This window comes from Schistocerca serialis, chromosome 9 (assembly GCF_023864345.2).
Source record: "Schistocerca serialis cubense isolate TAMUIC-IGC-003099 chromosome 9, iqSchSeri2.2, whole genome shotgun sequence".
NCBI classification, from domain to species: Eukaryota; Metazoa; Arthropoda; class Insecta; order Orthoptera; family Acrididae; genus Schistocerca; species Schistocerca serialis.
The window spans coordinates 430,603,051-430,675,139 of NC_064646.1; the positions used below are offsets into that span (position 1 = coordinate 430,603,051).

General features: G+C 43.1%; 1 protein-coding gene across 1 annotated transcript; it reads right to left on the reverse strand.

The window, feature by feature from the left end:
* Positions 1-16,829: 16,829 nt before the first annotated feature.
* LOC126419682 (fatty acid-binding protein, muscle-like) lies at positions 16,830-39,850 on the reverse strand. The gene is made up of 3 exons (XM_050086868.1): positions 39,775-39,850; positions 30,510-30,793; positions 16,830-16,965 (listed from the first exon to the last, which is right to left on the reverse strand). Exons 1-3 carry the CDS (start codon positions 39,848-39,850, stop codon positions 16,915-16,917), a joined length of 411 nt encoding a protein of 136 aa, XP_049942825.1. The 3' UTR covers positions 16,830-16,914.
* Between the last annotated feature and the right edge of the window lie 32,239 nt (positions 39,851-72,089).

Sequence of the window (72,089 nt, forward strand, 5' to 3'; positions counted from 1 at the left end):
CTGCAGATCCTCCTGCATTTCAGTACAATTTTCCATTGTTACAACCTCTCGATATACCACAGCATCATCTGCAAAAAGCCTCAGTGAACTTCCGATGTCATCCATAACGTCATTTATGTATATTGTGAATAGCAACGGTCCTACGACACTCCCGTGCGGCACACCTGAAATCACTCTTACTTCGGATGACTTCTCTCCATCGAGAATGACATGCTGCATTCCGTTATCTAGGAACTCTTCAATCTAATCACACAATTGGTCTGATAGTCCATATGCTCTTACTTTGTTCATTAAACGACTGTGGGGAACTGTATCGAACGACTAACGGAAATCAAGAAACACGGCATCTACCTGTGAACCCGTGTCTATGGCCCTCTGAGTCTCGTGGACGAATAGCGCGAGCTGGGTTTCACACGACCGTCTTTTTCGAAACCCATGCTGATTCCTGCAGAGTAGATTTCTAGTCTCCAAAAAATTATTATACTCGAACATTATATGTGTTCCAAAATTCTACAACTGATCGACGTTAGAGATATAGGTCTATAGTTCTGCACATCTGTTCGACGTCCTTTCTTGAAAACGGGTATGACCTGTGCCCTTTTCCAATCCTTTGAAACGCTACGCTCTTCTAGAGAAGGGGGGCTAGTTCCTTCGCGTACTCTGTGTAAAATCGAACTGGTATCCCATCAGGTCCAGCGGCCTTTCCTCTTTCGAGCGGTTTTAATTGTTTCTCTATCCCTCTGTCGTCTATTTCGATATCTACCATTTTGTCATCTGTGTGACAATCTAGAGAAGGAACTACAGTGCAGTCTTCCTCCGTGTAACAGCTTTGGAAAAAGACATTTAGTATTTCGGCCTTTAGTCTGTCATCCTCTGTTTCAGTACCATTTTGGCCACAGCGTTTCTGGACATTTTGTTTTGATCCACCTACCGCTTTGACATGAGACCAAAATTTCTTAGGATTTTCTGCCAAGTCAGTACATGGAACTTTACTTTCGACTTCTCGAAAATATTATACTGGCTGCTAATACATATCCTTCGTCATTGCATCCATCACTCAGAACGCCAACACATGCTACACAAAAGTAATCGTATTTATTTTTAAGCCAATATTTTCATTGAAGTCGAGCAAAATATTTGTTCAAATGGTTTTGTGAAACCCAAGTTTTATTTAGATTTGCTGTAAGCCTATTATTCTCAGCACGCAATACGTGCTTGGTACACATAAACCTCGTTCTTACTACTGCAATATCCCTGTGCTGTGTTACGAACTTCGCTCAATATTACAGTTTCTGAATTAAAAACTAAGTGAGCGGATAAGACAGTGCATTGAAGTGACTGGCCACAATAAACAATTTTATCACGTACATTGCCCTGCATTTCTGTAGCCACCAGATGCTATCCACTATCATTCTAAACTAATACGGTTCTATGTTCCAGCTTTTTTAAAAGTCGTCAAATATCATAGATTTCTATGCTCTTCTCGGAGAATCAGAATAGGTGCTGGTACTGGTCTGGTGTTAGTGCACTGTTTGTATATACTGTCGATACAGAAGCAACACAAAGTTTTGTCATTTTATGAACTGCATTACCCTTACTACGAAACAGCCAGTAAACCCTTATATGAAAAAAAGGAGTTAAATTTCGAATGTACAGGTAAACCGAATGCAGTATGATTATGTCCGAATGTAAACAAATCGATACAGGCTTTCAGGAAAAACTGTTGTTAATTAATGCAAAATAAACAATCTTATTTTAGTTGACAGTTACTGTCGAGTAAACTAATCGCACCACTTGTAATAAATTTATCAGACTTGCGCCAATTTTAATGTGGCTGCTGTTCTATCTGAATGGAGTGGTAGCTGGCGTTATCTATCACGATAATTGACCCTTCTTCCAGCGCAGACAACAATTTAATAAACCTATTTTTAAAAACTTCTGCATTCGTTTCTGAAGCGTAATCGACATTCGCAGTATGTCCTCGATAACTGAAGTGAATACACGAACATTTAAATCAAGTCAGCTTTTTACATAGACGGCACTTACCTAAACTGAAGGATCTTCTGACTCTGTGTCTTCAGAATGACTGTCGCTTGTTTCAGCTAGGTGTATCATTACAGATTCCACTATGGTGTCTCTTAAATCATGGTTCAAGAAATCAGTTTCTTGCTATGCTTCTGCGTGTTTTACGCACCTCTGCCAGTCCCTCTGAGTAACACTGTCAAAAGCTTCGTGTGTTAGCTTCTCGACATCAGCAAGTTTGGAAGTAGTATTTCTTTTCGCTACTTCTCTCTTTACTTGGGCCCCTATCAATTCATTGGGACTTTACTGGCAGTGATACGGTGGTAAACTTTCCACTTGGTGTCCCATTTCGTTTGTCAGTTGATCTAATTGGCAAGTCTTTTTGGAACCTACGATGTCTTCCTTAGACAGGAGTTCAGCCCTCCTTTCATCGACTGAAAATGAAACATGCTTTCTCTTTAACCACCCCATAATATCTGGCTTGCGCCAATTTGAATGTGGCTGCTGTTCTATCTGAATGGAGTGGTAGCTGGCGTTATCTATCACGATAATTGACCCTTCTTCCAGCGCAGACAACAATTTAATAAACCTATTTTTAAAAACTTCTGCATTCGTTTCTGAAGCGTAATCGGATTGGCAAGAAGTTTTCCCACCACGAAAAACAAGTTTGGCTTCTGGTACAAAGCCTGTGCTTAACGAACCAGCGAGGGCGATGATTAATCGGACACTTCTACAAGTATGCACTTTCAAACCGCCGTTTCCTTTGGAGTCGTGCCACATATACTTATTGGTGTGGTTCTGTGAAACCCGAGTTTCATTTAAGTACATTACTGGCCTGGTGTCTTCAGCATGCAAGAAGTGTATTGTACGCAAAAACTTCGCCCTTGCTGCTGCAATGTCTAAGCGTCCCATTAAGAATTTCCGTCCGTCATTACGCTTCTTGAAGCGGAAACCAAGGGAGCGGAGAATACGAAGAACGGAGGTCTCTGAGCCCGAGTAATTAATTTTATCACGGAGGTCAGCCTGTATTTTTTTAGCCATTGTACACTCTGTAGTGATATCCAAGTACAGTTCTACACACGAGGTCTTTGTTAAAATTGTCAAAGTCGGTTGATTTCCGTTCACGTTCATATCCCGGCCTTCGAGAATCGAAACACTCATTCATAATTGGAGATTCTGCCAATGACACAAATTTGCTAATACGGCATACAGTTGACCTGGAGACATTACACGCTTTAGCAGTAAGTTTATGAATTTGTGCAAAATTCTAAGTTATTCCTCGCCTCTTCACTGTCGGGCAGATCAGTAAAAACTTGAGTACATTCGATATGATAATTTTCGGTTTTTTACGAATGTCTTTCCGCCCTTCACGCACACTGACCAGAGGAGTACTACAAGCAGGCCGTTGCTCCTGCATTGTTGTTCACCACCAAACACACGTCAAACCACGTTTCTAAAGACAGTAAGAGAGTGAGATCAGACATGAACATATAGCATGGTAACAGTGAGCCTTCAGCTGCTCTAACCTACCGCACTGCTAACTGTACCTATGTGACAACAAAGCCAAGATGCGAGTGAATCACAGCCCGCAGCGCCTGCTGGCCGCAGATAACGCCAACGACCTTGAGCACTCCACTTTCCTGCTGGTCACTATAGCTGCCATTAGGGATTCGCCGCTGCCGTTACCTTGTGCAAAGCTGCTATATGACATGGTTACTGCTGTGTAAGTCTTGTCTTCACTGGTTCACGTGGGCCTAAATCATTTCAGATTTTGTGTATTTTTCATCCTTTTGGCTTGGATGTCTTTGGTGCCGAGACCTTTCAGTCTCAAGTTTTCACTAGTCGCCCAGACCATTTGCCGGCCCTTGTATTTGTTTAAATTAGTCAGTTGTCTCAAAGGACCATGTTAAATATTGCTGTGTAGTTTAAAACCATTCTGTTAGCTTGCAACATTTAATTTTGTTGAAACATTTTTACTGAGTTTGTGCTAGTCATTGTTAGATTTGACTTTCAAAAACCTTGCTTTAAGTTTGTCAGGTCTCTCAAAGGACCGGATTTAATTTTGGTTTGCAATATAAAACCATTCTGTTAGTTTGTGGCATTTATATATGTTTAGACATTATATCTGCTGCTAACTTTGTGCTAGCCATTGTTTCATTTGATCTTCAAAAACATTGCTTTCAATTTCTCAGACCTCTTAAAGGACTGTGTTATATCTTTGATCTGTAAGTTAAAACCATTGTATTTTCCTGGAACATTTATGGTATCCCATTTGTTCAAATATTTTGCTTAGTTGTTTAATCACTGTTTTCCTTTGAATTTGAAGCATTCCACTCACTGTTTTAAGAACTGATGATTTCTAATACATTGTTTATATTTTACTTTTGCTGTTTTTGTAAAACTAAATTGTGTAATAAATCTAAATCACTTGGGAAATAATAAGTGATGTCATAATCTAGGGCCTAGCCCTTCCATGAATTCCTATTAACCTGACTAGCTGGCGCTCAATTGATGGGGGAGCTAAGTCCTGTTCATACAGAAGCAGAATAAAACACAATATATGATTTCGAAGCTCCCAAAAGAATCACACACAATAGAAGTGTCGCAAAAACGTGGAAAATATTGTTTTGCACAGGATACACACAGTACATAAACATTAAGTTCACAAATTCGGGCTTGAAATCCTGAATGCACTCTAACTATTATAGAAGCATTCTCGTATACTTGTCATAGGCATATGTTATCTCCAGACCAAAACACTTCAAAAATGTATTTTTAAACTTCGTGCCACAGAACTTAAAAAGTTTTGTCACGCTGCAGAGCCAATAACCAGTGCGTACCGCACTACCACAGTTACGCAACTGCTTGTGGTGACATACTAAACGTTGCATATTTGAAAGTTATGAAGAGTGTTGTAGAAGCGTTAGAAAACGGAACATCAAGTACAAAAAGTCTAATATTTATGATATTTGGTTCGCCCTTTATATTGATGGGGCAAAGAGGGTTGTGGGGATAGAATGCTGATACTGTTCGTGACATTCGTGCAGTCCCTAGCAGTTTCGTTATGACGCGAATTATTCGGCATATTCAGTGATCAATGTCCAGAAGTTTCAGAAAAGGGAAGGTAAGAAAAACGGGGTTTAACTTTCTGTGAACAACGAGGTGGTCCCAGCATTTGCCTCAAACAACTTAGAAAAATCACGATAAATCTAAATGAGTATGGCCAGAGGATAATTTGCAGCTCCGTACTCTAATTCAAAGAAACTCTAATTCAATGGAACAAAAATAAATGTGTGACCATAAATTCATCTGCTTGAATGTTATCAGCAGCTTCATCGAGCATATATGCCGAATATCTTGACTACTGACGAGATACGGCGCCTTTATGTTAGCTGCGTTTATAAAATTGAAATGAGGACTAATAAAAAACATCTCAGCCAATGGCCTGTGTGACTCCACAACGATAATGTTATGCATCTCGTGGCACAAAGTTTTTGTCTAACATGGACTGCTTCCAGAATTTAGTCCATCGCAGGTGGCCTTTGCTGGCACAAACTGAGAAGCTTTGTGCAGGCATCATAAGGAAAACGGCCAAGAAGACTGCATCAGATATTGAAACTGCATATTTCTGTTTTCACAGAAGGAGCTCCCGATCTTGTACCCTCAAATGTTCATTTGTTTCGCTTTTTATCCAACAACGACCTGTAAAATGAGATTCAGACGTTGTTTCGCAACGCCTTTAACTCCAGGCATTTAATCGAGAAACTATCAGGGCTTTGTCAGACTGTTTCAGATAATGTGGGAGAATATACTGTCCATGATTAATTCCTCTTATTTTTTCAAGCTGTGTTCAATAACCTAACGAAAAAACGCTGGAAAGCACTAATACAAATTATGTAAGACTTATCACGATATCTTTACGACGGAAGTCTATTTTTATGAAATAAAGTAACCGAAGTAGGATGCCCATAGCGTCACGGAGTAGAAATGTAATATGCATTGTTGTCCTTGAACGGTCTTTGTCTATGTTCAGTCACAATCATAGTTAAGTAACATTCCAGGACTACAGCGAAACTACGCAAATATAGCGGTGGGAGTAGAAACTTAATTAAACCCACTTAATAAATTAATATCTGCCATAATTTAGTCAAACTTTTGTGTTCACAAAAAGCTAATAATTATCTTTGCATAAGGAGAAAAATGTAGAGATTAACAGCTGAGCAATTATGTAAGTTTTTCACCTTTGGACCTACAGCTCTGCCGCAGAAGAAGTAAACACTTCTTTCTCTTCTCTAGAACCACCACCTAACGCAACCTTCACTCTGCAGCGTGGCAACACTCCCTCTACACCAGTGAACAGCTGCGGCATTCAGCACTCCTCCTTTGTTGCAGTGACGGGTAAGATGGATAATTCGTAGCATAAAAAGCGACATTAGTGGTAATTTCTGCTTTTAACGAGCTTCCTGGAAAGTAAATTTACTAACTTAATTGACAAACATTCAGAATATTAAATCAAAATAACACGAAAATATCGTGTGAATACGGACAGAAAATTCCCAGCTACTCAAGGAAGCCGGCCAGAGTGGCCGAGCGGTTCTAGGCGCTACAGTCTGGAGCCGCGCGACCGCTACGGTCGCAGGTTCGAATCCTGCCTCGGGCATGGATGTGTGTGATGTCCTTAGGTTAGTTAGGATTAAGTAGTTCTAAGTTCTAGGGGACTGATGACCTCAGCAGTTAAGTCCCATAGTGCTCAGAGCCATTTTTTTACTCAAGGAAGTAAACTGACGATCACACAGATGCCAAACATATTCTAGGATCCCGAATGAGATTTTCACTCTGCAACGGAGTGTGCGCTGATATGAAACTTCCTGGCAGATTAAAACCGTGTGCCGGACCGAGACTCGAACTCGGGACCTTTGCCTTTCACGGGCAAGTGCTCTAACAATTTTTTTTTAATCCCATTTTTTTGGCTTTCGTTCGTTTTATATGCTTGGGGCGGACGTCGTAAGACATCCGTTTAAGTTCGGTGTTGATCGATTAACTCAGTTATTTTATTACAGAGGGCTGCTAACCCTCTGACCGAACACGCTGAGCTACCGTGCCGGCACCAACTGAGCTACCCAAGCACGACTCACGCCCTGTCCTCACAGCGTCACTTCTGCCAGTACTTCGTGTCCTAACTTTCAAACTTCGCAGAATTGAAGCTGTGAGGACGGGTCGTGAGTCGAGCTTGGGTAGCTCAGATGGTAGAGCACTTGCCTGCGAAAGGCAAAGGTCCCGAGTTCGAGTCTCGGTCCGGCACACAGTTTTAATTTGCCCGGAAGTTTGATAGCAGCGCATACTCCGCTGCAGAGTGAAAATCTCATTCTGGAAACATCCCCCAGGCTGTGGCTAAGCCATGTCTCCGCAATAACCTTTTTTCAGGAGTGCTAGTTCTGCAAGGTTCGCAGGAGACCTTCTGTAAAGTTTGGCAGGTAGGAGACGAGGTACTGGCAGAAGTGAAGGTGTGAGGACGGGGCGTGAGTCGTGCTTGGGTAGCTCAGTTGGTAGAGGATTTGCCCCCGAAAGGCAAAGGTCCCGACTTCGAGTCGCGGTCCGGCACACATTTTTAATCTGCCGGGAAGTTTCATATTCTAGGATGTTTTCATGTCTCAAGCCATCAACAGGAATAATGTTTCCACAACTGTATATTCTTGACAGTCTCATATACCTCGTTTCGCAACAATTTCAGTAAAAGTGACATCATTTTGACGTCAGACGCTACATCGAAGACCGCGTGATCGGCTATCGACTTTTTTAAGCGTTCTATACGGGTCTCTCACAAGATTTCATGTGTGTATACCGGAGGTTCACAAAAACGTTATTGGTATAATAAAACGTCACTTACAGATTTATCGACGGTTAATGCCTTCATATTAAAGTGCTCGCGTAGGAGCGAGTTATGGCCAATAATTTACAATCTGTTTGCGTCCGAGACACACTGGACCTACACCTGGAGTTATGGTATAGAGTATGATTTCGTATGGCAGCAGCGGCACTCTCGTGGGTATCCCACGGAACCTGACGGCAAATTTGTACGTCAGTAAAAGTAGACTGCCCCCCAGTGGTACACCCCGGGCAATGTCGAAAGGTAGCTAAAAGTCTACTACTATCGTGGCGCTGCACTATGAGTGTGAACTCATCTTTGCGGGTTAAAAGCGCAAAAGGAAGCAAACAATAAAATGAATGGGTCTTCTCAAAACCCAACGACAAGAGACCTCGGCCCATCAGTCCGAGTACTGCAAATTAACATAGATGGTATAAGTAAGACTAAATGTGATATCCTCTCAAGACTAGCACGGGATAACAATATACATGTCATACTGGTCCAAGAAACACATGTAAACCACGAGGCAGATCTCATGAAAAGAGGTCTCATAAGTGGATACACCGTTGCTGGAGCTATTCACCATGAAAACTATGGATCTGCTACATTCGTGCGTAGTGACATTGATAACTGGGCTCCAATAAAAATAAGTTCTTCGGATAACATATTTTTAATAGTAACACTAGTAAGTAACCTCACAATAGTCAATGTATATAAGCCTCCTAACATCCAATGGCCAAAAGAAGCACTCCCTGAAACAAAATACCCTACCCTCTTAATGGGCGATTTCAATAGCCACCACAGTTTATGGGGCTATAGTGAAAACGAAGATAATGGTCAAGCCCTACTTGAGTGGGCAAATATTGAAGACCTGCAACTAATATATGATGCTAAAGAGAGACACACCTTCTGGTCAGCTAGATGGCAACGCGGTTTCAACCCAGATCTGTGCTTTGTTAGTAGAGACCACAAGGGTAAAGGTTACCCATCAAGCAGGAAAGTATTAACTAACTTCCCACACAGCCAGCATAGACCTGTCATTGTCCACACTGGAATACAAGTCCCTCTTATAAAATCAGCTCCAAAACCAAGATGGAATTTTGAAAAGGCTGATTTGGAGTCATACGCAAAACGTGCCGATGCCACTGTACGGTGGATAAAGCCAATCATTAACAACTATGAACGATTTATTGCATCAGCTAATAAAACTATACCACGCGGTTTCAGGAAAGAATATACACCTGCCTGGAATGAAACAACTGAACGCCTCTATAACGAGTTCAAAGAATCGGGAAACAGGGAAGTAGCAGAAGAACTTATCGAGTCACTTGACAGCGCCCGAAGAGAAAAGTGGAAAAAAACCGTGGAAGGTATAGACTTTAGAAAGTCCAGTCGAAAAGCGTGGGCCCTACTCAGGAAACTAGGATCTGGTGAATACAATCCCCGTGAAAGAGCAAAAGCCACTCCCAATGCAATTGCAGGCCGTATAGCCAATATGTCCAGGGCACCTCTTGACCAAGAAACCGCCTGAAACATTAAGAAACTAATTAAAACACGGTGGAGACAAGCTACTGAAAGATCACATCCTGCAGTACCTTTCACAGTGGAAGAACTGAAAACGGCTATTTCGAACATCAAAACTAGGAAGGCAGCTGGGCCAGATGAGTTATACCCAGAATTTATTAAGTATAGTGGTAAAAATGTTATCAACTGGCTCGTGAACTTCTATAATAACATCCTTGAAGAAGGCCGAGTGCCTAAGATATTCAAAAGATCTAAAGTATTGCCAATATTAAAACCTGGGAAAACACCAGACAAGCCTGAACATTTTAGACCAATCTCTCTCCCGAGCACCTGCTTCAAACTCCTGGAGAGACTCTTGTATAATCGTATTGGGACGACTTTGAATGAAAGAATCCCCATCGAGCAGGCTGGTTTTCGACTACAACGTAACTGTTGCGACCAAGTGCTGGCATTAACAACACATATCGAGAACGGTTATGAACGGAAACTTAAAACAGCTGTTGCATTTGTAGATTTAACCGCTGCATACGATACTGTGTGGAGGCATGGTCTTGTTAGCAAGATACTTGAGCTTATCCCTTGCCAGACCTTGTACAAATTACTAAGTGATATGCTCAGCAATGGAACCCTGGAAGTTCATCTAGAAGGAAAGAAGAGTCGAACAATTGTTTCCAACAACAGCTTCGCACAAGGTTCTGTATAGGCACCATTACTTATCAATGTGTACATAAGCGACATACCAACAACAAATGCGCGGAAGTTCTGTTACGCAGATGACATGGCCCTGGCTGTGCAACATGAAAGCTTTGAACTGTGAAAACTCCCTTAACCAAGACCTCGGAGTAATGGGTAAATATTTCAGATCTTGGAGATTAATTCCTAACCCAATAAAGTCAGAAGTTACAGTGTTTCATTTAAACAACCAACAGGCAACCCGATCCCTTGACGTTACCTTTGCTGGTAGAAAGTTAAAGCATAACCCAAACCCAAAATATCTTGGTAATAAATTGGATAGATCGCTTACATTCAAACCACACCCAATAGATACTGCTGCTAAGATACATATAAGAAATAATATTATTCAAAAGCTTGCCAATACTAGCTGGGGAGCTGATGTACATACTCTGAAGATTTCTTCTGTAGCGCTGATATACTCTGTTGCGGAATATTGCAGCCCTGTTTGGCTTAACAGCAGCCATACGTAAAAAGTGGATACTCAACTAAACAATACCATGAGAACCATAACTGGGACCATTAAATCCACCCCATTACCTTGGCTTCCTGTTCTCTGCAGTATAGCTCCACCACATCTTAGGCGGCAAACCGCCTTAGTTAATGAATGGCGTAAAATCTCCTCCAATACCAACCTTCCAATTCATCAGCACATTGCCCCAAATCTTTCCCGACTAAGATCTAGAAGACCATAGAGAACAGCTCAAAGCCTTATGGCTACGTTCTACGATGCTATGGATTCATGGAAAAATGAATGGTCTCAGACTGGACTATCCAAGAACTCCAATGAAATATCGCCTGGTGGAAACCTACCTGGTACAGACCTGCCAAGAAGAACTTGGGTTATACTCAATAGACGCCGAACTGGTCATGGCAGAAGTGGCGAGATGCTCTGTAGATGGGGCATACGAGATTCACCACAGTGCGATTGTGGACATCCAGAGGAAACGATCCAGCACATCATTCAGAAATGCCCTAAACGTGCGTTTAAAGGATCCATTCGAGAACTTTATGCAGCCTCCCCTGCAGCCGTCGAGTGGACGGAAAACCTAAATTGATTCCATATATGTGATTGCTGAATGACCTTATAGCAACAATTTCTATATGATAATTTTATCTTATCTATGACCAGATACCTTATTGTAACAACCTTTGTATGCCTACTTTATCCTTAATTGAATGACCATAAGACGAGACATTATATGTGTTATAATGTATGATGATTTATCTTTATCTATCTGTATGTATTTAAACATGAAACCATTTGTACTTGAAAACCACATATGCTAAATAAATAAATAAATGTACGTCAGTCTCGTGATACGAGCTGTTGTGCAGCCACTCACGAACAGCATTCCAGGGAGTGTTTTCCAACCGGATAATGCTCGCCCACACGCTGATATAATCAAACGTGCCCTACAGATTGTCGACATGTTGGCTTGGCCTGCTCGATCACCAGACTTATCTCCAATCGAGCACATATGGGACATCATCGGATGACAACTCTAGCGTCATCCACTTAACAGGAATAACCGTCTCTGTATTGAGCGACAGGCGCAGAACTCCATCCCGCAAATAGATATCGCGCACCTGTACAATACAGTGCATGCACATTTGAATGCTTGCACTGAACATTCTGGCGGTAGCACCGGTTATTACTGCACCAGTATTTCACATGTGCAATGGCTCATCTCGCATTTACATTAACCTGTGAACATGCAACGCTAATCGCTTAAATATGTGCCCTGGACAAATGTATTCTCGAATTTATGTTATTCTACATTAATTATTTTTTCGTGATACAATTTTTTTCCATCAGCATATATTTTAGTGCTTAAGGGTTTTCCAGTGTGTCAAGAAACCTTACCGTATTTTCTGGTTCTTGCAATTGAATTGATATTAGGTAGTCGGCGTAGTCACGCAGGGGCGTCGCTAGTTGGCGGATGTGTTGGATAACAATCTAACAGGGCCTTCACGTGTTAAAGTGGCGTCTATGTTGGCACGTGGCACTGGTTTTTAATGACTTGAAGAAGGTATACGTAAACGATTGTGTTATGGCATTTATCTTTTGAAAGCTTATAAGGAATTTTTAAGAGTTTTATTCTATAGCTTAAATTAGTTTAAATTGGATGTTTCAGTATCTTCATTTTTTTTTAAAAAACAAAGAGAAGTAAAAGTTAACGAGGTTGTACTGAATTATTGTTTGACGGAGGTCCTCAGGAAATGTCAGATGGTACTCCACTGCCCGGGTGTTAACTGTGGAACAAATATTTAATTGAAAATAATTAAATAATCCCAGCACCTTTCCTATTCCAGAAGCCTAGGCTCTGCATACCGTGGCCAATAAATATATTATTTTACTTAAAGAGAGATTTGACCGTTTCAGTTCAGTTGTGGACTCGTTTACTGAAAGTTACCTGTTACAATAAGTATTAGCTATTCAGTTATACCAGTCCTCTACATTCCACTGAGCGTTCTGATAAATGCGGTTATTTTGCTTGGGTTATTTATCTGTGTAGTTGTCTCCGACACTACATTGGCGCAGCCGTTAATTGACGTTCCCACTATTAACCTATAGTTTAGCCTACAATAAAAAGACTGGCAGGTTATATCGGTGGCAGTTGGTCGTCGTGACAGACATGTCAACAAACACAGCAGTACAGTCGACAATTGTACAACATATGCATTGCTCACTTCAGGTGCGTCATTTATAACTTGTGTTTAACGATTTGGCACGTTGTATTCTATGACATGACTGCAAGTCATCTGCAAAATAACAACAAATAGCTGCTGGTAAATCTTTCTGGTTGTGTAGTCCTAGTCCATGAAATAACAACATGGATTTAACGAAGTGCCATAGTGCTATGTTTTATGGTGTGTCTGCACGCTATCTGCGAAACAACGACAAATAATTGCTGACAAATCTTCCAGGTTGTATTATCGTGGTCCATAAAATAACCACGATCATGCGATAAGGAAGATTTACCAGCAGCGAAGACATTTGATTGTGAAAGCCTTCATTGTATAAAGACAAACAGCAGGGTTTTTCTTTTGCATTTTTTTTTTTCACAAACAGTCACTTTCATTTTAAGGTACAACATCTACCGGGTACCAAGTTTCTTGGAAGATGAACATTCATTATAGTGCGATGTTTTATTATATGAGTGCTCGTGTGTTTGGAATTCGAGTGGGAGTAAGTGGGGCAATAGGATGCGTTGCGAGTGGAGGTAAGCAAGATCTGGAGCGGAACAGTGTAGTCATTGTGAGGACTGAAAGTCACGTAAATGTCTTCGGTAAGTAAGTAATGGAAATGTGTTATGACGAAGGACAAGTAATTCAAATTCAAAGACAGTAATGAGAAGTCATTTAGGTTATTGTATTCCAGTTTAAGTGGCTTAAGTGCATAGTGTTAACAAATGTGTGCGCATTATGAGAAAGACTAATTGTCCTATACTAGGTTTCATCTAAACTTTAGTAATTTTCGTGGCGGAAATTTCCAGAGTTACCAAACTGAGAATAGTAGTATAAAGCCCTGTCAAGTGCGGGAGCAGGCTCTTGTCACCGAGCGGTTCTAGGCGCTTCAGTCTCGAACCGTGCGACCGCAACGGTCGCAGGTTCGAATCCTGCCTCGGGCAGGGATGTGTGTGATGTCCTTAGGTTAGTCCGGTTTAAGTAGTTCTCAGTTCTAGGGGACTGATGACAAACAGATGTTAAGTGCCATAGTGCTCAAAGCTATTTCAAGCGTTTTGTTTTTTTTGTTTTTTTTTCTGTGGGAGCGCAATGCAGCTTATTAGGGTTGAAAATTTTGACTACTAAACGGTGTTTATAATTACAAGTGCAACTCCTTAATTATTAATTATAAATCACTCCTTGTTATTATGTATAAAAACGAGCAGGTCATCAAACTGTAACAAAAATATGGAAACAGGGAGATGTGATGTTTGCAGGGCACACTACTGCCCACAGCTCTTAACCTTGCCCTATTTACCTGTATGTCAGTTTTGTACCTTCAATTAAACAATTTCATATGGTCTTTAATAGAATTTATGACTAATAATAACCATCGAATTACAGAGAAAGGGGTGGACGTTTACGTTGCTGTTGTTGTTGTTGGCTTTAGTTTGAAGACTGGTTTGATGCAGCTTTCCTTGCTACTCTGTCCTGCAAAAGCCTCTTCATTCCTGTAAAACTACTGCAACCGCAGTCTGCTTACTCTATTCACCTCTTGGTCTCCCTCTATTAATTTTACCCCCCACTCTTCTCTCTAATACTAAATTGGTGATCCCTTGATGTGTGAGAACGTGTGCTACCATCCGCTCTCTTCTTCTAATCAGATTGAGCCACAAATTTCTTCTCTGACCAGTTCTATTCAGTACATCTTCATTAGGTACATAATCTTCAGCGTTTTTCTGTAGCTCCACACTTCAAATGCTTCCATCGTCTTCTCGACTAAGCTGTTTTATCGCCCATGTTTCTCTTCCATACAAATACTTGCAGAAAAGACTTCGTAACACTTAAACTTTCATTCGGTGCTAACAAATTTCTCTTCTTCAGAAATGCTTTTCTTGCCATTGCCAGTCTACATTTTATAGCCTCTGTATTCCGGCCATCATCAGTTATTTTGCTTTCCAAATAGCAAAACTCATCTCTTACTTTAAGTGTCTCGTACCCTAATCTAATTACCTCAGCGTCACCTAGTTTAATTGGACTACAATCAATTATCCCTGATTTGCTTTTGTTGACGTTCATCTTACGTCCTATTTTTAAGACGCTGTCCATTCCGCTCAACTGGTCTTCCAAGTCCTTTACTGTCTCAGACAGTATTACGAGTACAATGTCATCAGATATCTGCACCCAGAACTTTAATTCCAACTCCAATTTTTTTTGTTTCCTTTACTTCTTGGTTAATGTGCAGACTGAATAACATCTGGGATAAGCTACTACCGTGTCTCACTCCCTGGGCTGTCTTGCATATCTTCCTCGCCAGAAGGAAGAGTTTTATCATGGCTGGCTCTCGCAAGGCTGTCAGTAGCAGCTAGGATGGATTGCTTTCTACTTCTGCTCTCAAAACGTACTCGCAGTGTCACATCTCCCATCCGATCTTTATCTACGTCCTCTTCCAGTACTATAATACTACCTTCAAGTTCATTTCCCTTGTATAGATCCTCTGTATACTCTTACACTTTTCAGCTATCTCTCTTTGTTTGGGACTTGTTTCCCGTCTGAGCTCTTGATATTCATGTAGCTGTTTCTCTTTTCTCCAAAGGTCTATGATATTTCATGTAGGGGGTGTCTATCTTTCCCATAGCGATGTAAGCTTCTAAATCCTTATATATATTTGGCCTCTAGTCATTCCTGCTAAGCCATTTTGCACTTCCTATCAGTCTCATTTTTTAGACGTTTGTACTCCCTTTCGCCTGCTTCATTTGCAACATTTTTTATATTTTCTTCTTTCATCAGTAACATTCAGTATATCTTGTGTTATCCAAGGATACTAGGCCTTGTCTTTTTACCTATTTGATGCTCTGCTGCCTTCACCGTCTCTCGAAGCTACCCATTCGTTTTCTACTGGAATCCTTTCCCCTGTTCTAGTCAATCGTTGCCTAATGCTCCCTCTGAAACTTTCAACAACCTTTGATTCTTTCAGATTATCCATTACCCATCTCCTCAATTTCCTACCTTTTTGAAATTTATTCAGTTTTAATCTACAGTTCAAAACCAATAAATTGGGGTCAGAGTCTACATCCGCCCTTTGAAATCTCTTTTCTAAATTTTTGTCTCACCATTATATAATCAATCTGAAACTTTCCGGTGTCTCCAACCTCCCTTCGTGATCCTTAAACAGAGTGTTAGTGATGATTAAATTATGATCTGTGCAAAATTCTACTAGGCGGCTGCCTCTTTCATTCCTTTCCCCCATTTCATATTCACTTGTTGTTTTTCCTTTCCTTCCTTTCCCTACTGTCGAATTCCAGTCCCCCAATCACAATTAAATTTTGGCCTTCCTTAACTGTCTGCATAATTTTATCTCATCATACATTTTTCAATCTCTCTATCATCTGCAGAGCTAGTTGACAAATAAACTTGTACTACTGTGGTAGTGTGGGCTTCCTGTCTATCTTGGCTACGGTGATGTGTTCACTATGCAGTTCCTGTTTTCTTATTCATTATTAAACTTATCCCCGCATTACTCTTATGTTTACACCGTGGAGATAATTTTCAATAGTAACTTCGTTTTTTTTTACCATTTTGTGCCACTTGTTGGGTTATTTTATGTGTTCATAGACACAAGTATCAACACACCGTCTCGTGTTGTCAGTTTGCGACTCGAAAATAAATAGTAAAAGACAGCGACGATCTCAAATGGAGATTATATCACGGCTGAGGCACACTTATTCACCTTGTTGCTTTTGTCTAGTGTGATCCTAATTTTTAAGTTTGGTTTGAGTGTATGGATTCATTTCACGAACTTGGAAAAATCTATGTAAGAGTTTCAAAACTCAACAAGATGACTAGACATAGTAAAGCAGTTTCTTTTTTCTCTAGACATCCTCGTTCGCTGGTTATATTAATTACCTTGGTAGTACCCTAATGTATTAGCCTCGAGAGCAAAAATTTTGGATGATCAGATTCCTGAATTACAGATTTCTTTCACCAATTACGAAATATCACAGCAATAAAATGTATTTATTTAACTCATGGTAAAAGCAGTACAGATTTTGAGAGATTATGGACATAAATATTGGAAGTAAATCTTCGCACTGTGACGTTTAGACAGCCTTGTAAAATCTCTTGGCAACGACGTCACCAAGGGTCAGCGTCTGGAACAAAAAATAAGATTTTAACATCTAGTAATCATGCCTTCAAAGAAATTATTAAGGTAAGTAAAGTAATGTAAGTTAGTGAGTAATTAGAATACGTTTCAGGACGTAGGTAAGTTTAAAGATTTATTCGAAAACAGGGCAAAATTAATTGCGCCAGAAATGCGTATGTCTCATGTTTTTTCTTTTTTTTAAATTTTATCTACAGGAAAATCATAAATGACATGGATGTGGCTCAGTGTGATTGGTATTAGAAATGGAATTGATCGAGGTCTTTTTGACCGTAATATTCTAGTGCTCAACTATTATGAAATGTGAAAAATACAGAGAACCTATATCATGGTCAACAGACCGGCAATGAAGCAGTTTTTTGCGAGCATAGTTTGTTGTTTCGCTTGACAAGGCCCCCGTAGACAATCAAACAACTTGTTTAACTCCACGTGTTTGTCAAATTACTTGGAAGTGTGCTGCCTGATTTGAAGTGTTTGTCAAATATCGACGGTGTTTGACGGCCGATTTCACAAGTTGGCAGCTTATGCAACAACAATAGCCAGTCGCTTCACGGACTATTATCAGTGACTTTGAGATATCTGTCGACTGAAACAGATTTCGAAGATTTACAGTTTGTATCGCGCATTGCACCTCGTACATTGTCAATAGTGTCAAAAATACTTCGTGCACGATACGCACGGCGTGACAGCTACGTCAAAATCGAGCTGGTACGTCTACGCCTTAGGCTGATAAACACGTAGATAGCAAGCAACAAATTCGATGAACAAATCATCATTTTCAAGGGCCTTCACACTCCAAGGAAGGCCTTGATGATTCGTTCGCTGAACACTTCCATTTAAACATGTGGCTCAATGTACTGTGTTATTTAAAGTGTGATTACAAGATACACATGCCTTACGTTACGCAATTTTTCTGCTAGTGCTCTGTAGATCATGTCCAAATCTGAAAAGACATGCATGAAAAAATAAATTCAGGAAAGCTTATAAATAGTGGCATTTAAGAAATATTAAAATTGCAGAAATTCAGATGAAATCAGTGTATATTATGACTGCTTTGGAATTTTTCTGTGTGTTTCGTGAAACGACCAGGGTGCTTACTTGGATTAAATAATGATTTTGCGCATGCAGTGACGCCTGTGGGCTGAGGATGACACGGCGGCCGGTCGGTACCGTTGGGCCTTCATGGTCTGTTCGGACGGAGTTTTTTTCCCGGAACCTGTATGAATTACGTTGTTTAAAGGTGCAGCGTCTTGACAGGACATGCATCAAGTGCTCTACAACTTAGTATAAGCAAGCTGTGAGGCGGAAGTCTAACAAATTTTGTTGGCGGTTACGTCAAGGGATTTTTTAATGCTTCAACTAAAGTGTTCACAGGCGTCTGTATGGACTATATGTACTAGTGATTAAGTTGCTGACTTTCGTATCGGGAACTTCAGTTCAGTTACCTGCTATGCAGGAGAGATGGCGACTCTTGCCTCGCCTTGCGTGACTCGTTACGATGACAGCGCCAGACTGTTCAATGACTGATACTCAAGAATACGAAATTCAGGCTGTTTAAGAAAAGATCAGGCAATTGCTTATCTGACCAGTAGCATTAAAATAGTTGCCCACGGCAGCATGTCGCAGTAAATGCGGGTACATGCTACCCAGTATAGTGCTGGTATTTCTAAAAGTAGGTTTCACTTCATGTCGGTGTTGTTATCTTCGTGTCATCAATGAGCAGATGTGATGAAACAGGAACAGCGGCAAGTATACAACCGTTCCTCACAAGAAATCGATAAAAGAGAGTTGTTTTGGGCTGGGCTGATAAAAAAAATTCCCTCGGCCTATGGCGGAATCGGGAAGATTCTTTTCGTGGATTATAGGGGGCGTTGAAACACCTGGTGTGGCTGGAAAAGCCCGAAATATTCAAACGGTCGAATAGTCAAACAAAATGCGAGGGCTGTTCGGAAAGTAAGTTCCGATAGGTCGCGAAATGGAAACCATTGTGAAAATAAAAAAAGTTTAATTTCCAATCGTTAGCTACACCTTCCAGCTACCCCTATACATAGTCGCCGCTCCGACTTAGATATTTGTCGTAGCGTTGTACAAACTTCCCAAGACCCTCGTCATTGAAGGCAGCCGCCTGTGCTTTCCTCCAATTCTCTAAGCTCGTCTACAGCTCGCTATCTGTGCCAAAACGTTGTCTTCATAGACAGCGGTTCATGTGGGCAGAGATGAAACGCAATACGAACCAACTACGTGCTGTGTTGTAGTTGATCAAACATTTCCCATCGAAAACGCTGCAGGAGCATCTTCGTTGGCCCTGCAGAGTGCGGCCGAGAATTGTCATGAAGAAGGGAACGCACGGCAGTTACGTTATGTTCGCTGCGCTACATCAGGCAAAGCCTCTCAAAAGACACCTATACTTGGCGGGAGACACAATTTTCTAGGCTTCCTTACGTGCTCACTGTGAGCTCAGAATTTAAAAAAGTGAAGTGCCGCGATCGACGGGTATATTAACGACACTATCCAACACAGCTGTGCAAAACTTTTCGGACTTTCACGGTGGTTTCGATTTGGCGACCGATTGGAAGTTACTTTCCGAACAGCCCTCGTAATTACAGTCTCAAAAAACTCGTTTCGGGACGGACCACTGCAATATATTAATTTATCGTTTTTGTATTCCTTTCCAGGTAGTACTGATGGAGAAGAAAGATGAGAGAAGTGCAGCTGATTATGGTTCAAATGGCTCCGAGCACTATGGGACTTAACAGCTGAGGTCATCAGTCCCCTAGAACTTAGAACTACTTAAACCTATCTAACCAAGGACATCACACACATCCATGCCCGAGGCAGGATTCGAACCTGCGACCGTAGCGGTCGCGCAGTTCCAGCCTGACGCGCCTAGAACCGTTCGGCCACACCCGCCGGCAGCTGATTATGGCATGGGTTCGTTTAGAAAATGCTAATGTGTCGCGGAAGAGAGGGCCGTAGTGGCCGAGCGGTTCTAGGCGCTACAGTCTGGAACCGCGCGACCGCTACGGTCGCAGGTTCGAATCCTGCCTCGGGCATGGGTGTGTGTGTGATGCCCTTAGGTTAGTTAGGTTTAAGTAGTTCTAAGTTCTAGGGGACTGATGACCTCAGAAGTTAAGCCCCATAGTGCTCAGAGCCATTTGAACCATTTTTGTCGCGGAAGTTAAATTGCATCATCGATGTCTGATCTTACAAGAGAGGCATTTTGTGGATTACTATTAAAATTCCGTGAGTGTATGTTCGTACAAAAATCAGTTAACGTACTCTTCTTGCTACATATAGACTGTCTGAGGACAAAGGAGAAGCACCCATAGTGTACGGTCGGAATTCAGTGTAGCTTCGTACACCTACAGATCATCGGCAGTTATTTAAATGATTCGATCTTAAGTTTTCCTTGACAAATGAACCGCCACCAGTGTACTTTAGTGTTCCTCATATTTAGTGTTGTTGCCACGACTGGTAGGGTGTATAATGGGTGTGAACAGCGTTACGTTGAGTGATGGCTGTGAGGAACGGGGAGTATCCATTTGGCTGCCTGATCGAATTGTGAAACATCCAGATTTGTGGGAGACAATGACTCGATGTTGAACTGCATGGGAACGTGAGGGAAGGCAGAGTGGGTGTCGGGGTTCTAGTCGACCACATTTGACCACCACAAGGGACGATCCTGTATTGTGCCTCAACCACTTCGTAACACCTTCAACTCTGAGCCTGCCATCCGAGAACAAGTAAAGGACTCACTGAAACATTGTTTCGTCCCACACCGTCGTTCGCAGTTTGGCAGCAGTCGGACTAGGGAATTACCGTTGACATCGCAGCACAAACGGCTGCGTCTGGATTGGTACCGTAACCGAGGAATCTCGGACTGCTCATAAATGGCATCGCATCGTATTCAGCCATGAATCGCGGTTCTCCACTATCCCGAATGACCAACGTAGATTATTATGGCTGCGATCTAGGCAGAGGTCCTTTTCTTTCAGTTTTTTGGGGAGTTACTTCTGGTGTCGTGAAGAGGGGAGCCGTCTTCTATGACTTCATGTCATGGCTGGCATTTATTGAGGGAAGCTTGACTGCATAACGTTACGTCACAGTCATCCTACATCCTCAGTTGTTACCTCCCATGCGTTAGTATTACGGTGCCATTTTCCAGTAGGCCAATGCTCGTACACATATGACGCGGGCGTCTATAAACTGTGTGTGTGATGTTGAGCTGTGTCCTCAATAGAAGACGTGTGTGATCATCTCGAATGCCAACAGTCCCAATGCCAGTATCCGAGGTCACAGTTGTGGAGCAGCTTGCCTCAGGAAAGGCTACGACGACTTCATGACGCGATTCCCAACCGAATGAGTGCATGCATCCAGGGCAGAGAGGGTATAGCGCCATACCGACAAGTGGGCCCATACTCCCAATTTCTTTCTAAATTTGACTCCATTTATTAATCACCGAAATAATATCACGTGACGAGTCAATCCGTGAAGTTTCATCATTACCTCCTCCCCTCCTGGGCGTTTCACTTTTTTTGTCAGGTAGTATACATGTGCGAAAGAAGAAGGATACTGTGTTTGGTTAAGGAGTAATCCTCTTCCCAAAACATATTTATTTCAAAGGAAACGTGGGCAAAAAAAAGCGAGCTTTAACCTCAAGATGACGTTCCCTGAAAATGTAGGGAGAAGATGACGTGACTATCCCGTTTATGCGATGCGACAGCGACTTCTCTTCTTCTAGGTGTGCCATAAGGGAAGTCTTCTCCACAAGCCACTCTACAGTGCCTGGCAGAGGGTACATTGTACCAATATTATGGACTTTCTCTGCTGTTCCAGCCGCTTATTGAGCGAGGGAAAAATGACTGTACGCCTCCGTATGCACCCTAATAGCTCTCATCATATTCGCATGATCGTTACGCGAGACATGCGCTGTTGGCAGCATAGTGGTCGCATAGTAATCTTCGTACTGGTTCTCTCAAAATTTGCTCAACAGGGTTTCGCGAAAATTACCTCATCTTTCTTTCAAGGATTCCCACTTTTGTCTCCCTAGGATTTCTGTTACAATTTGGTATCGACCACACGACCTGTCCTGTAACTGAAGTGCGATGTCTGCTGTGGTGACTACTTGATATGGACTCCAAACACTGGAACAGTATTCCAGAGTAAGTCACGGATGCCACGACTGAAGAGGAACTCTTGAGAGAAATGTCGTTATCTGTGACGTTGCTCAAACAACGGCAGATGTTGTTCGAACTGGAGTAAAAGAACTTTGTGCGACGGTGTCGCTCTGAGCTTGTGTTGTGAAGGTAAGCCTTATTCAAGTTTCGTGGACGAATGAAATTACTACACGCATGTGTTTACTTGCATTTTTTATTACATTCGACTCAGTAGTTTACCGACACCAGCTCGCTATCTCGAAGTGATACATTTCCCTGTCTGCTGCATCGTTGCAAGCTTGTATCAACATTACACTGAACATGAAATGAGGATCCATTTATAAGTGACGTCATACTGTACATTCCGGTATGCTGCGTATTGTGCATATGCCCCAGAATTGCATACAGTTACCAACAAAGCTGCGCCAAACGTTACCAAAATTTGTCCAAGTGAAATAACGCAATCGAGGCTGTGTTAATCACACGATTCATCAGCACATTTGTAAGAAGTGCCTCTAAAAGTAGGACACATCGGACGAAGACATACTGGCTGATAGACAACTCCCTGAGAGGGTACAAGATAAACAGCATTTTACCCCTAATATTTACAGAAGGATTATCTCGTACAAACATAAAATGTTGACAGACGTCTTGAGCAGAACACTGCCGGATGCTGTCGTAATAAACAGCATTTTATCTCGCGCACAGAGTGTTACATAACGCAACGGCAGTGAGTAATTGTTCAATGCAAACAGAAAGTTACACTGAGTGATTTTCCTAAGAATTACCGTGTGATGCAAAGTATGGAGCGGACGTTTCTTAACCTCTTTCTGTGTTCTTTGCAAGCAATACAAATACAAATACAATACAAATTCCTTTAATTAATAATAATTTCCTCTCGAGCTGCAGCGCTGGATCAATTAAAATGATAGTCTTCTTCCCCCTTACTTCACCGCCTAGGAGGAGCTTAATGGTGCGTAATTATTTCACTTCTTACTCCACAGATCAAGGAGGTACGCTGCTCGGTAATGACCGAAAGTTCAGATTCACTTGCTTTGCAGCTCTGAAGATAACGCAGGTAATTGTTGGGATGGCGGCCAGTTTCCGCTACAAATTACGGTAATTACAAGATGAACAATGGGACACTGGACACATACACAGCCAAATCGGTCGTCATTAATTTTAACGTAATTAGACTCAGGGAATAAGCTAATACGCTCAGTGGCGTCCATAAAAGACAGCATCAAAGGTTGTACTTCATTGGCAGAGTTTTAAAAAGACATTATCATATATATATGAATCAGTGAAAGTAGAACAAAACTAATGGAATGTAGTCGAGTTAAACGAAATTATGCTAAAGGAATTAGATTAGAGAACGAGACACTAAATGTAGTAGGCGAGATTTGTTATTTGGCCAGAGAAATAGCTGACACTCTCATTACTAAAGAGGATGTAAAATATAGGCTGCAAAAAGCAAAAACTTTCGTACTGATAGCATGCTTGACAAGCAAACCCAATACTTTTCCCGCTTTGTATTACCTGATACGCTAAACGGTATCTACGGAGACGATCGTTGTACATCGTGTAAACAAGTGAATCACCTATGAACAATTGGGTAAAATTTCTTTACCCCATACACTTCTAAGAGAACCTAATTTTGAAGTTAAGACTATAGCATGATCCGCTTTTTGCTCCGTATAGACGTTGAGTGGAAGGATAATCTCAAAAGAACCATCTATGGACTTTTTTTAAATGGTTGCGGCCACAGATTTTTCGGATGTTATAATATTGTACAACTAATGGGAGATAAACCTATGAAAATATATGTGACTTTTCAGTGGTTATGATTATAGTTGCGGTTATATTGGCTGTCCTTCTGCCGCTTCGATGAAATTTATTTGTATTGTACAGTCGTTTCACGACATGCTGTTGTTAGTATGAGACAAATGTTATTTCTAAGTTCAAGCATTGATTAGTGAGTTTGCCCTGGCCTGCTTTGAAGCACTTCTAAATTTAAAATCTTTTACACGTTGGTTAATTAAAGACGGTTTGAATAAGGATCGAATAGGAAATATCGTGTCGCCTATGGTCGCTAATATCCAGCATCGTTTTCTGGGAACTTGGATAAAATCAGTATGAACAGCCGAGAATTTAAATAGCGTTCCACTCCAAAACGAGTTCAGCGCCTTAATCACTCACTTCTGTTTCGTAGTCATCAAGGTGAAGTACATCTTTTTGTTTTTTCAAAATCCCGATGTGGTTCAACTGCATGCTATGGTCGTTTCCACTGTATTGTTAGTAGGAAACAGTTACTTCCTTTTAAGTGAAAATATCAGTGGATGACCTTAGAAAGAAACCTAGAATTAATATTCCGTCTGCGACGAGGTAATTACAGACTGTGTACAAGTTTGTTTTGGATAACGCTGGTTTGGCAATCGGTCGTAAATTATCAAAGAAACAATCTGGACATCATCCAGAACTGAGCTTTGGGGATTAGCAATGCAGGATGTTCATCTGAACGCCGCTCCTGTTTCGTAACCGCTGAATCAACTCTCTCATTGTCTTTATCCATTGCTTTCGGACAGTGCATACGCATGTAATTCAGGTAAGTAATATTTGACGATGTATCTAACACCAAAACATGCAGACTGTATTTCTCGCACTGAAAAAAATTAATGTTCCTGTTGCGAATTAAAAGAAAAAAATTTTCTTCTATGTTCAAGAACCAAACGAAGCGATTATAGTGAGAGCTGCACGAAAACTTGTATTCACGTCTGGGCAGCCTGCATTGGATTTCCCGTGCCTTTCTTAAACCCCATTAGCAAAAAGTGGGGATGGACCAAAGATCCCGTAACAAGTTGGGAGAAACACGTTTGCTTAAAATTAATTAAAGAATGTGAGGGGTCGTTCTAAATGTTTAATTATCACCTTGAAAAAAACAATGTAAGTATGTAATTTTTTCGTATTTGCAGCCGGCCGCGGTGGCCGTGCGGTTCTAGGCGATACAGTACGGAACCGCAGGACTGCTACGGTCGCAGGTTCGAATCCTGCCTCGGGCATGGATGTGTGTGATGTCCTTAGGTTAGTTAGGTTGAAATAGTTCTAAGTTCTAGGGGACTGATGACCTAAGATGTTAAGTCCCATAGTGCTCAGAGCCATTTGAACCATTTTTTTTTTTCGTATTTGCAGGTACATGTATGCAGTCCTGGTACACATCATAAACTCTGCACCACAGTTCCGCAGCACGCCGAAAGGGGACCGAAACGAAACATCGCAGCTAACTGGAATATCGTGCCGTAATTTGGCGGAGCTGTCATTTTCACTCAGGTGATTCAGACGTGATTGTAGCCGCACGATGGGAATTGAACACTAAATGGTAGTTGGAGCTAGACGCATGGAATATTCCGTTTCCGGAAATAGGGAATTCAATGGTCCGAGATCCATAGTGTCAAGATTGTGCCGAGAATACCGAATGTCAGATATTACCTCTCACCAGTGACAACTCAGAGGCAGATGACCTTCTCTTAACGACCGGTAGCATTGGCGTTTGTGTGGAGTTGATATTGCTAACAGACAAGCAACACTGCGTCACCTAACAACAGAAATCAACGTGGGACTGTATCTGCTAGGACATAGCGACGAAATTTGGCGTTAAATCGGCTACCTCAGCAGACGACCGACGCTTGTACCTTTGCTAACAGCACATCACCTGCAGCGTCTCTCCTGTGTTCGTAACCAAATCGGATGGACCCTAGACGAATCGTAAACAATGGCCTGATCAGATGAGTCTCAATTTCAGTTGGTAAGAGCTATTGGTAGAGTTTGAGTATGGCGCATATCCAACGAGGCCGTGGACCCAAGTTGTCGACAAGGTAATGCGCAATCTGGTGGTGGCTCCATAATGGTGAGGGATGTGTTTACATGGAAGGGACTGGGTCCTCTGGTCCATCTGAACCGATAATTCACTGGTTTGAAGAGCATTCTGGACGATTCTAGCGGATGGTTGGCCGTCCTGGTCGCTCGACATGAATCCCATCGACCATTTTGAGACACAATCGAGTGGTCAAGTCGTGCACAAAATCCTGTACAATCAACACTTTCGCAATTATGGACGGCTGTAGAGACACCACGGCTCAATATTTTTGCAAAGAATTACCAAAGACTTATTGTTTTCATGCTACGTCGAGTAACTGAGTTAATCAGGGCAAAAGGAGGTCTCACACGATGTTAAGAGGTTTCCCATGACTTCTGTCACATTAGTATTTGATACAGTTGTTAGGCGGTGCAGCCGCTTCATGTGTGGTCAAGCAAGTCTGAACGACGAAGAATGAAGTTCCAAGATGCTACTCCAAGCGGGTGTAAAATGAATGTGCGCAACGGAGAATAATAAAAGCTAAAATGAAGATTTGGCCCTTTCTGACTACCCCCCTGAAGCAGATCTTAGGATCTCTTAATTCTATAAATTACAGTATAAACATAAATGAATGATGGAGGCAACTAATCCTACTAAATGATAAATGTTGTTCCTGCTTATATATTTATTGTAGATTTAAAAAAACTTTATATTACACAGTTTACATTTCCTAAGTAAAATTACTAATCAGTTGCCCAACTCTGCCCCTTATTATGACTGCGCGGTCTAAAATCAATAACGTGAAATGACTGACATCATCTACGTACCAAACACTAGAAGACACTACTTTCAAAGATGATCTACGGTGGTGTGGAACCTCAGTGGAAATAAACTAACGTGATCACAGCTGTTTAGCTTTTTTAGCCCTAATAAGCCGAAGCAATTTGCGATATCACCGTATGTACTGCGTCCGGTGCGTCGAAGTGATGGTTCTCGTACGCGTCTACGACGATGGAAGAACTACAGCCACAAATAAACTCTTTGAAACACTAGGGCGGCAGAAGGCGGTCCTCTGACTAATATGCTCTAATACTGTCTTCTCCTCTCTGTGTTCTACAGACGAGAAACGTGAACTCCCAGCCACAAAGACGGAGTTCAGATAACGTCTCAACGCAAGTATAGGCAGAGGAAGTGCTCTCAGTTACTGAACGCTGCGTTCTCAGCGACGCCTTCCAACCCGGAGGTGAAGTCCAGAATCGTATAGCTTCGCAACAGTACAGTACCTAACTGTTCTAACGGTAAACCCTCCTCAGAGCAGAAACAGCAAATCCGCCTGTACCAACAAAGAAGATACCGAGCGACCGTCACACACGGGTGCTCACATCGGAAGACCACGTCTCTCCAACGCTGGCTTCCCAGCAAGGCTTGGCTCCCCAACGTTGTAATTCCGAAAACGAATCATATTCCCGAAACCACGGAATATTCTCCCTCCCCTACAGAGAAAAACCTATACTCGTACAATGGTACGCTTCTGAGTAAAAATCCTTGGAAACAACCCAAACTGCGTGGTTTCCGAGGTGGCGCTTCTTCGTTCCTCTCACCTGCGTCCAAGATTTTCAGCGTTCGGAAGTATTATCCGGTTATCCTTCCGGCCCCTACTACAATAGCGTGTGGACGTCGCCTTATTGTGCTCCAGAGCTCAGGTGCTACCACATCCGTCTAGCTGCTTCCTGTGTTTAAGCAGACCAACACCTGCGCGGGCTTTCCACCCAGAGCTTGAGTTCTGCCTGCCGTTTCATCTCCACTGCCGTTCCAACCTCTACTAGTGCAGGCAATCATTCATTACGCAGTTTTTATAATAAAGCCACTCAGTCACCTTTCATGCAATAAGAGTTAACGATTATTTATAAGACGTACGTGACAATGTCAGTCTCCTTTATATATTCATATATACGATGTACAACCTGTCACATGATACCTAATTGTGTTTGTAGATCACGGCAAAGTATGGGGATGAGTTCTTGTAAGGTGCGAAATTACAGCCACCTTACAAAGTGGCTGGTCGTTTCCCTTTGAACAACCGGAAATCGCAAGGGAAGTGGAGATTATGGTGCTGGAAGACGGGCGTGGCACAATGGAGGCGATAGTGTAAAATAGGTAAAAATCGCTCTGGGATGATTTGTCAACACCTTTCACGACATTTTGAATACATCAATTAGCCGACCACTGGCTATTGCGACTGCTTACACCCATTCAAAACTCCCTCAAATGGCTCTGAGCACTATGCGACTTAACTTCTGAGGTCATCAGTCGCCTAGAACTTAGAACTAATTAAACCTAACTAACCTAAGGACATCACACACATCCATGCCCGAGGCAGGATTCGAACCTGCGACCGTAGCGGTCGCTCGGCTCCAGACTGTAGCGCCTAGAACCGCACGGTCACTCCGGCCGGCTCAAAACTCCCTCCAAACCGAGGTAGCAGTGGGGATGTTGCAGCCGTGTCAGGCCGATTCAGACGAGTTCTTTAGCCGCCTAACCACCACCGACGAGTGGTGGGTGTACCACCATGCTCCGGCAGAAAGGAGCAAAGCAAGCAATGGTAACGTTAGACTTACTACTGTCGAAAAAGGTAACGACCTAACCATCATCTGGCTAGGTGGCGCTGTGCGTTTTTTGGGATACCATGATGTGCTGCTAACATATTTTGCACTTAAGGGGCAAACCGTTTCAGGAGCATAGTGACGCAAAGTCCTGCCAAGGTTATGGGAGGTTGTCAAGGGAGATCGTAGTGGAAAGGCGTGTATTTGCTCCACGAGAGTGCTCCAGTCATTTTGAACAGGACACGGACACACATGTTGCCTCTCTGGGCAATCAAATTTTGCCTGGACCCTGATATTCTCCTTACCCAGTACTTAGAGACTTCTTCCTCTTTCCTTTGATGAAGGAACCACTGTCGGGCAGGCATTTCCTGTATGACGCTGAATTTACTGTAGAGTTCGAATATTTCTTTAACGGCCTAGAAGGAAGGTTTCCGTCTAGTGACCCATCGTTGGAGAAATGTGTCGCATTGAAAGTAGAATATGTACAGAAGTGCTAACACCAGCACCAAGTTAAATAGTGACACTCTGATGTTTCTAAAGGTGATAAAAATTGTAGAAGACCAATGAAATACAAAAATGTTTATATGTTATTATTAAAAATGTTTCATTCATGAATTGTACTTTATGTTTCTATCCTACAGTATGCGAACGCTTGTTTTACAGTTTCGTGTTACGTCATTGTTGACTGTGTAGGTTTCCTCTAAAGCTAATTCTGTTATATATAGTATGGCACACATCTGTTAATGTATGTAATATATTGTGTCATCGCTACGTCACAAAAGTTTCCACGTTCTATCTGATGACGTAGGCACCTACCCGTGACACTTAACAGCATGGCTTGCCTCCTTTATATAAAATTTGTGTAAATTTTGCACGTGATGATTGCTTGGTGTATATTCCTTTGATGGTTACATTTCTTCTGATAATTTCCATGTTAAACAAATGTGTGGCCTTGATACATTAACTAATGAGCCCATCCAGTGCAGACTGCCATCTGGTGGTACCTCTCGGCGCTACCTTCCGTTGTACTCCAAATCCAGTGGTCAGTTACTCTATGGCAGCCCATATGGCATTCCACCACGAAGAGGCAAGATGTGGCTTGTATCTGTCTCGTTCATGCCACTAGTACTCAAAGTTGTACATACATCATGGTAGTACCCCTGTTATATCATTGTATTGCATCGAATTCCTTACGGTATATTTTTATTTAATGTTTGTTTATTAGATGTTTTCAATATTATGTTTTGACTCCGGACTGTATACGTCCACATTGGACGAATTTTATGAGGGAAATTATTTTACAGCATATTGCATGTTTCTAATGTGACAGAGTGGTTCAAGCCAAGGGAGCCCGTACCAAAGAGCAAGGGCGGCCATAACTCCTGTCAACACCCCCTCCCACTAGGTGTCAGAGAAAGGAAAAAATATAGAGTAGTTATGTGTTTTTCTTTCAGTAAAATGACTCAAAAGTCTATATTACGAAGGTTTTTAACAGAGTTGGAACTGAAACTTTTTGTGCCTACTTACAAGTCGCCATTCGTCTTCCAAAATATTAAAAATACTTCATATCCTCATTTTGAGCTTCCCCCCACCCTTCTCCCACACACTAGAAACTATCGTATGGGCGCCCTTTGTTTAAGCTTTGTGTGATGTAACTGCCGCCACCCAGTCTTATGGGGCATATTTTCTTTTCATAGAGCTGAAGATGGCAAAACGTGTTACCGAAACTAGTAATAATTTAATTTTGGTAACATAGAAATCTTGGGAAATAAACTGATTTTCACGAGAACATTACAGTACAAATGTAGAGATTGACCACAACCTCGAACATCTTGAAAACATCTGAATATTGATGTTCTTCAGCTCTACATCGAATATACGGTTATGGAAGACACACTTCTAAGTGTGTGGCTGGCCTTACCGCGATCATCTGGGTGTCGCTGAACTTCCTCTCGGTGGTGACGGTGGGGCCGGCTGCGAGCTTCTGCACCTGCACCAGAACGTCGTCGCCCTTCAAGGTGAACGTCGTCTGCGCTTTGCGGCCGTCCAGCGTCGTCTCTTCGAACTCTGTGTTCAGCTTGAATGGGATCTCCGTCTTCCTCGAGCCGATGTCGAGGATGATCTTGTACTGTTCGCCGTCCACGGTCAGCGTCGTCTTGGTCGTCTGCTTGAGGGCTGCCTCCCGGTGGCCGGCGTCACTCACGCCTGCACATAAAAAAAAGAAAGTTGTCACTAGCAAGTGTCGAACATGGAGGAACCTTAGGTTTCGTATAGGAGTATACGATACACAGTGTATTAACCAATAAACTGTATCTAGTATTATGTTACCACACAATTACGATTCAGCTTAATCCTTTCACATTCATTATTCATTATTTAAAGCTATCTGGAATAACTGCAGATAGTCTGATTATCAAAGTTAGATACACCATTTCACTATCGAGACTGTAAACCTGGACAACTTGAAACGTCAGGCATACGCATTCCCATCCAGTTACAAAAATAATTTCAAATCCTGAAATGTAATAGCTCAGTTATGTAACGCAGTTTTTGAATAAAATACTGGAAAATTATGGAACAGAAAGTTCTAGAAAATCACTGTGTGCAACTGAGACCAATTATTGAAATTGCAAACAAACCTGTAGTTAAGTAACTTTAACATGATTTACAAGGTAGTTGATTGTGTCAGGTAGTGTAACATCAGAGTTTAAACGTGCATAAAGTAATCAAAATATTTAAGTGATTCAGAAGAAATTTGTGTATTAAAACAGTAATTGCTTAACGTTCAAAGTTTACGGAATTTTGCATAAAAAATTCCTGTCAAAAACAACCAGTACGAAATAATTGCTTCATTATTGTAAAATTTAGTGGTACACTTTAATTATTGTCAAAAATTATTCTTTTATTACAGATTTGAAAAGGTAGTGATTTCAGTAATGAATTTTTCATAATGTACTATAACGTTTTTATGAAAGAGCTGGTGCAAGGCCAAGTGAGTCAGCTCTTGTTAGTTAGACTCAGTATGCAGTTAGTTATAGTTATTTGTCAAAGCAGTATGCAATATGCAAGCCTGAAACAGAGATAGGTAGAAATTTCTATGAAGATGTCTTTAAAAATTTGTGCAATAAAGAATTTCGTGACCTAAAAATCAGTGTTTCATCGATAGCTTCGGAATACGATTTTGATTTCTTGCAAACCCTAGACGTGGAACCAGTTCCGTAAGTAACTTTTCACTAGTAATTCAGTATATTCCTCTTGTCGTAATATTAAGTGTTTAACAAGTTAACTTCAGTAAAACTCGAACATTTCTGCCGTTACGTATGTGATTGTAGGAAGAAGGGAATATTTTAGAGTACATACTGCGTTTTAGTCCATGGCTTTGCTTGGCTTCATCGTATTAGTTGACCGCAATACTATTACAGCTGGGAGTGAGAGCATGTCGGTCGGCTTATCGTGAGGTCACGCTGAATTGCTTAATAATATATGCACAACTATGCTAAATGCATTCATAGTGCGATTTGTTTTTCTTAGTCACACCTGTACTTGTTTACTCTAAAGTTACCGCATTTTCCCGATAAAGGCCGCGGAAGGGCAAGAGAAATATTACAGTGGTCGGGTAGTATTGTGCTGATGTTTTCACCCCTTAAGACCTGCTTACACCCACACCCTCGATAAAATTGTTTTAGTAAATGTAAATCAACAAGGATTCCGCAAGCAACGTGCGTATAGAATATAGTTCACTCTTTTCACCCACGAGACGTAGAAGGTGTTAAACACCAGCGTCCAGGGTTATGTCGTTTCCTTGATTTCTGGAAGTCATTCGGTACAGTTCTGGACTGTCATATAATGAACAAAATACGTTGGTATGGAATATGACACTAACTTTTTGATTGGGCTAAAGAGTTTATTGCAAATAGAACACTACACCTCATTCTTAACATAGGGAAATTTTGGGATGTAAAAGTGACCTCGGGCACACACCAAGCGAATGTTATATAGGACCATTAATTTTCAATACATATATATATATAAAACTGATCTGGTAGATGACGTCGGAAGCACCACGAGACTGTTAGTGTGTGATGCTCTTCTATTTATGGGACTTAACTGCTAAGGTCATCAGTCCCTAAGCTTACACACTATTTAACCTAAATTATCCTAAGGACAAACATACACATCCATGCCCGAGGGAGGACTCGAACCTCTGCCGGGAGTAGCCGCACAGGAGAAGCTAGCTTAAGGAGATATGGAAGTAAACTTGTCTATCGCTTTGTCTATTTACAACTAAAGTGTGTACAAGTTTACGCGTACGGTGCTGTTTATTTACATGTACACTCTTTGTCTCCTGCAAGGAAACAAGCAGGACGTGCCTGATTACTAACAAGACATGATGCAGGTTTTGTTTACTTTACTTGCCCACAAGGTAGCCCTGTTGGATCGAATTTAGATTGTGCCATGACAGAACGTGCTATGTACCAACGAGAGGCCCATTCACTACTCAAAGCTATTCAGTGACGTACAATACAATACGATAGAGCGGTATAGGTACAGTTTCGCAGAACTCACCGACATGCACCTTGAGCATGGGGAAGTACGTTGCTATACTCTCCCTGCTGAAGAACTGTACAGGAGACTATTTCCTAATAGGCACCGTACGTCACGGCGAGTGTTTATTTCTCTCGATCGACGAATGTCAGAATTGTAGCTGCCTGTGATGTGACTCGAAACACATCAGGGATATTTGACAGGATGCGTCATAATCTTGTTCGCCAGTGTCATGCTTGCACTGAGGTTGACGGCCGTCAGTTTCAGGACATTTTGATGCAGGGATTGGCAGTTGACCCTTAGCATACACGGATGCGACTTATTCCAGACAAACAGGGGAAACACAAGCTATTGTATGATTATACTGCTGTAGAATAATTATTGGGAGCAGTAAAACCCACTAAATATCTGAGACTATGGACACGGGGCAATTTAAAGTGGAGTGATCGCATGACACTAATCGTAGGAAAGACAGAGGCCACACATTCATTTTTAGAGTCCACTGGAAGTGTAGTCCACCCACGAAGAAGTAGCTTACGGAAACATCGCTGCGCCGATACTTGAACATTGCTCGTCAGTCTTAACGCTCACCACACACGATGGTCAGGTGAAACACAGAAGAGCCAGAGGAGAGAAGCGCGTTTCGTCACTGGTTCCTTTAGTAACCGTGACACGGAAATACTTAGCCAGTTCCAAAGGCGGACGCCTCAAAAGAGGTGTTGTGTAACACAGTTCTGTTTATTGTAAATACACTCCTGGAAATGGAAAAAAGAACACATTGACACCGGTGTGTCACACCCACCATACTTGCTCCGGACACTGCGAGAGGGCTGTACAAGCAATGATCACACGCACGGCACAGCGGACACACCAGGAACCGCGGTGTTGGCCGTCGAATGGCGCTAGCTGCGCAGCATTTGTGCACCGCCGCCGTCAGTGTCAGCCAGTTTGCCGTGGCATACGGAGCTCCATCGCAGTCTTTAACACTGGTAGCATGCCGCGACAGCGTGGACGTGAACCGTATGTGCAGTTGACGGACTTTGAGCGAGGGCGTATAGTGGGCATGCGGGAGGCCGGGTGGACGTACCGCCGAATTGCTCAACACGTGGGGCGTGAGGTCTCCACAGTATATCGATGTTGTCGCCAGTGGTCGGCGGAAGGTGCACGTGCCCGTCGACCTGGGACCGGACCGCAGCGACGCACGGATGCACGCCAAGACCGTAGGATCCTACGCAGTGCCGTAGGGGACCGCACCGCCACTTCCCAGCAAATTAGGGACACTGTTGCTCCTGGGGTATCGGCGAGGACCATTCGCAACCGTCTCCATGAAGCTGGGCTACGGTCCCGCACACCGTTAGGCCGTCTTCCGCTCACGCCCCAACATCGTGCAGCCCGCCTCCAGTGGTGTCGCGACAGGCGTGAATGGAGGGACGAATGGAGACGTGTCGTGTTCAGCGATGAGAGTCGCTTCTGCCTTGGTGCCAATGATGGTCGTATGCGTGTTTGGCGCCGTGCGGGTGAGCAACACAATCAGGACTGCATACGACCGAGGCACACAGGGCCAACACCCGGCATCATGGTGTGGGGAGCGATCTCCTACACTGGCCGTACACCACTGGTGATCGTCGAGGGGACACTGAATAGTGCACGGTACATCGAAACCGTCATCGAACCCATCGTTCTACCATTCCTAGACCGGCAAGGGAACTTGCTGTTCCAACAGGACAATGCACGTCCGCATGTATCCCGTGCCACCCAACGTGCTCTAGAAGGTGTAAGTCAACTACCCTGGCCAGCAAGATCTCCGGATCTGTCCCCCATTGAGCATGTTTGGGACTGGATGAAGCGTCGTCTCACGCGGTCTGCACGTCCAGCACGAACGCTGGTCCAACTGAGGCGCCAGGTGGAAATGGCATGGCAAGCCGTTCCACAGGACTACATCCAGCATCTCTACGATCGTCTCCATGGGAGAATAGCAGCCTGCATTGCTGCGAAAGGTGGATATACACTGTACTAGTGCCGACATTGTGCATGCTCTGTTGCCTGTGTCTATGTGCCTGTGGTTCTGTCAGTGTGATCATGTGATGTATCTGACCCCAGGAATGTGTCAATAAAGTTTCCCCTTCCTGGGACAATGAATTCACGGTGTTCTTATTTCAATTTCCAGGAGTGTATTTTCAGAGCGTACGTTTCTAAAAGTGTCAACCGATCTATTACTTCCTCCTACGTAATCTTATATCTCGCTAAAAGGCCAAGAAGGTAAGATTACAGAGATTGGAGCTCTTGTGGAAGCTTACCGACAATCAACCTTCCCGTGCACCATTCTGCGAGGTACGCATCTACGTATACACGACTACTCCGCAGTTCACACGTAGGTGCTGGACAGAGGCTTCATAGAACCACTATCACACTATTTCTCCACCGTTGCACTCTCTAATACCAAGTGCGAAAAACCGACATCTAAATCTTTGGGTGCGAGCTCTGATTCCTCTTATTTTATTACAATGGTCATTTCTCCCTATGTAGACAGGAGTCAGCAAAATATTTTCGCATTTGGAGGAGAAAGTTGGTGGCTGAAATTTAACGAAAAGTTCTCGTGCAACGAGAAACAACTTAGTTTCAGTGATTTCCACATCAAATGGCGATAATACAAAACGAGCTGCCCTTATTTGAACTTGTTCGATGACCGACGTCAATCTCGTCTCGCAAGAATCGCAGCACAATACCGCGCAGCAACAGACAAGTGCAGTGCAAGCAGCCTATATCGTAGATCTGTTGCATCTTCTGAGCTTTATACCGGTAAAGCGCAGTCTTTGGTTTGCTTTTCCCACAACAGTCCCTTTGTGATCGTTCCACTTTAGGTTGTTCGTTATTTTAATACCTAGCTATTTAGTTGGTTCAAATGGTTCAAATGGCTCTGAGCACTATGGGGACTCAACTGCTGAGGTCATAAGTCCCCTAGAACTTAGAACTACTTAAACCTAACTAACCTAAGGACATCACACACATCCATGCCCGAGGCAGGATTCGAACCTGCGACCGTAGCTGTCGTGCGGTTCCAGACTGTAGCGCCTTTAACCGCTCGGCCACTCCGGCCGGCTACTATTTAGTTGACCCGACAACCTTTTATTTGTTTGATTTATCGTGTAAGCGAGATTTCACTGATTCAGATGCGTATTCGTGTGGAGGACTCCACACATACTGTTGTTTACAGTCAACAGCCGCTTTTCGCACCATGCAGATATCCTGTCAACATATTTTTTCAATTGGTTTTAATTACTGATGATTTTACTAGAGGGTACAAGAGAATGGAAAAACTGATAGAAGTCGACCTTGGGGAAGATCTGTTTGGATTCCGTAGAAATATTGGAACACGTGAGGCAATACTGACCCTACGACTTATCTTAGAAGCTAGATTAAGGAAAGACAAACCTACGTTTCTAGAATTTGTAGACTTAGAAAAAGCTTTTGGCAATGTTGCCTGGAATACTCTCTTTCAAATTCTGAAGGTGGCAGGGGTAAAATACAGGGAGCGAAAGGCTATTTACAATTTGTACAGAAACTAGATGGCATGAAAGGGAAGCAGTGGTTGGGAAGGGAGTGAGACAGGGCTGTAGCCTCTCCCCGATGTTATTCAATCTGTATATTCAGCAAGCAGTGAAGGAAACAAAAGAAAAATTCGGAGTAGGTATTAAAATCCATGGAGAAGAAATAAAACATTTGAGGTTCGCCGATGACATTGTAATTCTGTCAGAGACAGCAAAGGACTTGGAAGAGCAGTTGAACGGAATGGATAGTGTCTTGAAAGGAGGATATAAGATGAACATCAACAAAAACAAAACGAGGATAACGGAATGTAGTCGAATTAAGTCGGGTGATGCTGAGGGAATTAGATTAGGAAATGAGACACTTAAAGTAGTAAAGGAGTTTTGCTATTTGGGAAGCAAAATAACTGATGATGGTCGAAGTAGAGAGGATATAAAATGTAGACTGGCAATGGCAAGGAAAGCGTTTCTGAAGAAGAGAAATTTGTTAACATCGAGTATAGATTTAAGTGTCAGGAAGTCATTTCTGAAAGTATTTGTATGGAGCGTAGCCATGTATGGAAGTGAAACATTGACGATAACTAGTTTGGACAAGAAGAGAATAGAAGCTTTCGAAATGTGGTGCTAGAGGAGAATGCTGAAGATTAGATGGGTAGATCATATAACTAATGAGGGGGTATTGATTAGGATTGGGGAGAAGAGAAGTTTTTGGCACAACTTGACTAGAAGAAGGGATCGGTTGGTAGGACATGTTCTGAGGCATCAAGGGATCACCAATTTAGTATTGGAGGGAAGCGTGGAGGGTAAAAATCGTAGAGGGAGACCAAGAGATGAATACACTAAACAGATTCAGAAGGATGTAGGCTGCAGCAGGTACTGGGAGATGAAGATGCTTGCACAGGATAGAGTAGCATGGAGAGCTGCATCAAACCAGTCTCAGGACTGAAGACCACAACAACAACAAAAGAGAATATCATCTATAAACAATCTAAGGGGGCTGCTCTGATTGTCTCCTAAGTCGTTTACACAGATTAGAAACAGTAGAGGCCCTATAACACTTGCTTGCGGAACGCCAGATACTCCAATAACCCAAAACATTACGACAAATGCCCGCTGCGGCGCTGGATGCAGCCTGGTGGCCCTGAGAGCGCGTGAGTCGATATCAAAACCATGTAAGCGGAGCAGACACGGACGGGAGATCAACCTAGAGAAGATTATTATTACATAGAGACTGCGAACGACTATCTCGAAACCGGCGAAGCAAGATCGGGAGCCATGACCCCGTACTCAAATCAGCGATCCGTTATTTACAGGAATTACATGACCTGTGCGTAGACATTTAATGCCACATACCTCCACAAATGTTCCAACAAACTGGTAAATCCCTGATAAGCATAAACTGTGATGTATTTCGTTCCAAAGACGGACAAAGAAGCTATTAACCAGCCTGATGCCCTTCTTATTATGCTATTCATTTGATCTGTTGCTTTAATTCCTTACAGAAACTAAAACTCTTCCTAAAACGGATCGCTGTTGTAGGCCTCCTATGACAACATCCTGGGGGATAGGAGTCAGCTGACGACTTCATAGTCTAGTTCTTCTGTAGGCTAGCCTCAAAGCAGTTATTGACGAATTAAGCACGTTACTTCCTGCACATACCATGCAATCATTTCCAAACAAAGGTATTCCTGTTCTCATATGTTAGGTTACACATAATTAAGGTGCATATCTCCGAAACTCCATTTCTTTCGGCGAAACATGTTGTGGCAGTACTAAAGAAGGTCGTCAGAAGCTAAATGGGGCTGTTCGCGGGATGATGCCGAGGTATACAGAGAAGTGGCAACGCTATAAAATCGTTGGATAATACAGGAAGACCGGCAGAGGTTCGACGTTTGGTGCAGGGACTGGAGCTCGACTAAAACAAATGTAACACGTTGCGCATAAATAGATGTAAACTCCTGTTGTTGTTCGAATACCTCATTGTGAACAATCATGAAAACTGCAACATGCGTCACATATCTGACACTTTGTGCACGGAGCTATTTACCATGGAAAGACCAGATAAAACTGTTGGTAGAAGACAGATGCAGTTTGAAATTCATCTGCTGATTCTCAAGAAGTAGAGGTCCACCAACGAAGAAGGTAGCTTACAAAAGACATTACTTCGATCTATATGTGGTTATTGCTGCTCAGTTGGCTATCCACAGCCTGAGGAAGTGACAGAGGAGATAGGGAAGATCTAAAGAAGAGCAATGGGCTTCGTCACAGGTTCATTTAGTAGGTGCGAAAGCATCATCGCGAGGCCCATTCAGCTTCATAGTCAAAAGCTTAAAGAGGGATGTGGTGTTGTTTAGTAGTGAAATTTCGAGAGCGTTCGTTCCTAGAAGAGGCGCGAAAGGACAGTGAAGGCAAATTTATAGAGAATCGACCTCATACGGAGACAGAAACAGTACGTTTTCCCACGCATCATCGGGACTGCGTCAGGAAAAGGGAGAAGCAACAGCAGTGCACACACCATAATGTGATCTTCGTGGCCGGCTGGAGTGACGGCACTGTTCCAGGAGCTACAGTCTGGAACCGAGCGACCGCTACGGTCGCAGGTTCGAATCCTGCCTCGGGCATCGATGTGTGTGATGTCCTTAGGTTAGTTAGGTTTAAGTAGTTCTAAGTTCTAGGCGACTGATGACATCAGAAGTTAGGTCGCATAGTGCTCATAGCCATTTGAACCATTTGATCATCGTGATACACGGTAGATGCGGATGCAGAATTTCTGATGAGAATAAACTAGTCACGTGTAAAATAAGCCCCTGCGAGATAAGGTTGAAAGAGTACTAAATGGACAAGGATATCAGCGAGGAATATTAGTAGTAACTGAAAGCTCCTAAGAAACGTATTATGGATTGCAGTAACGAATCAGCAATAAAATGGTAGTAAAATTGAAGTGAGGGACAAAAAGTCAAATTATCGAGCTGTGTGTGTGGGTGTGGATGGAGCGACACTGAGGCCTTATCGAAATAAATTTTCAGTGTTTTTTAAATCTGTTTTGATCTTCTGGTCTATTCAGCTATTTAGTGCATTTCTTGTGCGAGTACTAACCGTAAGCGATGAGGTAGTTGTCCATGTTCTCCATTTTCTCGATCTGGTAGGTCTTTCCTGCGTATTTCTTCACCATGGTGGCGGCTAAAAGTCTTCTGGAACGAGACGGCGAGAGCAGCTTGTTCAAACCTAGCTAAACAAGAGCATTAACGGCCGTCTTTATATATTTCCCCTGTGTGAAGAAAACCGGCCACGTACTGCGTGATTATCTGTAAGCAGATATCACAATCTCTGCCTCATATCTGGCAACGAGGTCAGTGAACTGACAGCTCATTATTCGCTATATTTCCGTTTTTGGACAATAAAATCATTTGCTTCTTCAGCATTAAACGAAGTTGTATAACAAAAACGAATGGTTTCTTAAAGTTCAAGTGGAGGCAATACATTTCCGTACTTTTCGCAAGAGTGAGATACAAAAATTCGAATGGTGATGGCATTTTCTCGAGTGATAATAGTCAATCTTCGTTTGCAAACCGCCGTAAAGCAGGGAATTTGCATTTTCAATGAGCAGGTGTCGTATCCAATGCGCTCGTAACGTATTTCCTTTTCGTAATCTCCTTCGATATATTAGGTCGATATACCCTTCTACAATGACGGCTCCGCGCCGGCCACTGTGGCCGAGCCGTTCTAGACGCTTCAGTCCTGAACAGCGCGACTGATACGGTCGCAGGTTTGAATCCTGCCTCGGGCATGGATGTGTGTGATGCCCTTAGGTTAGTTAGGTTTAAGTATTTCTACGTTCTAGGGGACTGATGACCTCAAATGTTAAGTTCCACAGTGCTCAGAGCCATTTGAGCCAATGACGACTTCTTAACTCCACGTTGCACACCTGAGCTATCCCTTCATCTTCAAGGACCACTGGACTCAGATAAATCATGAACAGAAGATTTTGTCATTATGGGGGACTGCAATCAAATGTTGCAAGTTATTCAGAGCGATTCCATGATGATGTTACAAACTTTCATGGATGATGGAGAAGAGTAAATGTACCAACTTTAAGCGACCTTACTCCGGTAGCGACGGGGTGGAATGTTACATACGAAAATCGTCGGGTCCTCTGACAGTGGACTACTTGTGCCAGTACAGTTGTTGCCAAGATTATAGGGCAGGAAACCTTTACAGGTGGTAGTATAGACAAGAAAAACTCTAGTTAACATGGGCTCTAAAATTGGTTAACATAAGAGCGACGAGTTCTTATTCATCTCCTATCTTGTGAAACATATCCGTTCTACAGGAAGCTCTTTGGGTTCCATATTTTTGGACCAGGTAGTATGGACCAAAGCAGGAAACAAATGCCAAGTAAACAGAGGCTCTAAAATGCATACCTTAAGACCTAAGAATATTTGTTCAGTAGGATACATGTGTTTCACAGTAGCGAAAATAAACAAGTGCTAATAGCCCTTAGGGTATGCACTTTAGAGGCCTTGTCTGCTACACATTTCTTTTATTTTTTTTTTTTTTTGTCCGTGCTACCACCTCCAAAAATACAGAAACCAAAGATCTTATATTATGAAAAGAAGTGTTTCACAGTATTCACAGTACTGAATATGAAGAGGTGCTCTCAGCACATAGATATGTATTTGGGAGCCTACGTTTACATTTTTTCTTATTTTGGCCCATACTACGATCTCTGAAAGTTGCCTACCCTAGAGTCTTTGCAACAACAATACCGGTATATGTATTACACTGCCAGAGGTATCTCAACGGTTTTCGCTTGTATCTTTCGACTTACTGGTTTCCCGACCAGAGTCCCTTGCCTCAGATTGAGACATTTACTCTTTCCATCATCCCTGGAACTTTGTAACGTCATCACAAAACACCCTGTATACATCAATGATACAAAATACACATTTATATATTTTTCATTTGACTGAATAACTCACATAGAGGATGTGATAATTCAACTTTGGCTTTGCTTCCTTGCGTGTATGCATCAATGATACAAAATATACATTTATTTATTTTTTCATTTGACTGAATAACTCATACAGAGGATGTGATAATACAACTTTGGCTTTGCTTCCTTGCATTGTCGATTTTATTTATTCTCATATTTCGTTCATCCTTCGAGAGGGTCGTTCCTTATATATATAAATCCACTTCCTTCCATCTGCTGACCTCTTTTTTTCCTGAGGTTCTGTCTTTTGCGTTGTCTCTCGAAAATGTGTTGTGTCATATATTAAGTCCATTCTAATTCCAGTGCTTTCCATACCTCTGTCAATTTCACTGAACCATTGGGTTTGGATTTAGTAAGCTGAATATCTACTTGATTAGTCCACTCGATGTATGTCTTCATAAAACTATAGTCTTCCTTTCCTCATTACATGAGCTAGCTTTTCCAGTTTCAAACGGAGCTATCCATTTGATTTTAATTATTATTAACCATTACTACTATTTTTAGGTCCCAGAATTTTTATTTGACGTTCTTCCAGTTTTTCCAAGATTCCCAAATCATGTTAGTTTAAATGTTTCTGCTGTATGCAGTAGTTTGGACCTTGCTACTGTCTGATATCGTCTCAGTTTTGTATTCCTGGACAAGGATTTTTGCTATGTGTTTTGTCATATGATCTTTCTATTCAATACACTCTATTTTATACTGCTATCTTTTCTTTTGTATTGCTCATTACACATTCCCCTACGTGTCGAATACAATTAAATTTAAATATTCTGTAGTTATAAATTTTAAGACTCCCGGGGTACTAATAACAATTGTCATGAAGTTTTTTTTTTTCAAATACTCCTATTTAGTACTGTTTTTATCTGCACTTCTGTGATTTGTTCTTTGGCACTATCCAGTGAGTCAGTAACTAACGCCATGTCGTCTACGAAAGCTAGACAATCCATGATGACCTTTTAATTAATAGTCTCATATTGAACTTCAATTGACTATCTACATCTGTTAATAGTATTAGAATACTAAACAAGGCCTTTCTTGCATCATTAGTCTTTTGATTGGTTCGATGTGGCTCGCCACTATTTCAACTCCTATACCAGTCTGTTCATATTTGTCATCACCGATCTAAAATCGCCACGCTCCACTATTCCCCTTTAGCCAAACGGCATCTTCCAGAAGGATCGTGTGCCACCGCACTGGAACTTAGATGTTCGTGGCTTTCTGGACCGAACATTTCTGCAGTGACGGCTAGGATATGAAGGATCAACGAAGCAACCACCGCAATCAACGGACGTAACCCTTCTAGGTCTATTCTTGTGGTTCTATGTGAAAAATATAAGGTATGCCTGGCCTGTACATAACCTTCGCATCTCTGCAAAAAATTTATGGATGCAACATCTTCCATCACTTGACACACGCTTGTGAGCACATGGGTAGATACTGTATGTCGTCCAAGCATTTCACGGCCTATAGAGGACTCAGTGAAGAAATGTATCAATTTTTATACAAAATTTTTTGAGTTACTTTACATGACGCCACAATCCACAAGTTTCTGTGCCTCATAAATTTTTTAATCATGTTTCAAAATCAGATAGTTTTCATTTAGGCGTAGTGTATTACTGAACCAGTAATAGTTAAAACATATGGACATTCTGTCCAACAATATTAATGCAATTGCTATTCGTAGTTCTTATTTTGAACATTATTTCCTGAGCCCACAACATGTATTACTGTCTACATATAGTGGTTTCGTTGATACAATGCTAAGAAAATGAACTAAGTCTACACAGATTATTTACACCGCTCACGTGACCAGTCTTATAAAATACGTGACAGTCACGGAAATGTGGAAAAACCTGTACTGGCAGACACTTGAAAATAGGCTATAGCTATGCCACACTCCGTAGGTGAACGTAGTGCGATCTCGTGGTCGTGCGGTAGCGTTCTCGCTTCCCACGCACGGGTTCCCGGGTTCGATTCCCGGCGGGGTCAGGGATTTTCTCTGCCTCGTGATGGCTGGGTGTTGTGTGCTGTCCTTAGGTTAGTTAGGTTTAAGTAGTTCTAAGTTCTAGGGGACTTATGACCACAGCAGTTGAGTCCCATAGTGCTCAGAGCCATTTTTTTGAACGTAGTGCAAAAAATCATAGTACCAGAACACAATGGTAAGTACGCTTTGCTATGCACTTCACAATGGCTTCCAGTGTATGGATCTAGATATTTATTTATAGTACCTAAGAAACTACTTAAAGGAAAAGCAGCCTTCTAAACAACGACACTGTTAGAGTGGTCTTAAAGTATACAATCACAGCGTAAGTTTCGTGTTAGCGATGGTTCTAAAGCTGAGATGGCGTAAGAGGATTCTCGACCACTTGAAGCGGTGTTTCCAGCTTTCAACTGTGGAGCACATACGATTTCAGGTGAAAACATAACCGTTCTAAAGCTACGACAACGGTGAGGCATTGCCGTAAAGGCGGTTTCAAAATCATGATATATGATTGTTTCAGACAGAGCCATGTCGACTGTAGCTCAAAACAAAAACCAACTGAATATTTTCGCCTGCCGGGGATCGATGAGAGAAGGATAAAATATCGCTCAGTAAGACTAACTAGGCCTGTTCTGTCAAATGGCTCTGAGCACTATGGGACTTAACTTCTGAGGTCATCAGTCCCCTAGAACTTAAAACTACTTAAACCTAACTGACCTAAGGACATCACACACATCCATGCCCGAGGCAGGATTCGAACCTGCGACCGTAGCGTCTAGAACCGCTCGGCCACTTCGGCCGGCCTGTTCTGTCATTTGCGGACCATGTCAGCGATATGGAAGTAGTGAGACTGCATCGTTAGTGTACCCTTGAGTCAATGATCCAGTGTGTTCAACAATGTGCTGAAGCACATGAAGGCCAATTTGAAAATCTGCCCTAATTCACTACTACAGTCGATTAGGTATATAGTCGGTACAGTGCAGAAGGGCCTTGATGGTTAAAGTGTGCTTGACACAGCTGCTTAGAGCATTACATCGACCAATCACATAGCGTGATTTTGTTTACACCTCTACAGCAACGTCTCAGTGCTATCCCAGCTCTACAGACGACTATTGTTTACAGTTACGTAGCTTCGCTATTATTTGGACTTCGCAGTTGGAAAGTGACATCAACGCTGCCAACTGTTAAAAGTTACTCTTCCTCTGTGTGAAGTATGGTAGCTAGTAATCGCTGTTTCACGCGTAGAACCTAAAGTTGATAGAGGCATTCTTGTTGCAAGTTTGTGCGTTCATTCGGTTACCAATGGCCTATACATCCTAACAAAAGGTTCAAGTAGTATCACTCAAGCTCTTAACGCTGGTACGATGCGACAGCTCACTTGGTACCCACAGACAGGTAGGGTGAATGTATATCACCCTGAAAAACGGGTTTGACATGGGTTCTTATCTGTATGCTCGTTACACAGATAGGTTGAGTCAGGTGCCATCTTGGAAGTTACTGTCGTCGTTGACGCGTTTCCTCCATCTGCTGCGGTTTTCGGCGAGTTCATCCAGTATGTCTCAGTGTACATTAAAAGCGTTCATACCGCGCTTAGAGCAGTTCTTTAAGCGCACTGCAGGTCTTAAAGTGCGATCTCGCTAAGTACGTGCGTCGGGGATGATTGAAGTTGTCCATATATACGGTTAAGTGCCCCAGCCACCGCAGGCGTTGTTCCTTAAGAATGGCGGTGGTACTCGGTAGCTTTGCAGTATTCATGACCGTCTCTTTTGTGACATGGTTCTTCCTTGTTATGCCTAGAATACTTCGTAAGCACCGCAGATGGAAATTGTCGATACAGTATAACAAATGGTTCAAATGGCTCTAAGCGCTATGGGACTTAACATCTGAGGTCATCAGTCCCATAGACTTAGAACTACTTAAACCTAACTAACCTAAGGACATCACACACATCCATGCCCGAGGCAGGATTCGAACCTGCGACCGTAGCAGCAGCGAGGTTCCGGACTCAAGCGCCTAGAACCGCTCGGTCACAGCGGCCGGCTACAATATTACAGAGCGTGCTTTTGTGCTCCTAAGAAGCACGATGCGATGTCCTTTTGGACATGCGCGCATGCCCGAAGGAACAGGCTCTGCAGCGACTTCTGCTGTTATGAAACACAGGAAATGTATTCGTAGTTGCGAGTACGGATAAGCTCCTAGTGTGGAATGGAACGACGACATTGAAAATCTGTGCCGGACTGCGACTCGAATTCGAATTTGTCGCGTGTCGCGAGCGGTCGCCTTAACCATTTTGACTACCCATTCATGCTTCACGACCGGTCCCAAACTTCCATGTGTTGTCGTCCGTATGTCGTTAACCTTCACCCGTACACTTACTGAACTCATCGGCGTACGAATACGCAATTGCAGTGTCTGTGTTTGTACGACGCAAATACGAGCATACATGTCCGAGGCAACACTGCGTAGTACTTTTCACAAGCATAAGCACTGCAGTATCATATTTATACGCCGGTAGCAGGTCAGCAACATTCGATTAAATGTTCCACCCTTGTAAGTGTACAAGTGCACGTTCATGTCGCTTGGGCGACGACATAGGGGAGTTTGAGTCTGGTCGTGAAGCGTGAAGTGGGATTCTGGATTCGAGTCCCAGTCGGGCACAAATTTTCAACTTCGCCACTCCATTCTTCTGTTGGGGGGTGCTCGTATTCGCAACTGTGAATACATTTCTTGTAAAGATGTTGAGCTTACGTTCTTGTTTAGCAGATGATGCCCGAGTCTCGTACACATGGTAAGTATTTTTGTGACGACTGTCTTGTACATAGCTTCAAGAAAATATTCGCTGCTATACCAATTTTGGCACTTATTTCGTCATCTAGACACTAGCAGGTCGACGTAGCAGAATTTTTTGGCTACTTACAACAAGAGCCGTCCAGTCCCATGGCAGGCTGATCCGTATATCCTTGCGCCATATTCACGGTCTTCGCGTTCACCGATATAGAGAAGAGCTTTGAACGCAGCAGAAAATTTGTCCATAAGCATCTGAAGGTCGTCCTGACTGTGTGCTACGAATGCTGCTCGCCAACGAATTAAAAGATTACTTACAGTCAGTCCTCACCATATCACTTGGGTGTGAGTAGCGAGATGTAAGGTTGCCTGTCAGCCCTGGTATGTAGACGGATGCATCGATTCGCTTCAAAAATATTCAGATGTGTGTGAATTCCTAACGGACCAAATTGCTGAGGTCATCGGTTCCTAGACATTCACACTACTTAAATTGACTTACGCTAAGGACAACACACACACCCAGGCCCGAGCGAGGACTCGAACCTCAAGAGGGAGGGGCCGCGCGATTCGTGACATGGCACCTCTAACCACGCGGCCACTCCGCGCGGCCGATCCGCTTCGCTGAAGGCAGCTTTGAGGAGTAAATAGAAGAATATACCAAACAAGATAGGTGCCAGTACATGGCCTTGACGAACCCCTCTTAGTACAGCAAACGAATTAGATTTACTTCTTCCATATAACAGTACCCTCCACATCGTAGCGAAAACCCATGATCATCTTCAGACGTCTGGGGGGACACCCTACCTTCACTATAACTATATTGTGATAAACTTACACAAGCTGCTACGAAGGTTGTTCATAGGGTGGAATGCCAACTTCTGTTTTTCATTTCAGCGACTTGCGCATCGAGGGGGATGAGATGAAATGATGAGCACAGCACAAACAACCAGTTCCCGGGTAAAGAAAACCTCCGAACCGGCCAGCAATCAAACCCGAGAGCACGTCATCTACAGGCAGTAGTGCTATCCACTAGACCACTAGCTGCAAACATTAAATTAGATAAACGCACTAATTTAAGGCTTTTTCTATTCAGGATGGTAAAATAACATTACGTAATATTACAAGAAAGCGAAGATGACCTCCAGTTAGCTATACATCGGCTAAACCAAGTATGTACAGAATACCATTTACAAATTTCGTTGCACGAGACGAAAGTTACGGCCTCTCGTGGTAAATAACAATTACGGTCGAAAACAGTAATTAACTACACAGTAATCGAACAAGAACCACATTTTTAATATTTGAGCTGCGATACGAGTTATGATTACGACACTGTCAAAAATGAAAACTGCACAAATTTAAAGCAGTATGTGTAACAATATACAGAACACTAAATAAAAAACCCTAATTGTATTTTATGATAGTATGGATATTTTATGAAATTATTACTATTGTACAGAAGCGAGAATTGGATAAATAAAATGAGAGGTGACAGCAAAACACAAGCAGTAAAGCTGAGAGTCTTGAGGAGAGTAATGGGCTGCACAAGGAAAGGTTTATAAAGAATGAAAGTGGTCGAAATTATTTGAATGTACGTGCTTTCATGAGGAAATAATTGAATACAGAGAGACGTGTAAGCAACGTCTCAATCGAAAATCCTGAACTACTACCCAAAAGCAAAGAGAGATTTATGTTGACCAAGCAAACAATTGACACAAACCGCCATATGCCTGATCCCTGTAGGTAAGACGACGACGATGGCAACGACATGTATTTCTAGTAGCTTCACATTTCTTAATGTATCGACCAAACCCACATCGCTGTGGGTATTCCATACTAAAGAAGAGTAACAATGATAAAATCATATCATTTTTTGAAAACAGCTTTTCGCATAAGATAATCAGAAACGCCATAAAACAGCCATGTAAAAAAAAAAAAAGAAATGAATCACTAAACGGGTTAAATTATCTTTCGAAAGGAAAACGGAAGCCTATTTGCTGCCAACAAACAGTATAGATCCTACAGTGGCACAACACTATAAAAATTACTCAAAATCACTAAGAAAAATTATTGAATTAACATGTACATTGTGTCAGAAACCTATAACTCCGACAACGAAAAATTGTGCAACATGAGATATGACAACAGGCCACAGAACAGGACAACATCGCTATTGAATCAAACAGAAAGGCTATAAATCATCAGCCACAGGCAGCAGATATGTTTAACCATCATTTCTTAAATGCAGTATAAAATATAGGTACAAACAGTTCAAGAGAAAAATCACCGAAGTATGTTGAAAAAGCCACTCTCGTAAAATTCAGTCACGTGAATGTATCACCAACTGCTCCTTCTGAAACTAAGAAAAATATATACTGTCTCAAAAAGAAAAGTTCATTGTGGTTTGACAATTTCCCAACATAGCACTAAAGATTTCTTTCCATAAAATTAGTCCTGACTGAATTGAATATTTAATACATTACTAAATCAAGGCAATTTTCAGAGAGACTGAGATATGCTATTGGTAAACCTCTCCATAAGAAAGGTTCTGGGAGAGATGTCAAGAGCTATCGACCTGTTTCACTACTGATACCATTTTCCAAAATTTTTGTGAAGGTGATACAATCTGGAAGAGTATCCCACTCTAAGCAACAGTAATATCCTCAGCAAACCACAGTCTGGATTTCAGATGACTGTTTAACGGAGAATGCAATTAACAAATTCACTCACGCAATTTTTCGAGAATTAAATAATAGAATAGCACCATTGGTATTTTCCGCTACCCATTCAAGGCATGTGACTGTGTGAATCACACTATGTTCCTAGATCAACTTAGATTTTATAGAACTGATTCTGTAGCCAACCAGAGGATAAAGTCATATGTAACAATACAGAAGTCTGCGCTTGGCAGTTCAACCAATGTAATCGGGCGACGTTCTTATAACTAGGGAGGAATGACGTATGGGGTTCCCTGAGGCTCAATCTTAGGTCCACAGTTGTTCCTCATACATGTAATCGATCTCCTGTCTAATATAGAACAAGGAGAATCAGTTGTTTTTGAGGATGGCGCTAGTATTGTAACCAACCCAGGCATACATACAGCACAGAAGAAGTGGTAAATAATGTTCTTAAAAGTATCGTTGACTTTTTTCTGCAAATAATCTCACTCTCAATTTCAGAAAGAGGCATAATATTCAGTTCTGCCCATGTAGAGGTACTACACCAGTGAAAAGTGTGGCACATTTTGAGGAAGCAATAAATAGGGAGGAAACTTCACAAATCTTAGGTATTCATATTGATCAGAGTTTAAACTGGAAGAAGCGCGTTTTGGAACTACTAAAACAACACAGTTCAGCCTTATTTGCACGTACAGTCATCGAAAATCTTGGAGAGAGATAAATCAGTACGTTGACATATTTTGCATACTTTCATTCAATAATGTCATCTGGAATAATGTTCAGGGGCAACTCATGTTTGAGAAAGCAAACCTGTTTAAGGAGTTAAACAGTTTGACTGCTGCTTCACAGTAATTTATTCTCTCCTGAAGCTTGTTGTAAATAATACACTGCGGTGTAAAAGGAACAACGACGTACGTAATTACAATAGAAAAAGAAGAAATGACATTAATTGTTTGAAATTAAGATTGTCTTTAGTGCGAAAAGGGGTACACAATGTTGCAACCAAAATATTTTATGACATACGCAGTTGTATAAAATACACAGCAAAGTAAAATCTGAAAACAAACTGAAAAAGTTTCTCCTTGACAACTACTTCTATTACGCGGAAGAATTTCTATTATTTTATTATATAAAAGCTGCTGGGTATGAATTAATGAGTCATATCCCTATACACACATTTTTTAAAAATTAAAAAAAATTTAAAGTTTCTGAATGGTCTGCATTAGACACATTTACAAATTAATTTGTTACGTGAATGTAAAATGACTCGTTCCACATCGTTATGATTTAGAATCCAAATCATTCATGGAACACGTAACTAAGTAACGTGTTATTGGTTTGACCTACAAACTGTGGAACAATGGCTGCAGACGTTAGCAATGTGGACTAGGTTCTGTTAATGACGGTACAACCACTCAATTCTGGACACGTTAGTCTAGAGTGCTACTTAAATAGAGCTCTGCAGCCCTGTGCAAATTTGCATCAGTTGCCTAGATCGGTCCTGGTTAACACAGAGATGGCTCCTAAGAATCGTCACGGTCTATACTTTCGTCATCTTTTGTCTAGCCCAAAAGAGACTGTTCGTTGGATGTCTCATGCGACGGCCAGTACAGAGGCAAAACATCATGTTCGCTCTACGCACCTCTCTATAGAGCGACTTCCGGCGGTTAATCTGGTGCCATGTTCTGTTCAGTTAAGCTCAGCGATCAAAATATTAGTCACCCACTTGAAAGATAACACTGGGTGCTTTGGAGTGCTATACATGGTGAAGATCTGGTAGCAGCTATAGTACGACCCTCAGCTGCTAGAACAAGTCATGACAGCAATGTCGTGTACATTATCTGCCAGTCGGTGGTGCGGAATAAGTGCAGTTAGATGGGTCGTCGCAACCTTGTAAAACGACAGGAGTCGTAAAAATATAGTAACCGACACGGCCAGAAAAAGAGTCACGTCTTTTCAAGGACAGTCGGATTCGAATCAGACAGGATTTGCTGCTGTCAGTCAATAAAGGACCGTCTCAAACAGTTCCCGAGAGAGCATTGTGAAGGGAACTGCAGGCAGTGAACATTTGGAGTCACGTATTTCGAAAAAGGCCAATGTTTACGGCGCTACTTGAAGCTACACGTCTTCACTCCTCCAAAGCAGAAGGATACTTGCTGACTGGAGGCGTATAGTTTGGACAGACGAGTGTAAGTTTCGCCTCTTTTCAAATGAGGAAAGGTGTCGAATGCACCGACAGTTCAACGAGGCGTTTACCTTGCAGTATGTGGACAGTGTAGTTAAGGCAGGAGGTGGTTCTTTGATGTTTTAGTGGTAGTTTCCGTACCATGACTTGGGCCCATTTATTCACGTCACCGTCAGCATGAGCGAGGATGCTTGTTTCAATACTATCGGTGACGTAGTGTTGCCTTTTCTTGTACATCCTCATGACCGATATGCTGAGAACACTTCCACCTTCCAAGACAACAGGGATGTTAACAGAGCTATACGCATGTGCTGTTCCTGGTTCGATGGATACTTGGGCACCCTATGTCACCTCTGTTGCCGCGCAAAATTACTTGATCTTAATCCCTTAGAAACCGTCTGGGGAAAACGTAGTGAATAACATGCCTGCAATTTGGAAGTTCTTCGTGAACTATTCGTCCACGAATGACATGAGTTGGATCTGGCATACCTGAAAAATCTCGTGGTCTCTCTTTCTCGCTGAACTGTGGCCATCATCCAGGCTAGAGGACGTGTTACCCGGTATTAATGTTACGTCTCTTGGCGGTGACAATTTTTTCCCTGTCGGCTTACACCACTATTCCTTCGCAACGAAACAGGAAGAGAAATTGGTACTGATATCTGTGAAAAGCAGGAATACTGCAATTGCAAAGGTTTGAAACTCTCAGCACACCTCGTGTACTAATGTAGCAAGATATGAGGAAGGATATTTGGCTTGCGCCTAGCCATTTCCTTTTTCGGTAGTTTGCTAATATAATGAGGTATGTGGGAGATCATTCGCCTTGTGGGTAGGTTATTACCAATCACTTCCTTTCTCACTAATGGGCTAATCAAGCAAGGTATGTAAGTGACTCTCAGCTTCTGACTACGTCATTTGCTTTCTCGCTGATGAGCCACTCACACATGGTATACGGGAGATCTGTAATTTTTGGAAAGTGGTTGGTGTGTTTCTGCCTTAAAACCTTGAGCCAGGCTGCAATGAGAATCTGGATAGTTCGGTCGGGAAGAGTATCTGCCGCAATAACTGAGGGCTTGACCAAGAGTACTACTGTAGCATACAGCTACAATGTGTCAAAAAATGAACATTCAGTTTTTTGCTTGTTACTTACTTACTTGTTTTAAAAATTATTTTAACGATTCCTTTTGTCAAAATTATGTGAAACAAGTCATTAACGATGATATTATTGTTTAGTCTTATACATCTCAATACACTTAAAAAGCATTTCGCTTTTTTTAATTAATAATAGATGATAAAATTCCTTTTTCCCTCTATTCTTGTAGGTGTGGACATCACTGTTCTTCCCAAATTGCGGTGGATTATTATGAATTATTAATGACGAATTTCATTGGCGACTATATGTTTTGTGATATAGCAGTTAAAATGTCCAACTCCTTGAAGAAATACGTACAAGACGACCATAGGTGAACACCACATATTATTCTTATTGTTCGCTTTTCTACAATCAATATTTCCTTTCTAAGTGATGACAAAATCATTCCATAGGACATTACTAAATGGAAATATAAAATAAAATATGTCAAAAGGTTTCTAAGGTTTGTTTCCAAGACTAGTAATGATAGAGGGAGCAAAACAATCTCAGCATCATTGTTCAAGAAACTCAGAATTATGTTTTTTTTTCCACTTCATCCAGCTCAAGTTTTCACCAACACGTACACTAAAAATTTTGGAACATTCCACCCTGTTTACTGACTCGCGCTTATGTGCTACATCAGTTGTTAATTTGACTCAATTTGTTCGACAGAACTGAATATAGTATGTTTTCTCAAAATTTAGAGATAGTTTTCAGAAAACCACTTCATAATTTTTCGTAAAACGTCATTAACAATCACTTCTGTTGCTCCCTCTCCAATGGTGCTTACTATAACTCTAGTACCATCAACAAAAAGTATCAATTACTCTTACTGAATGTTAAGTGGGAGGTCACTCACTCTAATAAGGAGCAGGTCTCCCTTTGTGATTTATCCCCAATAACTAAAATTTTTTAACTTTCCAAAATCCTCTAAATCCACATTATTTTACTCATCATTTTTGCAAAGTATGATTCCAACTGGTTGGGTGCAAGGCCATCACTTCCACAAAAAATGTTTTTCTCAGTTTTTCTATGAGTGTAAATTATTTGTATAAATGCAGGAAATGTATTCGTAGTTGTGGATATGAACCACCACCAGTTGTATATTGGAATTATAACAACGAAAATTTGTGCCAGGCTGGGACTCGAATTTGGATTTCCTGTTTTACGTATGAGTCGGCTTAACAGCTTTGGCAATCCGTGCACGAATCACGGCCAGATCCGAACTTCCGCATGTCGTCATCCATGTCTCACAACCCGAAATCGTACGTTATGTACATTCCCGTCCAGGAAGGACGTGCATATTCGAAGCCGAAGGCCTAGTATTGGCGAGTAAATACGGAATAGTGGTTCCTGTGTTACTAAGAAGTACGATGCAATGTTCCTTCGGACATGCATAACACAGGCACTGCTATTCCAAGCAAAATGTCTTTGAAAGATCACAGAAAATACCAACTAGTGATATTTTGTTATTTCAATTGGTGGGTGAATGAGCAAATAGCATTCTCACTTGAGCAACCCTTCTGGAATCCAAACAGTGACATGCTAAGTAATTGTTTCCATGTAAATGTGAGACCTTGAGTACATTACTTTTTCGAATGTTTTGGAAAAATATTTCTGTTAAGGAACTGAAGGATAATTATTTAAGTCTTTCCTGAAACCTTTTTTGTAAAGAAGCTTAACAATGGCATATTTTAACGTTTCTGGAAAAGTTCCCTGTGCCAGTGATGCATTACATAAGTTACTAAGAACGTTACTTATTAAGTTAGAACAACTTATCAGAATTCTGTCTGAAATTCCATCAACACCATTTGAGCCTTTGTTTCATAGAATTTTGATAATTCTGCTAACTTCAGTGAAGGAAGTTAGTGCTGATACTGGTTGCTTAAAGTTTTGTGGAATGACATTTTTAGTATATTCTCTTGCTACTTCAACTGAACCATTTAATCCTCCTTTTGCTGCAACATTTAAAAGGAGATTGTTAAAAGTACTTGCAACTTGTGAGTTATCAATCACAATATTGTCATTTAGTTTCACCGTTATGGTATCTTGTTCATTGACTAGCTGTCCTGTCTCCCACTAGACGATAGCCCATATCGGTTTAATCTTATTATCTGCACTATTAATTTCTCTCAGGATATGAATACTCCTGTGCATTTTAATTACTTCCCTTAAAATATAACATTATACAACTAATGTCGGATCTTAATTGATTCCGGCCTTTATATAAATTTCCTTCTTTCTTTTGCATAAGATTTTTATTCCCCTAGTTTTCCATAGCTTATTTTCATGAATTTCCTGGTTAACTTTCTAGGAACGCTATTTTCTAATATGGACAGAAATTTACTGGGAAATTGACTGAATTTGGCAATGGCATCTCTTTCTATACATGTCATCCCAGTTCACCTCTTGTAACTTCCTCCTAAACCATGCACCTTGTTCTCATTAACAAGCCTCCCTATTTTGTATGAATCGGCCTCAGGGATGCAAGGGGCATTGTTTATTTTCATTACTTGAGCATCATGATCAGGTAGTCCGTTAACTACAGGACACATATTAATTGTCCCAACTTGAGCACTGTCTATAAAAATGTTATCGATCAAGGTCCTACTATCCTGCAAACGATTTGGAAAATCAACTACTGAAACTAGACTGATACCCAAATAATTATTCCAGTTCAGTTTTGCTCTCTGTATCACTTAAATATCCATACTGAATCATACCGAATTGTAAGTAAGTCGTAGGGACAGTATTGCTTCACGTGTTCCAACATTTCTACGGAATCGAAACTGATCTTCCCAGAGATCGGCTTCTACCAGTTTTTCCATTCATCTGTAAAGAATTCGCGCTAGTATTTTGAAGCTGTGACTTATTAAATTGATAGTTCGGTAATTTTCACATCTGTCAACCACCTGCTTTCTTTGGGATTGGAATTATTGTATTCTTCTTGAAGTCGGGGGAATTTCGCCTGTCTCATACATCTTGCTCACTAGATGATAGAGTTTTGTCAGGATTGGCTCTCTCAAGGCTGTCAGTAGTTCTAATGGAATGTTGTCTACTCCCAGGGCCTTGTTTCGACTCAGGTCTTTCAGTGCTCTGTCAAACTCTTCACGCAGTATCATATCTCCCATTTCATCTTCATCTCCATCCTCTTCCATTTCCATAATATTGTCCTCAACAACATCCCCCTTGTGTAGACCCTCTATATACTCCTTCCACCTTTCTGCTTTCCCTTCTTTGCTTAGAACTGGGTTTCCTTCTGAGCTCTTGACATTCATACAAGTGGTTCTCTTTTCTCCAAAGGTCTCTTTAATTTTCCTGTAGGCAGTATCTATCTTACCCTTAGTGAGATAAGCCTCTACAGCCTTACATTTGTCCTGTAGCCATCCCTGATTTGCCATTTTGCACTTCCTGTCGATCTCATTTTTGAGATCCTTTTTACCTGCTTCATTTACTGAATTTTCGTATTTTCTCCTTTCATCAATTAAATTCATTATCTCTTCTGTTACCCAAGGATTTCTACTAGCCCTCGTCTTTTTACCTACTTGATCCTCTGCTGCCTTCACTATTTCATCCCTCAAAGCTACCCATTCTTCTGCTAGTGTATTTCTTTCCTCCATTCCTGTCGATTGTTCCCTTATGCTCTCCCTGAAACTCTGTACAACCCCTGGTTCTTTCAGTTTATCCACGTCCCATCTCCTTAAATTCCCACCTTCTTGCAGTTTCTTCAGTTTTAATCTACAGTTCATAACCAGTAGATTGTGGTCATAGTCCACATCTGTCCCTGGAAATGTCTTACAATTTAAAACCTGGTTCCTAAATCTCTGTCTTACCATTATATAATCTATCTGAAACCTTCTAGTATCTCCAGGGTTCTTCCATGTATACAACCTTCTTTCATGATTCTTGAACCAAGTGTTAATCATAGCTAAGTTACGCTCTGTGCAGAATTCTACCATGCCGCTTCCTCTTTCATTTCTTAGCCCCAATCTATATCCACCTACTGTGTTTCCTTCTCTCTCATTTCCTACTATCTAATTCCAGTCACCCATGACTATTAAATTTTCGTCTCCCTTCACTACCTGAATAATTTCTTTTATATCATCATACATTTCATCAATTTCTTCGTCATCTGCAAAGCTAGTTGGCATATAAACTTGTACTACTGTAGTAGGCGTGGGTTTCGTGTCTATCTTGCCCACAATAATGCGTTCACTATGCTATTTGTAGTAGCTTACCCGCATTCCTATTTTTTATCCATTATTAAACGTACTCCTGCATTACCCCTATTTGATTTTGTATTTATAACCCTGTAATCACCTGACCAAAAGTCTTGTTCCTCCTGCCACCGAACTTCACTAATTCCCACTATATCTAACTTTAACGTATCCATTTCCCTTTTTAAGTTTTCTAACCTACCTGCCCGATTAAGAGATCTGACATTCCACGCTCCGATTCGTAGAATGGGAGTTTTCTTTCTCCTGGTAACGACGTCCTCTTGAGTAGTCCCCGCCCGGAGATCCGAATGGGGGACTATTTTACCTCCGGAATATTTTACCCAAGAGGACGCAATCATCATTTAATCATACAGTAAAACTTCATGCCCTCGGGAAAAATTACGGCTGTAGTTTCCCCTTGCTTTCAGCCGTTCGCAGTACCAGAACAGCAAGGCCCTTTCCTTAGTATTACAAGGCCAGATCAGTCAATCATCCAGACACCTTTGCAACTACTGAAAAGGCTGCTGCCCTCTTCAGGAACCACACGTTTGTCTGGCCTATCAACAGATAGCTTACCCCTCCGTTGTGGTTGCACCTACGGTACGGCTATCTGCATCGTTGAGGCACACAAGCCTCCCCACCAACGGCATGGTCCATGGTTCGTGGGGGGAGACCTATTTCCTAAGGTCACCTTTAACACTATTGTCTAGGTTGTTGCCAGGCCACTTACAGCTCCTCCCACTATAAGTATCTGATCCTCTTCATCAAAATTTTGCTGAAAGCCGCTGTGTTGCCTGTCACTTGGATAAGTTTGGCACTACGTTTCACAATGCTTGTGGCCATGCATTCTACACTTAGCTTTTCCAGTAACATTTGCCCTACACACCTTCCATGATTGTTAACTAGCAGCAGGGCTCTTTTCTTCTCACTTGTTAAGGATCCTGTCTGTGTCGATTGATATGCTGCTGATAAACTGCAACACACTTTAGGTTTTTTAACCGCTAGACTCATAAACGTTTTAGTTTATAACTGTAGGTTATTAAAATTATCCACAGCAACAACGAATTCTGTTGATGCCGATAATGTCATCACTTTGGGATTTTCGTTATCTGCATCTAAAAGCGGCAGTCAAATGAAAACGGGACGGATGGAAAGAAGTAGGTAACTGTTTATTATTTCAAAACTAATCACCATAGCTGTTGACACATTTATCCCACTGTCAGACAAACGGCCAATTAATTCATGGAAAAGTGTTTGCGATTGCCTGCGGACCCATGATTGTCCCCAGTTTTGCACGTCTTCGTCCGAAGCAAATGGATGGCCATGAGTGTCTTTCTTCAGGGGTTCAAAAAAGAAGAAAAAAAAACAGAAGAAAATTTCCGTAGACAATGTGTAAGGGCTTTCCAGCAAAACTTCTCTCGCTCAATCGAAAAAAACTTTGCAACTTGTGGGCGGGCATTTTGTTGGCAGGTCGTTTTGACTACGTCGCTGGGAAGCCCTTACAAATCCTCCACACAGTCTCGATCTCTCCCCATGCGAATCCCATATTTTTGGAGCCCTTTAATAAAAGACTTCGCGCGGAGAGCTGCACATCTGGGCACAGTCACGGTTCCGTAGGAAACCGCAGACATTTCCCCATCACGCACAGACAGCCTTGTCTCACAGACGGATAAGTGTATTGACAGTTATGGCGATTACTTTTGAAATAATAGACAGTTTCTTAATTTTTCCATGCCTCCATTTTCACTGGAATGCCCCTCATACACGTACAGTCTGCAAAACACTGCAATGTGCAGGGTACAGGGTGGTTGGAAGGCTACCATCTTCAATGTTTCTTCCTGTTCCAGTCGTGGATGCAGCTCGGGAAAAATGGCTGCTTAAATGCCTCTATGCGTGACGCATTTAGTCTGATCTTGTCTTCGCAGTGCCTAAAGCAACGAAATGGAGGGGGCTGTAGAGTTCATGAAATTTTCTATATAGGCTTTCGGGAGATAATTACCGTCTACCTTCAGAAGGCTTACACTGCAAATAAATCTAAATAATGCTCAGTATACTGTGTTTACTCATATTTTCATAAAAGATATAAAAAGGAAAGGCAAAGGAAAACTTAGGACTGCAAATAAATGAAGGGATTGGAAGGGATTGTAAGACGTACACAAGAACTTCGTATATAAATTTAGATAATTTTATTGGTTTACAGTTGATGATTACACGTGTTGAGTTAATATTCATTGTCAATGAATATTATTGTTTACATGCAGCTACAAAGGCTACTTGAAAGCCTACATGAAACTAATGGAATACAAAGTTCTGTACGTGTTGTTGTTGTTGTTGTGGTCTTCCGTCCAGAGACTGGTCTGAGGCAGTTCTCCATGCTACTCTATCCTGTGCAAGCTTCTTCATCTCCCAGTACCTACTGCAACCTACATCCTTCTGAATCTGTTTCGTGTATTCATCTCTGGGTCTCCCTCTATAATTTTTACCCTCCACGCTGCCCTCCAATACTAAATTTGTGATCCCTTGATGCCTCAGAATATGTCCTACCAGCCGATCCCTTCTTCTAGTCAAGTTGTGCCACAAATTTCTCTTCTCCCTAATTCTGTTCAATACCTCCTCATTACTTATGTGATCTACCCATCTAATCTTCAGCATTCTTCTGTAGCACCACATTTCGAAAGCTTCTATTCTCTTCTTGTCCAAACTATTTATCGTCCACGTTTCACTTCCATACATGGCTGCACTCCATACAAATACTTTCAGAAATGGCTTCCTGACACTTAAATCTATACTCGATGTTAACAAATTTCTTTTTCTCAGAAACGCTTTCCTTGCCATTGCCAGTCTACATTTTATATCCTCTCTACTTCAACCATCGTCAGTCATTTTGCTCCCCAAACAGCAAAACTCATTTACTACTTTAAGCGTCCCATTTCCTAATCTAATTCCCGCAGTATCACACGATTTAATTCGACTACATTCCATTATCCCCGTTTTGCTTTTGTTGATGTTCATCTTATATCCTCCTTTCAAGACACTGTCCATTCCGTTCAGCTGCTCTTCCAGGTCCTTTGCTGTCTCTGACAGAATTACAATGTCATCGGCGAACCTTGTAACCTCCCAACAAAAAAATTTAAAGATATTTTATTTTAAATGGTAATGGACATAGTGCTAAGTGTAACCTTTCCGGAGAATTTTTAAAAGACAATATTTAATAGAAATGGGAGCCAAACGTAACCTCCCTGCAATGAAATGTACTGACAAAGGCAATAAAAATGTGAAATTCGCAATCTGACTCTGGTGTAAGCTTCCACAAAAAATATAATAAAAGATAATTCAGTGCTAATGAAACTTCAGTGACAATGAAAATTCAATTAAACCGAAATATCGGTCTTTGGCCCTGTGCAAAAAATCATAATTAATTTCTTACCTCAGTATAACTGGATGTCAAATTTCTGCTCTTATTGTTGGCCACGGCTTGGAGGAACTGCATCGCAAATAATATATATATATATTTTTTGAAATTTAACTGAAACTTTTCTTTAAGGGAAATGGCAGGAAATCGTTGGTTCAATTAAATGGTTTTTTTGTAAAAAATTGCTTTTAAATCAAAATTATTATTGGGTCGATTATTGCACAAATTATTTACAATTAATTTACATTATTAGCTAAGGGCATTGCTGATTCATTACCTTGTTTAAAAAAAATAATATACCTCGTGCTGAATCTTGACCAGAATGCCATGTCGACGCCCGCCGACTCCTCACACACAACTGCACTGGGCTGCTACTACCGACATACTGCACTGCTCACAGACTGCCCACTGACAGACTGCTCGCAACTGTACTGCACGACTACTACCGACCGACTACTGGACGCAACTGAACTGAGCTACTGCTACCGACAGAGTGCTCTGCACGACGACTACTAGAGTACTGCTCTTAACACTCGCGCGGTCAAGCGCAGACTAACCACGATAAAAGGCTCTCTGGTCAAAGATTTTATCATGCCTCACCATCGCTGCTACGTTACATACGTGTTTCAACCTCAAAGTTTTCATTTCTTCCCCATGGATTTTAATTCCTACTCCGAATTTTTCTTTACTGCTTGATCAATACACAGACTGAATAACAGCGGGGAAAGTCCTGTACGTATTAATTACAATTCCTTCTTGGAAAGTTATCTGCAGAATCCCCATGGATGCTGTAATTATAGTTCTTACTTGGAAATTTATTTTCAGTTTCAAATTTTCCTTTGCCTTTTCTTTTCATGCCTTTTTGAAGATGTACAACATATTGAGCATCACGTAAGATTATTTGCAGTGTAAATAAAGTAAAAATTGAAAAGAAAAGAATAAAAAATTCCGCGTAGGGACCGCAAGACCCTCAGATTACCTTTCCCGCTGCCATAAACACTGCCTGGAAATAACGCTAACATAAATGGTTCATACCTCGCCCGCCCCGCACCAAAAATGGTATTCTATTGAAACGATCAGCCATCTGGAGTTTTCACTTCTGTCCCTTTCATTTCTGGTCAATCCCTCCATGTACCATAAATTTGGACGAGATTGGTAATGAGAAGTAGGAGCTGTCCACTTGCGAGTAAAATGCTTTTCGGAAGTCATGATATATTTCATCCATCTGACTGCCTTCATCCATGGCTTTTGAGATGTCATGTTGCCAACTTCACTGCACAGCAGATTTTGCTGTCATTATTAGAAAGGGATTCTTGACTAAGCACCAGCCCTATTACTTCCTTCACGCGTCAGATCGTAGCGTGCAGCCCGTGACATAGTCTTAGCGACAGAGAGAACTGTGGCCGGCTAGACCGAGTGCTGAGAAGTGTCGACTGCCCGATTACACTATCAAATTACGTTCTTTGAAAGTAGGATTTTCCAGTGAGTGTCGGGTGGCTTGTCCTACTATGTTACGGTATCACCAGGTTGGTACCATATCGGCACTTGAAAAGTCAAATACGTCTGGTCGATAAGGGACACATCGATCAAGGCAGCAAAAGGCAAAACTAAGCAATTAATAACTGCGGACTTTGTATCGATATCACGCGCCTGCCTGAAATGAATCACGCTTATATCGTTTGTGGAGCTTGGCTGTGACTTGCAGTCCACACTGAAGTGATTAAAACTTATAAATTTTCCCTCGTCTGATTGACTTTATGTTTCAAAGAAACGAACTGCTTATCGCAGTTTAATTATTTACGAAAAGTATTGTCCAACACCCTCGCTTCACCAACGTGGAACCACTAATTCTGCATATGAACGGAATGGGACCATTTGTTCTTTCTCAGAGGTGCACTTTTAATACTGACCGCAAACATTTATGTTTAGTAACTTTTTCCACTGGAAAAGCAACTAAGACTACTCGACAAGAATAAGGCACCAGACCTTAATGGAATTCCCATCAGATTTTACGTTGAATTCTATGCGGCATTACACTCTGTTCATCCTAAGTTTAACACGAAAGTAAACACTACACCATGTATTCCTCTGCGTTTGTTGTCACCTCACCGAAGTCTCCTTCTCGGCCTTTCGAATGTAGTGGTGTCCGTGCGGTATCACTGTATGTCTAGTTTGTGTTGCAATTTTGCAGCTCATACACACCGTTTACTTGCCGGCTGATGCATTTACAGTCTGCAACTGAAGAAAACTAAGCTTCCATCCGAGTCACTGGGATCCGTTCTATAGGATGAATTAGGCTGCAGGTGCTGCTTTAACATATAACATACAACAAAAATCGTAAATTCTTCGTTTGTGTGGCTCGCAAAAACGATATACAGCACACAACCAAAATACACTGACTGATAAAATCGCAACACCAAAAAATAGTTGACGTAGCGTAATGAAATTTCTGGAAAAAATACGTTTGTCTAGGTAACACATTTAAGTGATTAACCTTGCAAGAGTATATGTTAACGTTAGCTCGAGATAACGCACTGTTAATGTGAAAAGCTGGTGCATTAATAACTGCTACAACCGCACTAATGTTTATTTCAATCATGCAGACGGCCATGCATTATGTTGAGCAGGTACCGGCCCGCGGTGGCCCAGTGGTTCTAGGCGCTTCAGTACGGAGCAGCGCGACTGCTACGGTCGCAGGTTCGAATCCTGCCTCGGGCGTGGATGTGTGTGATGTCCTTAGGTTAGTTAGGTTTGATAGTTCCAAGTTCTAGGGGACTGATGACCTCAGATGTTAATTCCTATAGTGCTCAGCCAATTGAACCACTTGTTGTGCAGGTGCCGGATGTCAGTTTGTGGGATAGAGTTGAATGCCTGTTGCACTTCGTCGGTGATGCAGGGACGGTTGATGCCTGATGGGGATGAAGCTGGAGTTGTGATCCGTTGATGTAGCATATGTGCGCGATTGAAGACAGTTCTGATGGTCGAGCGAGCCAACGCAACATGTCGTCACCATGGACCAAGTTGCGTTACAACAGCAGTATGTGGGCGACTGTTATCCTGTTGAAGAACACTGCCTGGAATGCTGTTCATTAATGGCACCGCAACAGATCGAATCGGCGAACTGACATACAAATTTGCAGTGAGGAAGGGTGCGATGATCCCGAGAGCGCTCCTCCTGTCATACGAAATTGCATCCCAGTTCAAACCTCCAGGTATAGGGCCACTGTGTCTAGCACATAGATGTTATGCAAATCACACCCAACTTGGTTTATATTGAATCTTCGCAGTGTGTAATGCGAGCTTATAATGGCCCTGATATAAATCCTACATGGGGTGACCAACATCTCATATAATTTATTCACTTTCCCTTCAAAAATAATAGTGGAGAAGGTTTATGAGGAGTGTGACTGTTTAAAGGATAAATGCCATACGTAAAATTTACAATTACATTTTTTTATTTAAATAGAACACAAAATTTATTGGAAATTTGTACAAGAAACAAACATGTATATTAACGTAAACCAAATATGTAAATAGTCCTCACTTGGTAGTAATGTCGGCAAGAACCTAGTACAAACGAGATTGCTTGGAATCAACGTGCTTTCTATTACGAGAGGAGGCAGCAAAGATAACAGGTGAAATGTATAACATCGATAAACAAGTAGGTCATCGGATGTGGTACCAAGATGTCACCTACAGAGGCAAAGTGGTTCTACGGACGCCTCCGCTGAGAAGTCTCGGTTCGAATTTTGGGATGCTGAAAAACCAACTGAAAACCTACAGATCGGAGCTGCGTATACTACCGACAGTACGGGGCAAGATGACGTGCTGATGACGGCTGCTACTCGTGGCCGGCTGCGCTCCACGGAGATGGGCTCCGCCTTGGAGAGCGATCGAAGCGCCAGCGCGAAATAAACTAAGTGTCTGGGATGCCGGACAAGTGATACTGTGAGTGCAATTACTCTGCACCAAGGACGGCAAAATACGAGACCGTCTCCTCGGCAGGAACCAACTCTCTAAATTCTCTTGCACCCCGCGCCCAGAGAGCGACAGTATCGGTGTGCCAGAACTCGATCAATAGTCGCCTATAAACAAAGCTTTCACCAGTTATGGCCTTACAACAAATTGGTCTAGGCTCCCACTACCGTACTCCGTCAACCGAGCTGCCAATGCCGTTCTTCCCTCCATTTCCCGACGATGACTCTAAACGTGTGTTGGCATAACAATCAGGCAGCCTATCATCGCCTACACCAGGACTTTGCACGGAAAGCTATTTGGTGACGGGAGCCAATGCAATATGACACTTGGGATGCCTCGACTGGCGCCTTTCTGTCGGCTGCCCTGTGGTGCTCAGTGACCATTTCTCCGTAACTTCCCATACAACAGCAACGCCGTGGCGCCGAGCTGGCGCATTCCTGGCCCAGAATATGAAGCTTTCGTGAGAAAATTGCCTCCAGCCGCTGTAAAAATATCGAGCATCCGCCGCTCTGGCCACCAAACTGACATCAAAATAGAAAGTAAACAGCCGTGGGTCGGGATCCCGTCCTCCATTCCCAGTGACCGGTTGTCCACCCAACTCCTGCTGTTGTGAGCACTTATCCACGTCACAGCCCAAAACTTCCTGGTCCTCTCCTGCATGAAACGAACAGAACTACGATATGCCCAAAGGAATTGTAGGGTTCTACACTACTGGCCATTAAAATTGCTACACCACGAATATGACGTCCTACAGAAGCGAAATTTAACCGACAGGAAGATGATGCGGTGATATGCAAATGATTAGCTTTTCAGAGCATTGGATTGGGTTGTTTGGGGAAGGAGACCAGACAGCGAGGTCATCGGTCTCATCGGATTAGGGAAGGACGGGGAAGGAGGTCGGCCACGCCCTTCGAAAGGAACCATCCCGGCATTTGCCTGGAGCGATTTAGGGAAATCACGGAAAACCTAAATCAGGATGGCCGGACGCGGGATTGAACCGTCGTCCTCCCGAATGCGAGTCCAGTGTCGAACCACTGCGCCACCTCGCTCGGTTTTCAGAGCATTCACACAAGGTTGGTGCCAGTGGTGACACCTACAACGTTCTGTCATGAGGAAAGTTTCCAACCGATTTCTCACACACAAACAGCAGTTCACCGGCGTTGCCTGGTGAAACGTTGTTGTGAAGCCTCGTGTAAGGAGGAGAAATGCGTACCATCACGTTTCCGACTAAGATAAAGGTCGGATTGTAGCCTATCGCGATGGCGGTTTATCATATCGCGACATTGCTGCTCGCGTTGGTCGAGAACCAATGACTGTTAGCAGAATATGGAATCAGTGGGCTCAGGAGGGTAATACGGAACGCCGTGCTGGATCCCAACGGCCTCGTATCACTAGAAGTCGAAATGACAGGCATCTTATCTGCATGGCTGTAACGGATCGTGCAGCCACGTCTGGATCCCTGAGTCAACAGATGGGGGCGTTTGCAAAACAACAACCATCTGCACGAACAGTTCGACGACTTTTGCAGCAGCATGGACTATCAGCTCGGAGACCATGGCTGCGGTTACCCTTGACGCTGCATCAAAGACAGGAGCGCCTGCCATGGTGTACTCAACGACGAACCTGGGTGCACGAATGACAAAACGTGTTTTTTTCGGATGAATCCAGGTTCTGTTTACAGCATCATGATGGTCGCATCAGTGTGTGGCGACATCGCGGTGAACGCACATTGGAAGCGTGTATTCGTCATCGCCATACTGACGTATCACCCGACGTGATGGTATGGGGTGCCATTGGTTACACGTCTCGGTCACCTCTTGTTCGCATTGACGGCACTTTGAACAGTGGACGTTACTTTTCAGATGTGTTACGACCCGTGGCTCTACCTTTCATTCGATTCCTGCGAAAGCCTACATTTCAGCAGGATAATGCACGACCGCATGTTGCAGGTCCTGTACGGGCCTTTCTGAGTAGAGAAAATGTTCGACTGCTGCCCTGGCCACCACATTCTGCCGGCCGAAGTGGCCGTGCGGTTAAAGGCGCTGCAGTCTGGAACCGCAAGACCGCTACGGTCGCAGGTTCGAATCCTGCCTCGGGCATGGATGTTTGTGATGTCCTTAGGTCAGTTAGGTTTAACTAGTTCTAAGTTCTAGGGGACTAATGACCTCGGCAGTTGAGTCCCATAGTGCTCAGAGCCATTTTGAACCACCACATTCTCCAGACCTCTCACCAACTGAAAACATCTGGTCAATGGTGGCCGAGCAACAGTTGGCTCGTCACAACAGGCCAGTCACTACTCTTGATGAACTGTGGTATCCTGTTATAGCTGCATGGGCAGCTGTACCTGTAAACGCCATCCAAGCTCTGTTTCACTTAATGCCCACAAGGCCGTCATTACGGCCAGAGGTGGTTGTTCTGGGTACTGATTTCTCAGGATCTATGCACCCAATTTGCGTAAAAATGTAATCGCATGTCAATTGTAGTATAATATATTTCTCCAATGAATACCCGTGTATCATCTGCATTTCTTCTTGGTGTAGCAATTTTAATGGCCAGTAGTGTATAAAGAGTTAGAGGTTAAGAGTTGCCAACCCTCTCTCAGTTCATCACAATTAAGATAGGCGGCACAGAGACATCCCCTAGGACGCTACACTTATTCACTCAGTTTATGAAACACATTCAGAGTGTTGTAATCACAACCAACAGCGGGAACGCCTTGGGCTGCGGATCGGAGCCGCCAGGCGGGGAAGCCGCCGGAGGGGGAGCACGCACCACCGAGTAAACACAGGACGAGTCGGACGACAGACCAACGACAACTGACAACAACCGACCACGACCGACTATGAGTGACACAACAAGGAAGAGATAAACAACGGAGGCTTGTGGAAACCACAACACCAAACACCAAACGTAAATCCACTCGGAACCAGAGCTAGGCAAATGTCAACAACGAGCAACGACCAGAACGCAGTACCGCCGAGATAGAAACGAAATCCAGAGCGAGTACCAGACTGGCTGGACTAGGTTCTTTTTCTTTATTGTATTTCAATTCCCCATCGCGGCGGGCTGCCAGCAGCATATGCGCTGCTCCTCAGCCGAAAGACATAGAACAAATAATAGAAGACATTTAAAAATAACAAAGGAGAGAATATGGTGAACATAGATATAAAAAAGGGGGAACATCATGGAAGGCAATAGACAAAAAACGGGGTGACTGTAAAATGGAGAGAAAAAACTGTTTAAAAGCAGCACACACAAAAGCCACACACTGCGACAATTAAAAGTACACTAGGCACAGTATCACTGGGGCATAAAAGGTATCGACAGATGGCGTAGCGCATAACAAACACTGACGGCGAACCTCAAGGCAGTACACAATAACCTCTTGACGCACAGGAGAAACAGCTCTAAACACAACACTGATGTGGCACACTGATGATGATCAAAACGGAGGATCTACCAGGCGCAAGGAGATGAGGGAGACCGGAAGAAGGGAGGGGGGGAAATGAGCGGGGGGCGCGCTGAAGAGGGCCAGGTAGGGAGGGATGTGGGAAGGAAAGAGGCAAGTATGGGGTGCAGGGTCTCAGGGGAGGAGGGGAAGGAGGAAAATCCGCTCTGGGAGAAGGAGGGAAGAGGAAAAAGGGCCCTGGAGAGGGGGGGGGGGGGAAACAAGGCCAGGTTATAGTTGGAAGGAAGGGTAGATGTCACGGCGAAGTTCGTCATCTGGGAGGGGGAGGCGTTGGAAATTGCCCTGATGAAGGAGATGGAGGGTGTGGAGGTGGAGAGAGGGAGGTATACAGCGATAGAGGCACGGCAATGGGCGGGGGGGTGGAGAGAAAGGAGGAAACCAGAGGGTGGGGGATCAAGCCTGCGGACAATGTAAAATATGTGGAGATGTTAGAGGAACAGGAGGAGGTGGTGGAAGGGGATCAGTTCATACAGGAGCCGTGTGGGGGAAGGAAGGCGGATACAGAAGGCAAGGCAGAGCGCATGGCGTTCAAGGATTTGCAGGACCTTGTGAAAGTGAGTAGGGGTGGAGATCCAGGCAATGCTGGCATAACAGAGGATAGGACGGATGAGGGACTTGTAGGTGTGGAGGATGGTAGAAGGATGCAATCCCCATGTCCGACCAGACAGGAGATTCAGAAGGCAGAGGCGGGAATGGGATTTCTGCTGGACGGTCTGGAGATGAGGGGTCCAGGTGAGGTGTCGGTCGAGGGTGAGGCCAAGGTATTTCAGGGTGGGGGTGAGCTGGATGGGATGGCCATAAAGGGTGAGGTAGAAATCATGGAGGAGAAAGGAGCGAGTGGTGCGGCCTATGACGATTGCCTGGGTTTTGGAGGGGTTGAGACGGAGGAACCACTGGCTACACCAAGTGCTGAACTGGTTAAGGTGGATTTGGAGGGTATGTTGAGACATTTGAAGGGTAGGATAGAGAGCCAGGAAGGCGGTGTCAACAGCATACTGGAGAAGGTGGACTGGTGGGGGTGACTTGGGCATATCAGCCTTATACAAGAGATAAAGGAGAGGGGAGCCCTGGGGGACGCCAGCCATGGGATAAAAGATACGGGAGTTGGTGTTGTGGAGGGTGACATAGGAAGGACGGTGCAAGAGGATGGAAGCGACCAGGCGGACAAAATTGACAGGCAGGGCGTAGGTTTGGAGTTTAAAAAGGAGACCGGGATGCCATACACGGTCATAGGCATTTTGGAGGTCAAGGGAAACAAAAATGGCGGAGCGACGGGAGTTGAGCTGGAGGGACAGAAGGTGAGCGAGGTTGAGGAGTTGGTCTTCAGCAGAGAAGCCACACTGGGTAAGGGGAGGAGGTGGTGTTGAGCAAGGTGCTGATGGATACGGTGGGAGAGGATGGATTCAAAGACCTTACTGAAGACGGAGGTGAGGCAGATGGGACGATAGGAAGAGGTGGCAGAAGGGGGTTTGTTGGGTTTGAGGAATAAGAAGACGCGGGAGGTCTTCCACAGGTCAGGGTAGAAGCCAGTAGAGAGGATGACATTATAGAGATGGCGAGGACAGTCAGGAAGGAATAGGGGCTTTCTCGAAGGTGGCAGTAGGTGACACAGTCATGACCAGGGACCATGTTGCGTTTGGACTGGAGGATAAGTTTAATGTCTTGTGCTGTGATGGGAGTGATTATGTCGGAGGGGGGCAACTGCCCCAAGTACTGGAGACTAGGAGCAAGTGGGGCGACCGAGGTATCGGCACATTCCATGATGGTGGGGAAAAGAGAATAATCAAAGTGGGGATCATCGGGGATGGAGAAGACCTTGGAAAGGTGGGAAGCGAAGTGGTTGGCCTTACTGAGGTTGTCAGGAAGGGGGCGATCGTTATGGAGAAGGGGGTAGTGGGGAGCGGAAAGGGAACCAGTAAGGTGATGAAAGGCGGACCAGTACTTGGAGGAGTTGATAGGGAGGGTGGCGTTGAGTCATGTGCAGGTCTGGCGCCAGTCTCGGCGTCTCGTTGCGGTAATAAGGTTCCGTACGTGTCGTATTTGCCAGTGGCGTTGGAGTGTATCCCTGTCACAAGTGCGCAGGAGGGAGCGATAGAGGCGGCGGGATTCACGGAGGAGGAGGACAGCCCGTGGAGGGAGAGTGGGACAGTGTGGGTGGATGGTTTTAGTAGGAACATGGGCCTCCATGGCGTCAGTAATTACCTTCTGAAGGAAGGACAAGGCGTGGATGATGTCTTCAGGATGGCGATAGGTAAGAGAGTGGCTTTCGACCTGGGTGGAGATGGAGTCCCGGTAGGCATCCCAGTTGGCACAGTGATAGTCATGGACGACCTTGGGAGGGGGTGTAGGGTGCGGAGCCGGAGGGGGGCGGTGAGCAGGCGTTATGGTGAGAAGGACAGGGAGGTGATCGCTAACTGTGGGGTCAAGGACGGCGACAGCGATACGCCCAAGGAGGTTGGCGGGAGCAATGACAACATCGGGGGTGTTGTCACTTTCGGGTCAGGTGTGCTGGGGAAGGGGAACAAGGTCACCTTGGATCGTGGAGGGGAACTGATGCCACCGCCGAAGGGCAGCAGGAGTGCGGCTATGGATGTTGAGGTCGGCGGCAATCACATAGGTGGAGAAGGTGCGGTCAATGCGCGAGATGAAGTCATAAGGAAGAGGAGCAGTGGAGCGGACATAAATGGTGGCACAGGTAATGGTGAGGGAGGGGAAGAAGACGCTAAGGATAAGGTGTTCAGTGGGGTCATTGAGGAGAGGTTGTGGCCGGACGGGGATATGCTTAAGGTGGCCAATCGCGACTCCACCCTGCGCATGAGGACCAGGAGCGTCAGTGCGGTGGAGGATATAGGGAGAGGTGTGGATAGAATGGTGGGGCTGGAGAAAGGTTTCGTTCAAGAGGAAGGTGTCGACCTGGTGGTGGGAGAGGGTGTGCATGAGGAGGTATTTGTTGGAGCGGAAGGAGCGAATGTTCTGGAAGAGGATGCGATACTCGTGCCACGTCATGGCAGGAAGGAGGGGGGGGAAGAGAGGGAAGAGACTTAAACTAGGATGTCGAGGCGGGTGAAGGTGAAGTGGGCTTGGTTGTGGGAGTAAGTGACGAAGGCGTTCAGGTGGAAAACGGAGCGAGCGGCGAGGGAGATTTGTTGGAAAGTGTGGGGGCACTGAAAAGGTTGAATGTTTTGCAGTACAACAGTAAGGAACCGGATGATGTCCTCGGCCATGGGGGGTGGATGGAGGGAATTGTTGGGATGGACAGGGGGATCGACAGGACGAACTGGGACTGTAAGCCCAGGGGTGGCTGGAGGGGGTTTAGCTTTACACTTGTGGGAGTAGATTGGGATGGGGACCATTGCAGGTATTACAGGAAGGAGGAGCAGCAAGGTTGGGGCAGTTCTTAAGAAAGTGAGAGGCCTTGCAATGGGGACAGGTGGGGGGAGTTTTTGCAGTTGGGAGTCAGGTGGTCATTGTACATCAGGCACCACTGGCAACGGTAGGATTGGGGAGGGGATTTGGAGGATTCGACAGGGTGGCGACGGTGGTATATGAGGGCACCCAGGGTGAGGAGATGGTCAATGGATGGGGCGGACTCAGAGAATACCCGCATGAGATAGGTAGGACCAGAGGCATTGTGGATACGGAGGGCAGAGCGGATTTCCAAGTCTGGGTGGGAGTTCAGTTCTGCCAACATTTCATCCTCTGTGATCACAGGGCTGAGCTTGGTGATCACAGTGGTGTAGGTGGGGGGGCGACGGGGGGGCTGGGGCTGATGAGGAGTGGAATTGGAAAGGAAGGGTGTCAGAGAGGCGTGGGGGCCAAACATAACTCGTGGGAGTTATCGCAGGAGGTCCGTGTCAAAGGATGGGGATGGGGACTCGATAAGGACTGAGTCCCTGTGGGGAATGAGTTGGGAGATGGAAGCACCAGGTAAGTACTTTCGTATTTCCACAGTGAGGGTACAAGCGTCGAGGAACTTAGGATCGGGAGTTGACAGGACAAAGGTGTGGAGGGTGGGGGCCGAGGTATGGGTGGCAAGAGGAGGGGTGGTGTCCATGGAGACGGCAGGAGGAGGGGGAGGTGGTGTTGACTTTTTGTGGGAAGTGGCGGGAGCAGAGTCGGTAATGACGCGCTTTTGGGGTTTTTGGAGACTGGTGGCTGTTAGGAGGGGAGAGGGACGGGGAGGTGGCGGGTGGCAGATCCCTGTGGCGTAGTGGAGGCGCCGTGAGAAGCGGCCGGTTCAGTGGTGGCGATCGTTGCTCGGCGCGACGTGATGCGTGCGGGAGATGTAGATGACGAAGCGATGGGGTGGGTGAGAGAGGGGAAGCTGACCACCTGAGGGGCGGCAGCAGAGGCGGCAACAGACGCGTACGTGAGGGAGGGGGTAGTAGTGGGAGTTGTTGAGGGTGTGGATGCTGGAGAAAGGGTGTAGATGTGTGGGTATATAGCAGGGGAGGAGAGAGGGGGATGGGTAAGTGGGGGGAGGGGAGGTGTAAGGAGGGATGCCAGGGGCGGCACTCCAGGAAGTGATTGTGGGAGAGCGGGAGGTGTAGATAACAGTGGAGGTGGGAGTACTCATTTCAAACGA

What these genes read in the sequence shown, in the direction of transcription:
- LOC126419682 (XM_050086868.1), bottom strand. Translation starts at nt 39,850, where the DNA reads ATGGTGAAGAAATACGCAGGAAAGACCTACCAGATCGAGAAAATGGAG. An exon ending in CAACTACCTCATCGCTTACG is followed by an intron (nt 30,794 to 39,774) that starts GTTAGTACTCGC and finishes TTTTATGTGCAG; the next exon opens with GCGTGAGTGACGCCGGCCAC. An exon ending in GCGACACCCAGATGATCGCG is followed by an intron (nt 16,966 to 30,509) that starts GTAAGGCCAGCC and finishes TTTTTGTTCCAG; the next exon opens with ACGCTGACCCTTGGTGACGT.